Raw genomic sequence first — 72,089 nt, forward strand, 5'->3', positions numbered from 1 at the left:
TTGTCACAGAGAAGTCAGTCAATTCGGGTGACAGGGAGGGTCTGTGAGCTCTTCACAGTCTTAGCACAGACTCCTGCAGCTCTTCCTGGAGAAGAATCTGGGGAGCATCCTCAGAAGGAAGTGATATGGTTCTGTGTCATCTTTTAAAATCCCCCAACACTACTTGCTGTAATCAGTCAAGAGAATATTCATATTTCTTATCCTTCTCAAAGAGTCACAAGGAAAGGATTCCCTAGTGTTCTGTGAAGCCCAACTTTTTTCCTGCTAGATTGATGTACACCTAGGACCCATGACCTTGATGAGCTCTCTAGTGTCCATGTGGGATTTGTGTACAGAAAACAGTCTAGTGTATGTTGTGAACACACCATGGGTCATAAACCAGATGGAGACTGATTGTGACATCTGTGTTTCCCAATGGTTCACTGAGAACTCTGACTTGGTGGTGTGAGGTCTTCAAACTGCAGCTGGAGAAAGACCATGGAGGAAGGTGTTGCTGTTGTTGTGGTTGCATTATGGTCCCCTCAGAGCCTGTACTCATGGCAAACTCTGCCCCTGTTATGAGGAGTGAGTAAGCTCATAAGTGCTGCACACTGTGGTCCCAGAGCTCTCAGATGACAGAGCAGATAAGTTGAATCTTATTGTAGAAAGAGCCATGGCTCCTGCCTGCATCTTCCAGACCTTTGTGTAATGGTTGCACCTATGAAAACAGAGCTCTTTCTCTCTGTGGCATTTCTCAAGAACTCACAGGACAGCAATGGGTTGCAGCCACAGCTGTGCCATCACCATAGGCAACAGAATTCCATGACAATCTGACAATTGTTGATCATTTCCCAGGTGGTATCATGTTTTGATTGAGCAACCATCATCCCCTGGATTCCAAAGCCCAACTACTTTTATAGTGATATCATCCATGTAATCCCAGAATGCCTTTGAGAAGAGTGTTCTTTTGGGTTCTAGGTGACACATCTGACTACTTCTGAGTTTGGACAGTTGGTGAGATCTGGGCCCATTGATGGAACTCACTTTATTATTTTATATATTGATAAAGGAAGATATCACGTGTCAATATGTAACACAAACACTCGCACATGTACACACACAGAGGGAGAGAGAGATATAGACAGACATATAGGAACAGAGAGAGCCCAAGACAGAAACAGAGACAGAAAGAGATAGGTACAGGAATACAGAGAAAGACAAAGAAACAGTATAATAAATAAATACAAAACACTTACCACACAGGAAAATAAAGCGGGATAAAGATTTCGACACTTCAAGGATTATTACCCACTATAGTTGTAGAGAGACTCCTTGTGGACAGGCAGGCCAAACACAGAGTCCAGCCCTCCATGTCATCCAGGACTCTGTGATCAGGTTGGAACTCAAGCCACCCAGATCTCCGTGTGCTCTCAGCGCCCCCTGCTGGTCATGAGCGCCCTGCAGGGAGGTTTGTGTCTGAGCTCTCAGTTATATTCACGCACTGTGTCTCTTGCACAGTAATATGTGGCCGTGTCCTCAGACCTCAGACTGTTCATTTGCAGGTACAGGGTGTTCTTGGCATTGTCTCTGGAGATGGTGAATCGGCCCTTCACGGCGTCGGCATAAGCGGTGCTACCACCGTCATATCTAATCCATGAGACCCACTCCAGCCCCTTCCCTGGAGCCTGGCGGACCCAGTACATGTAGTAATTACTGAAGGTGAATCCAGAGGCTACACAGGAGAGTTTCAGGGACTTTCCAGGCTGCACCAAGCCTCCTCCCGACTGCACCAGCTGCACATCACACTGGACAGCTGCAAACACAAAGACTGATGGTCAGATATCTGTCACACACACACAATAATTTTTTTCATGTTCATATAACACCCAGAATCTCATTTCTATTAATTACTTTTTAAAATAAAGACAAGTAAAATCCAGCTCATCCCCAAGTCCATGATGAATGGTCTGTGGTCAGTGGTAATCACTGAATATGAGGACCTGGGAACACAGGGCTGGGCTCCTCTGCCAGAGCTGCAGGGTCAGGGCAGGGCTGGTTTTCAAGGGCACAGAGAAGCCTTATTTGCATGTCTTCCTGCTGTAGATGCTCTGGAGTTGTAGACAACCAGAAGGCAGTGCTCAGAGCAGATATAAGACATCTAAAGAGCAGATATAAGACATCTAAGACATTGCTGTCTGTTATAGAATTTCACAACGTATGGTAGTTTCATATTCACATTTTTTTGGTTAAGGGTTCTCCTACTTCATTCCTTTTTAATTTATAAAAATAAATCAATATGTGCTTAAAATGGCAGTCAGCATATACACTGTATAGCCTTGTTAAAATAATGATGAGTATAAAAGAAATAAAAAAAATAACGCCTTAAACCAATATGAAGAAAACCAAAAATCCAAAGAAAAACAAACAACAACAACAAAAACCCAAGATAAAAGCCAGAAAAAAAATTAAGTTAAGCAATATTCTCTTGCTGTTGCGTTATCTTCAGCAACACTTATGCTGGACATGGAGTTAGCTTCAGCACTGCACTGCAGAGAGAATCTTGTGCCTTGAGGTGTAGTCTGAAGACACACTTCTATTTGCAGGAAACTCTCTTGTTTTGCGTCCTGATGTTCTTTCTGATATTCCTTTAAGTCTTTCCTCTTCCATTTTCCTTTGGCTTCTTTACTCCAGGCCACATGAGAATGTCTTTGTTGTATTAGGCCACTTAGTTTTCCAACTTAATACAATTAGTATAATTGGGGCTTTCAACTGATTTTTAGGATGCCACTTTTTTTTTTTTCTTCATTTAACCCGTTCTCTTATTTCTGCCCTGTTTTTCTTGTTTCTCTCACAACAACCCACCTTTGCTTTCACATCACCAATATTTCCTTGTTCTTGGTCCTCCTTGTTTCACACTTATGATGTGTCCCCTCAAGGATTCCCAGTTTAGTTCCAAAGCTACAAAATAGAGGTCAGAACACCTGACACACACAATGTAGGCTCAGCATATGACAGAAACAGGCACTGTTTGTGTTTTTAAGTGCTTGTTTTATTATTTGACTCAACATTTTCCAGTTCCACCCATGTTCCTCCAGGTCTCAGAGAACCCGGGACAAGAGGCGGTGGAAAGGGTGTAAAGGGTGGAGCATGGGAAAGAGTGCTGGGGGATAATGTCTTGTGGACGTGACATGGCTACCTCATTCCTAACTGGATGTAGTTTTGTGTGTAAACCCTACCTGAGACCCAGCCAACTAAACACACAGTATAGACTGTGCAGATTATTTTCAGGCCTTATGTCTTAGTGAGGAATTCTTGGATGTAGCCCTTTCATGGAGAGAATTTATCTGTTTGAAAATGTGGTCATTGGTGCGTGTTCTATTCTGTAATCCTTGCTTCTACTGCTCACATGCACATATAGGTAGGATTAATCAGCTTCAATTTGTTGTGAAGTTGTAAGAGGTTTATTTTGGGAAGATATGAGAGATGTTGAAGGACAGATGAGTTGAACCAGCCAGCCCAGAGCTGAAAATATGTAAGAACGGGTGAACTTATTAAGCTGTAATTCTCAGAGACTGAAAACATTCTAGGCCTCAGATTGTATGGAGGCTAGAAGATTCGAGGACTACACCTATAATAGAAGAAAGTGACAGTAAGCCCTCTAGATCACAACTGAAACAGGTGAATAAAGGTGGCTTTTACACTTCTCCCCTCCCTGAAAGTCTGGTCTGTTAGTGTTAAAACATCTGGTCCTTTTTTTGTGTGTGTGTCTGTGTGTTTGTGTGAGTGTGTGTGTGTGTGTGTGTGTGTGTGTGTGTGTGTGCTCTGTTGCTTGGCCTACCTTCCTGAAGAGGGCTGTGGAACCCCAAAAATCTCATGTTCACCTGGGGCTCAGACAGCACGGTGAGAAGCAAGCTGTTCCCTGAGCTCCACAGTCAGGCCCAAAGGACTGTCTGCCTCCCAAGGAGGTCTGCCCACACCATGAGCATCTAGCCAACCACAGAGGCAACCAGATGGATGAAGGCCAGTGTAAGAACACAGTCAAAAAGGGTAGGACAATATGGCAAAAACAGAGCCCTGCTATCCTATTACAACAAGTCCTTATATTTACATATCTGAAGCACAAGTAGATGACCTTAAATCCAAACCTATAAAGAAGAAAAAAGCCCTTAAGGAGAAAAGAAATAAATCTCCTAAAGAAATACAGGAAACTACAATGAAATTGGTGAAGGAAATAAAGCAAACAGATGAAGACCTGAAAATGGAAATAGAAACAATAAAGAGAACATAAAGGGAAGGAATCATAGGGATGGAAAACATATTTAAGACAACAGGAACCACACACAGAAGCATCACCTAACACATGCAGGAGATTGAAGACAGACTTTCAGGCACAACAAATATCATTCAAGTAATTGATATGTTGATCAAAGAAATTTTAACTATAAAAAGTTTCTGAGACAAAACATGAAAGAAATCTGAGACATTATTAAAGGACCAAACCTAATAAAAATAGTAATAGAAGAAGAGAAAACTCTGGGTCCAAGGCCCAGAAAATATTTTCAACAATCACAGAAGAAAACATCCCCAACCTGAAGAGATTCCTACAAACACGAACCTTACAGAACAACAACAACAACAACAACAAACAAACAAACAAAAACCAGATTGGATCAGAAAAGAAAATCCACCCACCACAAAATATTAAAAACACTAAATATACAGCACAAAGGGAGAAATTTGAAAACAGCAAGGGAAAAGGCCAAGTAACAGATAGAGGCAGACCTACCTGAATCACCTTTAGTCTCCATAGACTCTAAAAGCCAGAAGGGGCTGGGCAGTTGTCTTGCAGAATGAAAGAGACCACACATGTAAGCCCAGTCTACTATACCCAGCAAAATTTTAATCACTGTACATGGAGCAAACAAGATATTTCATGACAAAACAGTAATAGTGTGGTACTTCTGCCTCTCTCTGTGTATGTATGAATTATGAATTATATAGTCTCACATGTTGAATAAGATTTCAATATGCTTCCTAACGATTTTACTTCAGGGAACACCATGGCTAATTAGCCACTGTCATCAGTTTATATGGGGCAGACCACTGTAGTCATTGCTCTGCTCTGCTGTCATTTAAGTAAGAACACTCCGTTTTGCTTAGACAGCAAAATGGTGTCACTGGGCTCATGCTTCTCCAAAATCCAAGTTCATCAAGATAACCTTTAATTGGACTATCCAGGGCTCACACCATCTGGGCTAGCCTACAGGAAAGAACAAGTATAAAGCTCTTCTGGAATCCTGGTGTTCCTCTCACAGATTCTCCCAGTTCTAGGGAAGGTTCTGTCTTCTGTTCCCTCCCATGGTGGAAGATTAGATTCCATAATCTAAGCCCATTCCTAAATTACTATCTCTCTGACCTTTGGATCCCATTATCAAGATTAAAAGAAATGATACTTTGGATCTTGGCTTTAGGGGCCGTCTTTTGACCCACAATTCAGCTGACCAATCAAATGATCCTTTAGCACATTTTCATTTTGCCAAGTTATTGCTACTGCATTAAGCCTAGGCTCTTTGTGTACATGGCCAATATCACATTATTCACCCAATTATAACTTCATGTTCCAGCCAACATCTTCCCACACCCTCAAAATATATTCTGCCAACATTCCTTCTTTTATGAATTTGAATTTTAAGGGTTTTTAAAGATTACCATGCAATCGTCATTAAGTCACACCCAGGACTTCATTTCTCACAGCTCCTGTGACATACATGTATTGATCTACAGACAATAATGTGTGGTGACCGCTGTTCCTGAGTCACCAAATTCAGAATTGATTTTGTTAGTGTCCTTTTAGGGAAGGACATTGTGTTTTTTTTTTTCCCCAGAGAACATAAAGATTAATTATCCCAAGCTAAGGGGGGTAGAGTGCAGTAGAGCAGGATGCATTCTTTCATAAACGTGTGTGTGTATGTGTGTGTGAACAAAGCCTTGGTGAATAATATTAAACTGGGAAAATATCAAACTATTTAATGAGGGATTAAGTAGGACTGGTAAAAGAAGTGGAGTTGACATAAGCACTCATATTTTTCAGGACTGTGCACTTCAAGTAATATCTGGGAGAGGATTATTCTTGAGATTTCACAAAGAAAATAACTTTTACCAACTACCAGAACATTCAAACATGGAAATGTGAAAAAAAATGGCTTAATGAAATTTTTGAAGGGTACAATTTCATTAGGCAGCTGAAAGAGAACTTATGTCTTTTGCAACCTGCTTTAGAGTGCTAATACAGGTAAAGTACATTTTATAATCTCCTCTGAATTTAGCTTTATTGTCTGAAGGCCACCCATTGCCTTCAGGGGGTCTTGATTTTAGATCTGTTATTCAGGCTATTAACCTTTTCTTCAGACTTATCCCACAGGGGAGAGATGAATTAATACTTCCTGGAGAGACAACATATTCATAACTGAACACTCCCTCTACATGTTTAGGGAGTATCAAGTTGTTTGTTAATTTATTAACACCAAGATCAAGACCAACTTCATAGTCAGTTTCCAGTGCTGATAACTTTTTAATTCTACAGCTTTTTTCCATAAAACACATAGACAAAACCTTCCTTGTTGGAAATACTGAAAAAAAAAACAATAAACAAAAAACAAACAAACAAAAAACCCACAGTCCTTAGGAATGATAGAACAAAGTGAAATCAACACAAAACTGGGCACAAAGGGTTGTATTGTCCAGACAAGTGTCCTAGGAAAGATTTGTTCTTGTACAATTATATTCACCCATATCCAGCGGTGAGATAAATCTGCACTAGAAATCTCAAACTGTGGACACTGGCATCCTTAAGCAGCTTTTTCGAGATTCAATTGATCTGAAGGAAGTGGTGACTGCTCTCTGTATGAGAGCTACAGGGGACAGAAGTGCTCTCACAGATGGAGAGTGCCCTGATCATCCCGCCAGGGTTCCCAGCACAGCAAAGCAGATAGGCACTTCCTACCCAAGTCCCTGCATGAGAGCTGAATTGTCCATGCTGGCTTCCTTCCACGGCTGACCTGAAGTCCACTGAAGCACAGTGTGTTCACTGTGCACTAAATTCAGGTTCATTTCTACGGGTTCTGTGATGAGAGTCCTAAGACTGTAATATCCATGTGCTGAGTCAATGTCTTGGAGCTTCTCATTCAATGAGTTAAGCTCTGCAGTGACACTGGAGCAGAGCATCACTGGGAGGCTGGGGTCTGTGGGATGCCTGTGCCTCATGGACTCCTTCATCACTTTCAGGAACCTCCCTGAGGAAGAAACAAAAAAGCTTAGAAACTTTCAACTCTCCCTGCCCTCCCCTGCATCACACAGTCTTCCATGACCAATGTCCTCCTCTCTCCATTTCATTTACTTTTAGGTATGCTTATATTCCTTACAGAAGACACAAACTTAATACAGTTTTGAATTTTGTCTTTCAGAAGGTCTTAACAACAGGCAATTAGTATAGTTACTGAGAACCATGTTCTATTGGTGGACATGGTGTAAGCAGGGGAATGATCAGATACAGACAGTGAGTCTGGGATTTCACCAAAATGTTCCACAGCCCAGGTCTGATGGAGAACCAGGGGTCTTAAACTGGGTTACTATTTCTATAATGAAACACCATGACTATAGCACCTTCAGGTAAAAGTGTTTGGCTTACATTTCCACATTGCTGTTCATCAGAAAAGGAACTGAGGACACTGTCTATATCAGGGCAGGAGCCTAGAGGTTGGAGCTGATGCAGTAGGATCAGCATAAAAGTTGAGACTGTGTTCCACATGTGTCCTCTACACTGAACCCACAGGAGAACATGTGGGCCTAATGTGGGCTGAACTGTAGTGCTGCAGCCGTTGGTCCTGGTCACTGTATTCCTGGATGTTGTGCACAGTTTCCATATTTGGTGGACAGTATATTGAGCAAGGTATTTTTAAGACCATGTAGAATGCTCTGGTTTAATTTTCCAGCCAGTGATCTCAGGGTTTGTACATGTGTCCTCATCAGATAAATTTCTCTAACTCTTGCTAGGCAACCCTGGGAGTGCATAGATCATGAAGGGACAATAAAAAATATGTAATTTTACTTCTCTTTACTCACAGATCTGAAGTAACCTATCTCTTGCCCTCTTCACAAAGGTTGAATATATATTTTTATAGACACTTGTTTTATGGGATTCTTCCTCTATCTGCTGTAAATAGTGACCTGGAGGAGACCGACTGCAGTGAAGGAAACACATTCTAGAACTCCTTTGTCCAGTGAGTGAGCTTAGAGGTGACAGATTTCTGACAGGAAGATGGAGGTTTTGATGAGGGACTTTATCTTGTGGACAACTCATCCCTATTCCTGTACCCCTTTTGGAAACAGGGATTTAGCAGCACCTGACTCCTCTCTTCCTTTAGCAGCACCTGACTCCTCTCTTCCTTTAGCAGCTTCTGACTCCTCTCTTCCTTTAGCAGCACCTGACTCCTCTCTTCCTTTAGCAGCACCTGACTCCTCTCTTCCTTTAGCAGCACCTGACTCCTCTCTTCCTTTAGCAGCACCTGACTCCTCTCTTCCTTTAGCAGCACCTGACTCCTTTCTTCCTTTAGCAGCACCTGACTCCTCTCTTCCTTTAGCAGCACCTGACTCCTCTCTTCCTTTAGCAGCACCTGACTCCTCTCTTCCTTTAGCAGCATCTGACTCCTCTCTTCCTTTAGCAGCATCTGACTCCTATCTTCCTTTAGCAGCACCTGACTCCTCTCTTCCTTTAGCAGCACCTGACTCCTCTCTTCCTTTAGCAGCACCTGACTCCTCTCTTCCTTTAGCAGCATCTGACTCCTCTCTTCCTTTAACAGCACCTGACTCCTCTCTTCCTTTAGCAGCATCTGACTCCTCTCTTCCTTTAGCAGCACCTGACTCCTCTCTTCCTTTAGCAGCACCTGACTCCTCTCTTCCTTTAGCAGCATCTGACTCCTCTCTTCCTTTAACAGCACCTGACTCCTCTCTTCCTTTAGCAGCACCTGACTCCTCTCTTCCTTTAGCAGCGTCTGACTCCTCTCTTCCTTTAGCAGCACCTGACTCCTCTCTTCCTTTAGCAGCATCTGACTCCTCTCTTCCTTTAGCAGCATCTGACTCCTCTCTTCCTTTAGCAGCTTCTGACTCCTCTCTTCCTTTAGCAGCTTCTGACTCCTCTCTTCCTTTAGCAGCACCTGACTCCTCTCTTCCTCTGCTGTAGTGCTGCAATCTTCCACCCTGTGCTCTCAGCTTCCCCAGGCTCCTCCCTCTGCCCTGCTCTGCAAGGATGCACATCTCCTTCACAATGTACAGAAACTACAAGAAAGTTGGTGTTTGGCTCTCAGAAGACATCCATTACCAAGAATTGTAGAACCTGTTAACTAGCAGCTGTTGGAAACTGAGGAGAAATCACAGAAATTGTCAGTGTCAGGCCCCAGCCTGTGTGGACCACTTTCCAGTTACCATAATTCACTAGTGCACTTGTGCTGGGAAGCTGTTGTGACCAAGTTGTTAGAGCCTCAGATCCCTCTCAGGAGCACTGTTGTCACACATGACGAGAGAGCTGATGAAGGTAGAGCAGGACAGAGAATGTTTTCCTTGTAGAAGCAGCTGTGGTTCCACCTGCATCTCACAGATCTCTGTGTAATGGGAGATTCTGTGAATACAGAGCTCTCTCCTTCTTGTTCTCCACATGTGTCAGGATACAGCCACAGCTATGCCATCACCATAGACCACACAACTGCACCTACAATGTAACAACTTTGAATCATTCCCCATGTGGCATCACGCTGATTATACAATCACTATCACCTGGCTTCCAGTGCCCACCTACTCTTCAATAGTGACACTGTCCATGTAGTCTCAGAATGCCATTGAGAAGAATGGTCTAGTAGGTTCCCAAGTGCTACGTGTAAGTAATTCTGAGCTTCAGATGAAGAACTCAATCAGAATGAGTCAAGCATCCTTTATAACATGTTTGTGGGACTGCAGTGACAATAAGATCCTTAGAAGCCTCAGAGGGGAAAAGGGGATTATGTGTTAAAAATTCATTTAGACATTAAATTGTGGGAGAACTGTACCATGGAACCATAAAAAATAAATAGAGATAAATAAAGGAAAAGGCATGTTACATGTGGAGTTGGTTTGCAGCTACTTGTAGATAACCACAGCTCAGTGAACATAACCAGCTTCATTGGCCTCATATCTCAGTGCTGGAGCCTCACACACATTAATTCCTGGTGCCACAGCTGGTCAGTGCTGAGTCTATTGTGTATGGTTCTTTGAGGATGGAAGAAGCATACACAATAGACTCAGGTCATGGTCCTGCCTGATTTCTGTATTGGCTCCAACTAGAACCCTACACAGGGCCCTCACCAGGGATTCTTACTGAGTCTCTGCCCCGAGACTTGGGGTCAACAGTGTAAAGGGTCATTTGCTTCTTGGAGATTTGATTGTGGGCCAGATACTTAATCACGTCTGCCCAGTGTGATGCTCTCCATTTTATTCAAATTAATAAATCATCTATAACTCGGCTGTGGAGATAGTTCTGTGTTTCAAGGTCTTACCATACAAAGACAATGACAAAGACATGAGTTTTTTTGTCTCCATAACTTCAAAAAAAGTAGGTGTGTGTGTGTGTGGGGGGGGGGGGGGGTTCCAAGATGGTGGCGAACAGAGAGCACCATTTTAGAGAGGCAGAGGACATGAATCTCTGAAATTGGTGAGTGGAGAGACAATCGAACTAATTGTCCAAACCTAATCGAATTCGGTCTTTTGGGCTTGCTAAAGGGGAGGGGACACCACAGAAGAGTGAAGTGCTTGTAGATTTAGATTGGGCGCAGGCTTCTCTGGGAACGAAGTGGGGTGCTTCCCTTGTCCAGGCCTCCTGCACTGGGAAGCCTGCACACAGCAGCAGGTAGCTGAGCGCAAAGCTCACAGCCTAGGGTTTAAGACAGCAGAGATAGTGCTCCAGGCCCCTTAGCACAGGGGATGGCTGTAACTGCCCGCTGAACAGCATCCCTCAGACACATGTCAGAGGAGCTCACACCCCGTGCCCCGCCTAGGGCCCTCTTGCTGAGCTCTGGACTGCAGAGTGTCCCCACCTCTCTGCCCAGCGGGACGCAATCCCACCACAAGAAGGGCAGTGGAGCTCATGTCCCTCTGGAAATCCTGTGCAGCCACAATGTACACACCTCTGGTGAACCCGCCCCACCAGAGAGCACCCAGCATAGAAAATCATGCCTTGTGGTAGTGCACACACCTCCGGAGACCCTCCACACTGGAGGAGCGCACCCACTGCTTTCACCTGAGCGCAAGCCCAACCACAGAGTGCCAACCACAGAGACTCAGTTCTGCAATACAGTCCTTCCTGGACCCCAAATCCTCAAAGCTCAGTGTCTGGGGCCCAAGACAGCAGTGGCAGGGCTTCAGGCCCCGCAGCCGCAGCAGAGAGCTGTAACTGCCCACTGGATGCCGCCTCTCAGAGACATGTCTGAGGAGTCCACGCCCGCCTAGTGCCCTCTTGCTGAGTTCTGGACCCTTGGAGGGTCACCCCCCCATCACCATTGGGCCCCACTGGAGTGCACGCACTGCCAGAAACTCCACCCTGCCAGAGTGCACACCCAAAGAGTGCCAGCCACAGAGACTCAGATCCACAGTACAATCCTTTCCAGATCCCAAGTCTGCAAGTGGCAGCACGGACTACACAGGGCTGCCCAGCCAGTGATTGTATGGGCCGTCCAACCCCTCAGTGGCAGGTAACCAGCTGAATAGCCACCAAAGCCTAGCAGACCTGCAAAAACAATACACGCCTGCAATCTTCAAAAGCTTTTGGTTGTGATCCCTTAAGTGCCTGCAACACCACCAGAGCCTGCAGGGCACCCCTCTCACACACTGATTCTCCAACACCCTGTCCCTTAGGACACACCTACAAGCACACAATCACATGCTACCTCGCATTTGCCTTTCTTTGCCTGCAAACTTTCCTCCTACACGTACAGCTGTATCACCAACGCACACACTGAAACCACTGGACCTCCCACATTTTCCTGAAGAATTCTCCAGACAACAGAGAAAAACCAGTTTCGATCTGCAGAATCCAGGAACAAACAGCAAACACTATGGATAACCAAATGGCCAGGGGTCGGTGAAAGAACACAACCAACAGAAATCAAGATATCGTGGCTTCACTGGCAACCCCTAAAATTAATGGATACTCCAACTCATCAGAAACACAAAAAAATGATTTTAAAGCTATGATTATCCAGTTATTTGTGGTACATAAAGAGGAAACCAACAAATCTCTCAGAGAAATAGCCATACAGATTTAAACAGTTAAAGAGGAAACAAATAAATCTCTCAAAGATTTGGCCTCCCAAATGAAAACAAAGAAAAACGAAGTGAATGAAGCTCAAAAAGAAAAACAAATATAGCCAAACAAATGGTGGCAGAAGTAGGGGCATTAAGAGAGGAAACAAACAACAAAAACAGAGACTATCTAGGAGACACAGGAATCCACATTCAAACACATGAAGGAAATGTTGCAAGGCATGAAAACAGAATTAGAATCAATAAAGAAAACACAAACTGGAAAACCCTGGAACTGGAGAAATTAGAGAAAAGAGAAGGAACCACAAAGGTAAGCATCACTAATAGAATACAAGAGCTGGAAGAATGAATCTCGGGTGTTGAAGATACACTCGTAGAAATTACTTTCTCTCAAACAAAAGAAAAATCAGAAAAATCTCAAACACAAAACATCCAAGAAATCAAGGACAGCATGAAAAGACAAAATCTAAGAATAATAGGAATTGACAAAGAAGAGGATTCCAGACTCCAAGGTCCAGAAAATATCTTCAAGAAAATCACAGGAGAAAATTTTCCCAACCTAAAGAAAGAGATGTCCGCAAACATACAAGAGGCCTACAGAACACCAAATAGACTAGACCAGAAAAGAAACTCCTCACGCCACATCATAGTCAACACACTTAATCTACAGAACAAAGAAAAGATACTAAAAGCAGCAAGGGAAAAAGGCCAAATAACATATAAAGGTAGACCTATCAGAATCAGAACAGACTTCTCATTAGAAACTATGAAATCCAGAAGGGCCTGGGGAGATATCATGCAGGCTCTAAGGGTCCACAGATGCCAACCTGGACTACTATACCCAGCAAAGCTTTCAATCAACATAGATGGAGAAAGCAAAATATTCCACGACAAAACTAAATTTAAGCAATATTTGAACAGCAAACCAGCCCTACAGAGGATACTAGAAGGAAAATTCCAATCCAAAGAAAACAACTACACCCAAGAAAGCAGAGGTTATAGATAATTTCCCAACAAAAATGAAAAGAAAACAAGCAATGAATCACAGTAACACCACCGACTGCACAATAATAGGAAATAACATTCAATGATCATTATTATCTATCGACATCAATGGACTCAACTCTCCAATAAAAAGACAGAAACTAACAGATTGGGTGCAGAAACAGGATCCAACATTCTACTGCATCCAAGAAACACATCTATGCAACAAAGATAAACACTACCTCAGAGTAAAAGGCTAGAAAATAGTTTTTTAAGCAAATGAACCCAAAACAAACAAAACAAACAAACAAACAAACAAAAAAAACAAGCAGGAGTGGCTATCCTAATATCTAATAAAATAAACTTTCAACCAAAACTAATCAAAAAAGACATAGAGGGGCACTACATTCTAATCAAAGGAAAAATCCAAAAAGAAGTCATCACAATTCTGAACATCTATGCCCCAAACACAAGAGCACCTACGTTTGTAAATGAAACATCATTAAGGCTTAAATCACTCATCAACCCCAACACCTTAATAGTGGAAGACTTCAACACCCCACTATCAACAAGGGACAGATCATCTAGACAGAAGCCAAACAGGGAAACAAAGGCAGTTACAAACATCCTAATTCAAATGGACCTAATTGATGTCTACAGGACTTTTCACCCAAACTCAAAAGAGTATACCTTCTTTTCAGCACCTCATGGAACATTCTCCAAAATAGACCATATAGTTGGTCACAAAGCAAGCCTCAAAAGATAGAAGATGATTGAAATAATCCCCTGTATACTATCTGACCACCATGGACTAAAGCTGGATCTCAACAACAATGGAAATAGCAAAAAGCCTACACTCATATGGAAACTTAACAACTTACTGCTCAATGACAGCTGGGTTAAGGAAGAAATAAAGAAAGAAATTAAAGACTTCCTAGAATTCAATGAAAATGAAGGCACAACATACTCAAATTTATGGGACACAATGAAAGCAGTACTTAGAGGAAAACTCATAGCACTAAGTGCTTTTAAGAAGATATTTGTAACATCTAATACAAACAACTTAATGGCACAACTGAAAGTCCTAAAAATAATAGAAGCAGAAACACCCAAGAGGAGCAGACAGCTGGAAATAATCAAACTCAGGGCTGAAATCGACCAATTAGAAACAAATAAAACAATTCAAAGAATCAATGAAACCAAGAGATGGTTCTTTGAGAAAATCAACAAGATAGACAAACCTTTAGCAAAACTAACTAAAAGGCAAAGAGAAACTATCTAAATCAGCAAAATGAAAAATGGAAATGGGGACAAAACTACAGATGATGAGGAAATCCAAACAATCATTAGGTCGTACTACAAAAGCCTATATGCCACAAAGTTAAAAAATCTAAAAGAAGCGATTGTTACTACCATCTCATTGACGGCTGTTGGAGCTACCACCAGGGCATTAGCCATGAGTCATACTGGGCAGACTGCTCAGACCCTGAATAATCATTTAGCCAATGTAGCTCATGCCTTAGTTGTACATAAAGGAATTAATGCTCAACTAAAAGGAAGCTTGATGGTGTTCAATCAGAGGATTGACCTCTTGCAGGAGCAAATTGATACCCTATGGCAAATCGCTCAACCTGGCTGTCAATGAAAGTATGCTGGACTTTGTGTCACTAGCATACAACATGAGAATTTTTCCTGCGCTGCAAATCTGTCTAAACAATTGTTGAGCTATATTTTAGGTAATTGGACTGGAGAATTCGATACTACGATGGAGCAGCTGAGAGTGGCCATTGTCACAGTAAATTCTACCGGAGTGGACGCAGGACTAGCCACAGGATTATCAACATGGATTGCTGCAGCCATGAATCATCTGAAGGAATGGGTGGGCATGGGAGTGTTAGCAGGCCTTCTGGTGTTGGTCTCCTTGGTTTGCCTGTGGTATATATGCAAGATTAGAGTCTCACAACAGTGTGATGCAGCCATGATCATTCAGGCCTTTACAGCCATTGAAGCAGGACATTCTCCCCAAGCATGGTTGGATACCATAAAAAGCTAAAATGATACGCTCAGGATGCGAGGCTAAGCACTGCACTCAGGGTCAGCCGCTTTGGACCCAGAGAAGAGCATGTCTGATTGCATGCGGGTTGATGCCCCAGGTCCCGCCTCTGAGAAAAAGGTATTGGACGGGTCTGATGCTCTTTGGGTGGATGACACCTAAATGAACATCTGTACAAAGTCCCAATTTATTTCTAATATCAGAGATCAGACCTCTACTCTTGCCTGATGCGTCTAAAACAAAAAGGGGGAACTGTAGAGAGCTGCGGAATGCTATGCCTTAAAGATGGAGCTGGTTTCCGCCTTCCACCTTCCCGATGGTGAGTGCTCTCTGTCACGAACAACTCCACATTTGGCTAAGGCCGAGGATCTGGCTTGCTTCCATGTATGTGGACCTATCTGCATTGCCCCCGTGGCACGCCTGGGTTGGCTACCCAGAGGCTATTTAAGCTGTGGGCTGGCTTTCCCCGGGGTCCGAGGATTGTTCAATGTTCCTGAATAAACTGCATTGAAAAAAAAAAAAAAAAAGAACTGAAAAAAAAAAAAAAAAAAAAAAAAAAAAAAAAAAATCTAAAAGAAATGGACAATTTTCTTGATAGATTCCATCTACAAAAATTAAGTCAAGACCAGGTAGGAAAGATTAAACAGCCCTATATCCCCCAAGGAAATAGAAGTAGTCATCAACAGCCTCCCTTCCAAAAATAGTCCAGGGCCAGATGGTTTCAGTGCAGAATTCTACCAGACCTTCAAAGAAGTATTAACTCCAATTCTCTCCAAACTATTCCACAAAATAGAAACAGAAGGAACATTACCAAACTCATTCTATGAGGCCACAGTCACCTTAATACCTAAACCACACAAAGATCCAACAAAAAAAAGAGAACTTCAGACCTATCTCTCTTATGAACATTGATGCAAAGATACTCAATAAAATACTTGCAAACAGAATCCAAGAACATATAAAAGATATCATTCACCATGACTAAGTATGCTTAATTCCCAGGCATGCAAGGGTGGTTCAGTATACAGAAACCCATCAATGTAATCCACCATATAAACAAACTGAAGGAGAAAAACCACATGGTCATCTCCTATATGCCGAAAAAGCATTTGACCAAATCCAACATTCATTCATGTTTAAAGACTTGGAGAGATCAGGGATACAAGGAACATAACTAAACATAGTAAAGGCAATATACAGCCCACCTAGAGCCAACATCAAACTCAATGGAGAGAAACTTAAATCAATCCCACTGAAATCAGGGACAAGTCAAGGCTTCCCACTCTCTCCATATCTCTTCAACATAGTACTTGAAATCCTAGGTAGTGCAATAAGACAAGTAAGGGAGATCAAGGGAATACAAATTGGAGAGGAAGAAGTCAAAGTTTCACTATTTACAGAAGATATGATACTATACTTGAGTGACCCCAAAAACTCAACCAGAGAACTCCTTCAGCTGATAAACACCTTCAGCAAAGTGGTAGGATACAAAATTAAGTAAAAAAAAAATCAGAAGCCCTCCTGCATACAAAAGACAAAAGGGCTGAGAAAGAAATCAGGCAAACAACACCCTTCACAATAGCCACTAATAACATAAAGTACCTTGGTGTAACCCTAACCAAGCAGGTGAAAGACCTGTTTGAAAATAAACTTCAAGTATCTGAAGAAATAAATTGAAAAAGACATCAGAAGATGGAAATATCTCCAGTGCTCATGGATCAGTAGGATTAACATAGTGAAAATGGCCATTCTGCCAAAAGCAATCTACAGATTCAAAGCAATTCCCAACAAATTACCAACACAACTTTTTTTAGAACTTGAAAGAAAATTTTTCAACTTCATATGGAGAAACAAAACAACAACAACAAAAAACCCCAGAATTTCCAAAACAATCCTGCACAACAACGGATCCTCTGGAGGTATCTCCATCCCTAATCTCAAGTTGTACTACAGAGCAATAATAATAAAAACTGCTTGGTACTGGTATAGAAACAGAAAGGTGGATCAATGGAACCAAATAGAAGACCCAGAAATAAACCCACACACCTATGAATACCTGATTTTTGACAAAGTAGCCAAAACCATTCAATGGAAAAAAGACAGAATCTTCAACACATCATGCTGGTCCAACTGGATGTCTACATGCAGAAAAATGAAACTAGATCCATATTTATCACCCTGCACAAAACTAAAGTCCAAATGGATCAAAGACCTCAATATGAAACCAGATACTCTAAATCGAGATCAAACCAGCCATTCACCTCCCTGAGTGTTTGCACACAACAGAGAAAAAGTGTGGAAGAGCCTTGAACTCATTAGCACAGGAGACAACTTCCAACAGAACACCAACAGAGCAGGCTGTAAGAGCAACAATCAATAAATGGGACCTCATGAAACTGAAAAGCTTCTGTAAAGCAAAAGACACTGTCATTAGAACAAAAAGACAGCCTATAGATTGGGAAAGAATCTTCACCAACCCAACATCTGACAGAAGGCTGATATCTGGAATTTATAAAGAACTAAATAAGTTAAAAGGCAATAATCCAAATAACCCAATTAAAAATGGGGTATGGAGCTAAACAGAGAATTCTCTGTAGAAGCATATAGAATGGCAGAGAAACATGTAAGGAGATGTTCAACATCCCTAGCCATCAGAGAGATACAAATCAAAACGACCCTGAGATTCCACCTTACAACCATCAGAATGGCTAAGATCAAAAATTCAAGAGATAACGCATGCAGGAGACGCTGTGGAGAAAGGGGAACCCTCCTCCATTGCTGGTGGGAATGTTAACTGGTACAACCACTATGAAGATCAATATGGTACTTTCTCAGACAACTGGAAATAGTGCTACCTCAAGATCCAGCCATACCACTCCTAGGCATATATCCAAAGGTTGTTCAAGTACACAACAAGGACATTTGCTCAACCATGTTTGTAGCAGCCTTATTCTTAATAGCCAGAACCTGGAAACAACCCAGATGTCTATGGAAGAATGGATATAGAAATTGTGGTACTTTTACACAATGGAATACTACTCAGCAATTAAAAACAAGGAAAACATGAATTCTGCAGGCAAATGGTGGGAACTAGAAAAAATCATCCTGAGTGAGGTATCAGAAAGACACACATGGTATATACTCACTTATATAGACCTATAAGATAGGATAAACATACTAAAATATGTACACCTAAAGAAGATTAACAAGAAAGAGGTCCAGGGGTAAGATGATCAATCCACATCTAGAAGGACAAAGGGGATGGACATTGGAAATAGAAGAAAACAAGTAATAGGACAGTAGCCTACCATAGAAGGCACCTGAAAAACTCTACCTAGCAGTGTATCAAAGCAGATGCTGCAACTCATAACCAAGCTTTTGGCAGAGTATAGGGAATCATATCAAGGAAGGAGGAATTAGTATATCCTAGAGGGGACAGGGAGCCCCACAGAGTCCAAATATATCTGAGCACAAGGGTCTTCGCTGAGACTGTTTATCCAACCAAGGACCTTGCATGGATATAACCTACAACCCCTGCTTAGACATAGCCCATGGTAACTCAGTATCCAAGTTAGTTCCCTAGTAAGGGGGGCAGGAATTGTTCTGACATGAACTCATGAGCTTCACCTCTCCACTGAGGGAGGAGCAGCCTTGGTAGGCCACAGATAAGGACATTGCAACCATCTTGAAGATACCTGATAAGCTAGGGCCAGATGGAAGGAGAGGAGGACACACCCTCTCAGTGGACTCCATAGGGGGAGGGAGGAGATGAGGGAGGGAGAAGAGGAATGGGAGGGAAAGAGGGAGTGAGCTACAGCTGGGATACAAATGAATGTATAAAATGATTTAAAAATTTAAAAAAAATTAAAAAAGTAAAAAAACAAAAGAAGTAGGTGTGGTAGCCAACCAGCAAGCCCAGCTCTGGGATGAGGAGATAGTGAGATCCCTTGGTACTCACTAGTCAACCAGTGTAGGCAGATGCTGAGATCCAGGCTCAGTGATGAAACTTATTTCAGAATTATCCTGTAGAATGGTAGAGGAAGACATCTCATGTCAACAGTCATATGAGTGCACACACACAAAGACTCACACTCACACACTCACAAATGGAGACTGAAAAATAAAGAGACAGGAACAGAGACAGAGACAGAGAGAAATAAACAGGACAGTAATACAGAGAAGAAACTTTTTAATAAATAAATATTAAATACATTTCACACAGGAAAACAGAAAATAGTGTAAAAATTTGGACCCTTCAAATCTGAGTATACACGATCCTGTAGAGAGGCAGCCCAAACTCAGCATTGTCCAGGCCTCCATGTCCTCCAGGACTCTCTGAACAGGGTCACCCTGAGCTCTCTGTGCTCTCTGCGCCCCCTGCTGGTCATGAGCGCCCTGCAGGGAGGTTTGTGTCTGAGCTCTCAGTTACATTCAGTCACTGTGTCTCTTGCACAGTAATATGTGGCAGTGTCCTCAGACCTCAGACTGTTCATTTGCAGGTACAGGGTGTTCTTGGCATTGTCTCTGGAGATGGTGAACCGGCCCTTCACGGCGTTGGCATAATTGGTGCTACTACCATCATATTTAATGTTTGCGACCCACTCCAGCCCCTTCCCTGGAGCCTGGCGGACCCAGTGCATCCAGTAGCTACTGAAAGTGAATCCAGAGGCCAAACAGGAGAGTTTTAGAGATTTTCCAGGCTGCACCAAGCCTCCCCCAGACTCCACCAACTGTACATCACACTGGACACCTGCAAACACAGAGAAGGCTGGTCAGAAAACTGTACACACAAACACACACACACACACACACACACACACTCACACACACACACACTTTTTTTTTTCTTTCTCATGTGCATGTAACACATAGAGTTTCTCCTTCAAAAATTACCTTTTAAAATAAAGACAAGGAAAACCAAGCTGAGCCCCAAGTCCATCTTGTGTGATCTGTGGTCAGGAATGATCACTGATTGAAAAAGACCTGGGAATCTAGGGCTGGGCTCCTCTGCCAGAGCTGCAGGGTCAGGGCAGGGCTGGTTTTCAAGGGCACAGAGAAGCCTTATTTGCATGTCTTCCTCTATAGCTCTCTGGAGTTGGACACTCAGCAGAAGGCAATGCTCAGAGCAGATATAAGACACTGATGTCAGGTTCAGGGTTTCATGAAAGTCATAGCAGGTTCTTCTTCACCTTTTAAAGGAATCTCTTTACTTAATTCATTTCCCTTTTATGCATATGCACAGAACATGCTTTTCTTTCCATACTCACACTTCTCCTTAGAATAATTGTATTATTAAATAATGCCACACATACTCGTGTGAAGGAGTATGCCCCCTGGCCTTGGCAGTTATGGATCTAATCTAAAGTTCAATGTCTCAGATACTGACCTTGGCAGCTTCTCCAGTTGGGTGTTCTGTTCCTGAGAACCAAATAGCAAACTTTGTGTAACCTTGAGTGAATCCTTGGATGCTTTGCCAAGTGAAGCAGATGAGCTGTTACCGTGAGATAGTTGCTTGTGGTTTTTTCTTTAAAAAAGCTTCCTGAGTGACTTATAAAGGAGTCTTCATTAGAACACTGACTCCCTTCTTCGCGTCTCTGCCCCTATCATTCCCACTCTCTCTTTCAGAGAGACCATACTCAACTTTCCCTAGGGACGAACCAATTGTGTTTCTATATGTGTTTAGTTTCTCACACTATCTGCGCAGGGTATGGATTTTCCGTGATGTGGATCCTGGTCAGGGTTACTCCTGCAAGGTGATGGTAGCAGAACTCACTAAATGTAACAAAAACATTAGAAAATTATCTGAATTTTACTTATTAGTATTAGTAATGTCCTCAGTCCTCATAGTTACTTGAGACATTCCATGTCCCTGTCTTCTTCAATTTCTTTATCTGAAGACTTGAAGTTTTTGTCATACTGGACTTTGACTGTAGTTTGAATTACAGCAAGATATGTTATATTATTTGTGGCTACTGTGAAGAATGTTCTTTTCATAACTCCTTTCTCAGCCAGTTTTTCATTTATATAATTAGTCTACTGATACTTTGAGTTAATTTTGAATTCATTCACCTTGCTGAAAGTGTTTCTCAGATGTAGGTGTTCTCTGTTAGAATTTTGGGAGTCCGTTATATATACGCTCATATCTGTGAATAGTGATACTTTGAGTTCTTTCTTTCCAATTTGTATCCTCTTGGTCTGCTTTAGTTGTCTTATTGCTCAGATTTCAAGTACTGTATGGAATACAAATGGAGAGAATGGGGAGCCTTATCTTGTCCTTGATTTTAGTGAAATTGCTTTAAATTTCTCTCTAATATTTTGATATTGGTTATTGTTTTGCTGTATATTTCATTATTGTGTTTAGGTAAGTGCCTCGTATCCCTGATCTCTAATGCTTTATACATAAAGGGGTGTTGGATTTTCTCAAAGGCTTTTTCAACATCTGTGGAGATGATTATATTTTGTTTTCTTTTAGTGTGTTTATATGGTGGATTATAATGATTGATTTTCATGTGTTGAACCATCCTTGCATCTCTGAGATGAAACCTACTTTACCATGTTGGATGGCGTTTTTGATGTGTTCTTGGATTCAGTTTGTGAGCACACTTTCTTTCTTCTTTCTTTCTTTCTTTCTTTCTTTCTTTCTTTCTTTCTTTCTTCCTTCCTTCCTTCCTTCCTTCCTTCCTTCCTTCCTTCCTTTCTTTCTTTCTTTCTTTCTTTCTTTCTTTCTTTCTTTCTTTCTTTCTTTCTTTCTTTCTTTCTTTCTTTCTTCCCTCCCTCCCTACTTCCTTCCTTCCTTCCTTCCTTCCTTCCTTCCTTCCTTCCTTCCTTCCTTATTATTCTTCCTGTTATTATTATTTACAATTTTTCACTTTGTACCTCAGTTGTAGCCACCTCCCTCAACTCCTCCAATTCCCATCCTTCCTCAATCTTTCTCCTCAGTCTTTCTCCTCTATCCCTATTCCCTAGTCCAGTGGTAGGGGAAGTCCTCCTATCTTCGTGTTTAAAACCCTAGCCTATCAGGTCCAATCAGGACTGCCTGATCCTCTTTATCTGTGGGCTGGTTAGGTCAAAACACCAGGGAGGAGTGATCAAGGATCAGGCAACTGAGTTCATGTCAGAGACTCTCTGTTCTCCCCTTACTGTGGGAGATGATCTGTGTATGGGCTACATCTGAGCAGGAGGGTCTGGATGATTTCTATGCATGGTCTTCGGTTGATGCATCAGGCTCTGCAGTACTTCAGGGCCCACGTTTTTTGTTGTTGTTTGTTTGTTTTGTGTTTTGTTGGTCTCTGTGGCTCCTGTCCCCTCTGGGTCCTTCTATATCCCTCTTCTTCCATAAGACTCCCTGTGCTCTAAACAAAGTTTGGCTGTGATCCTCAGTATCTGTTTCTATCCCCTTTTGGATGGAGTCTTTTAGAGGACACCTGTGGTAGGCTCCTATCCTGTTCCCTCTCTTCTACTGCTTCTACTGTCTGTTCTGTTTTCCCTTCCGAATGAGAATGAAGCATCTTCCCTAGGGTCCTCTTTATTTTTAGCTTCTTTGGGTCTGTAGATTTTAGTATGAATTTTAGTATAAACATCCAATATTATATGGTAATATTCACTTATAAGTGAGTATACACCATTCATGTCTTTCAGCTTCTTGGCTCCTTCATTCTGGAGATCTTTTCTAGTCCATCTACTTGCCTGCAAATATCATGATTTCCTTGTTCTTAATTATTGAGTAGTATTCCATTGTGTACCACAGCTTCTTTATCCACTCTTGGGTTGAGGGACATCTAGGTTGTTTCCAGATTCTGGCTATTACGAATACAGTTTCTATGAATATAGTTGAGAAAATGTCCCTGTTGTATGGCTGAACATTTTTGGGGTATATGCCCAGGAGTGGTATAACTGGGTATTGAGGTAGCACTATTCTCAGTTTTCTGAGAAAGTGCCAGAATGATTTCCAAAGAGGTTTTACATCTTCCCACACCCTCAATATATGTTCTGCCAACATTGCTTAGGATTCTTTTTATATGAATTTGAATTTTAAGACTTTTTAAAGATTACCATGCAATCATCATCAACTCGCACCCTGTGCTTCATTTCTCACAGCTGCTGCTGTGACCTACGTGTGTTGATGGGTCTACAGACAACAATGAGTGATGACTCCTCATCCGTAGTATACTCAGAATTGATTTTGTTAGTGTCTTTGAGGGAAGGACATTGTGTTTTTTCCCCACAGAACATAGAGATTAATTAGCCCAGGCTGGGGGGGGGGCAGAGTGCAATAGAGCAGGATGCATTCTTTCATAAACGTGTGTGTGTGTGTGTGTGTGTGTGAACAAAGCCTTGGAGAATAATATTAAACTGTGAAAATATCAAACTATTTAATGAGGAATTGATAAGGACTGGTAAAAGAAGTGGAGGTGACATCAACACTCATACATTTTCAAGACTATGCACGTCAAGTAATATCTGGGAAAGGATTATTCTTGAGGTTTCACAGAGAAAATCACTTTTACCAACTACTAGAACATTCAAACATGGAATATGTGAAAGACAATGGCTTAATGTAATTTTTGAAGGATACAATTTTATTAGGCATCGGAAAAGGAACATATGTCTTACACAATCTGCTTTAGAGTGCTAATACAGGTAAGGTACACTTTATAATTCAATAATAATTTAACATAGGTATGGTTTGTTTCCACATATGAACAAATAAAGAATGATTCATAGTGTAACTGTCAGATGGGTAACTTAGATTCTCCACAGGAAAATAATGTCTTAAAAGCAAACCATCTGGGATTTTCAGAGACATATTGAGGGGTCTCAGGAAGATTGCTAAGCAGGAAGAGGAAACCACAAATTACAGCATCAGCCAGCCCTCGGCATGACTTGTAGCACCTGCTCATCAAGTACAGCCCTGAGCTTGCTGAGGTCTGAGGTGCCCTGTGTTGTTGAGAATGCTCTATAGAGACGTGATGTTGGAACTCACACTACGTCCCATGACTATCTGCTGCAGAAGATTCCTGAGTACTTACACGTGTATACATACACATATATATGTAGACGAAGGTGGAATTGTTGTTGATTATTAATATTTGTTATTGATTTAACTTTTAGTTAAACACTGTTTATTCCTAAACCACCTGTATACACAAATCACCACACCGAGATTATGATTTATTTAATTAACCTAAAGCACAGTGCTAGGCAACAGTTATTCCATCCTAAACCTCCAAACCCACATGGTTTCCTCCCATTCAGATTTCCCACATTATATTTGCTTTTAGTCATATCTTAGGTCTGGTTCATCTCTCCTCATGCTTCCAAGCCCTCTCCTGTAGATCTCTGCTCTCTAACTTCTCCCACTTGCTTCTTTCTCCTCACCTCTGGACAAGGATGTCCCACTCTATTTCTCCATTGCTCAGCATTGGCTGGTTGTTTTATTAACAATACAGAGAACAATTGGTGGCTTGTTTACACAAACTTGAGACAGGTGAGGCTTAGCATAAACATCACAATGCCATGTCTGGACTGAAACCAGATAGTGGTATAGAGAAATCAACATTTGAATGAACAGGGTAAATCGTATACATTCTACAAGACCATTATATAAATATGGAGTTATCATGTAACAGGAGAAAATTCCAAACTAATCACATCATGCTAGGAAATAAAAACCCTAGAAACAGTTTACCTCTTTTTGAGATGTTGGCTAGCAAGGACCATTCAATGCCTAATGTTGAAGAGTGTTGTCCATGCTGGGTTACCCTCTATACGTGTCACCCAGATGCTACTGCTGAAGACACCAGGTGCATGAGTCATAGAACATGGACATGTCAGCCTAGTACCAGCTGGAAGCTTCATCTATACTGGCAGCTTTCACAGTTTAGGAGGGTGCTTTTCTACATACCAGAGGACAGAAGTAATTATTATCCTTACTTAGCTTTTGGTCCTACTACATATACCTTGGCAAGATATTATTCCAATCACAAATGGACATTGAAAGTCAAACACACACACACACACACACAAACACACTCACACACACGAACATATAATGATATATAAAAAAAAACATGTTTAAGTATTATTTTTCTAAGTGATAGCAAAGAAGATACAATTGTATTCTGCATATCACGTTAACCACAGAAAACTGTGTAGTCAATCATTATCTGTATGTAATGTATTCTAAAATGTTACAGCAAACAGTTTTTTGCTAAACAATACCTCCTCTCACAAACAAAAGTTAAATTTTTGCTAGGCTCTGATCACAGTTTTCTCTAGTCACTGAAGTTCATTTGAAATACCATTGTAACCATGTCATCCCATGCGCATATGAGAGGCCAAAGAATTAAATATCAGTGGGTATTGTTTTAAAGTTTAAAGCATAAGCCTGAACAAAGGCCAGCCAAATGGAGATATGTCCAGCCACCTGGGAAACTGGCCCAGATGGCCATGCCAGAACCCCATATAGTCTTGGCACCTAAAGTAAACCAACCAATCATTTCAAAATTGAATTTCCCTTACCCAATTATGTAATGCCAAGTCATGTAAGTCCCTGCTTGCAGTTTTTCCCTTTAAAAACCTTGTTCCCCTAGACCACTGGGCAGCATTCCTCTCCTGTTTCTGCAGAAAATTTGTGGCCCATGTTTGAGCACATATATATTGAAAATACCCTCATGTATTTACAGAGGAGTCTATTCCTGGTCTTTGGGGGTCTCACGAACTGGGCAGAACACATTCAGACTTTAGTACACAAATTATTTTTTAATACATTGGAAATTATTCTGCAATTTAAATTATGGTATTCTAATTTCCAACACCTGTTTATGATATAAAGTACATATGAAAATTTTTCATGATTGAGATTACTGTACAATGATTTCACAAAACATGAATCTCTTCTGAATTTAGATTGATTGTCTGAAGGTCACACATTGCCTTTAGGATACTTGATGTTAGAATCTGGCATTCAGGCTATTAACGAGTTCTGCAGACTTAACCCAAAGTGGAGATGTTAACTAAATACTTCCTGAAAAGACAGCAGATTCAAAACTGAACACTCTCTCTACATGTTAAGGGTGTATCATGGGGTTTGTTAATTCATTAACACCGAGATCAAGACCAACCTCCTAGTCAGTTTCCAGTGCTGAAAACTTCTGAAGCCTACAGCTTCTATCCATAAAATTCAGAGCCAAGGACTGCCTTCTTGGAAATCTTGGAAAAAAATTGCAGTTCTTAGGAATGATAGAATAAATCAAAATCAACATAAAACTATGCACAAATGGGTTGAATTGTACAGGCAAGTGTCCTATGAAAGATTTGTGCTTGTAACAATCAGATTCATCCATATCCACCTATGAGACAAATCTGCACAAGAAATCTCAAAATGTGGACACTGGCATCATTAAACAGGTATTTACAAGACTTATTTAATCTGAAGGAAGTGGTGACCACTCTCTGCATGAGAGCTACAGGTGAGAAGTGCTCTCACAGATGGAGAGTGCCCTGGTCATCCTGCCAGAGTCATCATCCTAGAGAAGCAGATAGGCCACTTCCTACCCAAGTCACTGCATGAGAGCTGATTTGTCCACGCTGGCTTCCTTCCATGGCTGACCTGAAGTCCACTGAAGCACAGTGTGTTCACTGTGCACTAAATTCAGATTCAGCTCTATCAGTTCTGTGAAGAGAGTCCTAAGAGTGAGGTATCCATGTGCTGAGTCAATGTCTTGGAGCTTCTCATTCAATGAGTTAAGCTCTGCAGTGACACTGGAACAGAGCACGACTGGGAGGCTGGGGTCTCTGGGACAACTGTGCCTCAAGGACTCCTTCATCACCTTCAAGAACCTCCCTGAGGATGAAACAAAATAGCATAGAAATATTCAACTCTCTCTGCCCTTCCCTGCTTCAGACAGTCTTCCATGATCAATGTCTTCCTCTCTCCCTTCATTTATTTCAGGGATGTTTTATTCCTTACAGAAGACACACACTTAATACATTTTTTCATTTTGTCTTAAAGATGATCCTACTAACAGGTAATTAGTAAAGTTACTGAGAACCATGTTCTATTGGTGGACATGGTGTAAGCAGGGGAACAGTCAGATACAGACAGTGAGTCTGGGATTTCACCAAATGATCCACAGCCCAGGTCTGATGGAGAACCAGGGGTCTTAAATTGGGTTATTATTTCTGTAATGAAACCCCATGACCATAGCACCTTGTAGTGAAAGTGTTCGCTTGCATTTCCACATTGCTGTTCATCAGAAAAGGAACTGAGGACACTGTCTGTATCAGGGCAGGAGCCTAGAGGTTGGAGCTGATGCAGAAGGATCAACATAAAAGTTGAGACTGTGTTGCACATGTGTCCTCTACACTGAACCCACAGGAGAACATGTGGGCCTAATGTGGGCTGCACTGCAGTGCTGCAGCCATTGGTCCTGGTCGCCATATTCCTGGATGTTGTGCTCAGTTTCTATATTTCGTGGACAGTATATTGAGCATGGTGTTTTTAGGACCATGTAGAATGCTCTGGTATAATTTTCCAGTATTTGGTGGACAGTATATTGAGCATGGTGTTTTTAGGACCATGTAGAATGCTCTGGTATAATTTCCAGCCTGCGATCTCAGGGTTTGTGCATGTGTCCTCTCCAGATACATTTTTCTAATTCTTGGTGGGCAACCCTGGGAGTGCATAGATCATGAAGGGACAATAAAAACTGCAAATTAATTTCTCTGTACTCAAGAACCTAAAGTAACCTATCTCTTGCACTCTTCACAAAGGCTGAATATATATTTTTATAGTCTCTTGTTTTATGGGATTCTATCCCTGGCTGTTGTGAATAGTGACCTGGAGGAAACTGAAATGAGCACCAGGAAACAGCACTGAAGTAAACATTTCTGATGAACACATTCTAGAACTCCTTTGTCCAATGAGTGAGCTTAGAGAGGACAGAATACAGACAGTGAGATGGACGCTTTGATGAGGGACTTTATCTTGTAGACAACTCAGCCCTATTCCTGTACCCCTTTTGGAAACAGGGATTTAGCAGCACCTGACTCCTCTCTTCCTTTAGCAGCACCTGACTCCTCTCTTCCTTTAGCAGCACCTGACTCCTCTCTTCCTTTAGCAGCACCTGACTCCTCTCTTCCTTTAGCAGCACCTGACTCCTCTCTTCCTTTAGCAGCACCTGACTCCTCTCTTCCTTTAGCAGCATCTGACTCCTCTCTTCCTTTAGCAGCATCTGACTCCTCTCTTCCTTTAACAGCACCTGACTCCTCTCTTCCTTTAGCAGCACTGACTCCTCTCTTCCTTTAGCAGCACCTGACTCCTCTCTTCCTTTAGCAGCACTGACTCCTCTCTTCCTTTAGCAGCATCTGACTCCTCTCTTCCTTTAGCAGCACCTGACTCCTCTCTTCCTTTAGCAGCATCTGACTCCTCTCTTCCTTTAGCAGCTTCTGACTCCTCTCTTCCTTTAGCAGCACCTGACTCCTCTCTTCCTTTAGCAGCACCTGACTCCTCTCTTCCTTTAGCAGCTTCTGACTCCTCTCTTCCTTTAGCAGCATCTGACTCCTCTCTTCCTTTAGCAGCTTCTGACTCCTCTCTTCCTTTGCTGTAGTGCTGCAATCTTCCACCCTGTGCTCTCAGCTTCCCCAGGCTCCTCCCTCTGCCCTGCTCTGCAAGGATGCACATCTCCTTCACCAATGTACAGAAACTACAAGAAAGTTGGTGTTTGGCTCTCAGAAGATATCCATTACCAGGAATTGTAGAACCTGTTAACTAGCAACTGTTGGAAACTGAGGAGAAATCACAGAAATTGTCAGTGTCAGGCCCCAGCCTGTCTGGAGCAGTTTCCAGTTACCATAATTCACTAGTGCACTTGTGCTGGGAAGCTGTTGTGACCAAGTTGTTAAAGCCTCAGATCCCTCTCAGGAGCACTGTCCTCACACATGAGGAGAGAGCTGATGAAGGTAGAGCAGAACAGAGAATGTTTCCTTGTAGAAGCAGCCGTGGTTCCTGTCTGTATCTCACCAATCTCTGTCTAATTGGAGATTCTGTGAATACAGAGCTCTCTCCTTCCTGTTCTCCACATGTGCCATGATACCACTGTGTTACAGCCATAGCTATACCATCACCATAGACCACACAACTGCACCTACAATGTAACAATTTTGAATCATTCCCCATGTGGCATCATGCTGATTATACAATCACTATCACCTGGCTTCCAGTGCCCACCTACTCTTCAATAGTGACACCATCCATGTGGTTTCAGAATGCCATTGAGAAGAATGCTCTAGTCGGTTCCCAAGTGCCATGTATAAGTAATTCTGAGCTTCAGATGAAGAACTCAGTCAGAATGGGTCAAGCATCCTTTATAAAATGTTTCTGGGACCAAAGTGACAATAAGATCCTTAGAAGCCTCAGAGGGGAAAGGGGGATTATGTGTTAAAAATTCATTTGGACATTAAATTGTGGGAGAACTGTGTAACTAAACCATAACAAATAAATAGAGATAAATAATGGAAAAGGCATGTTACATGTGGAGTGGGTTAGCAGCTGCTTGCAGAAAACCAAAGCTCAGTGAACATAACCAGCTTCATTGACCTCATGTCTCAGTGCTGGAGCCTCACACACATTAATTCCCAGCACCACAGCTGGCCAGTGCTGGGTCTGTTGTGTATGTTTCTGTGACGATGATGGAGAGAGTGAAATTCATCATGATTCATGGGTCACAGTTCTGCCTGATTTCCATATTGGCTCTAACTTGAACTCCACAGAGTTCCCTCACCAGGGATTCTTACTGAATCTCTGCCCTGAGACTTGGGGTCAGCAGTGGAAAGGTTCATTTGCTTCTTGGATATTTTATTGTTATTCAGATACAGAATCACGTCTGCTCAGTGTGATGCTCTGCATTTAATTCAAATCAGAGTTTACTGGATATTAATAAATCATCTATAATACGGCTGTGGAGATAGCTCTGTGTTTCAAGGTCTTATCATACAAAGACAAAGACATGAGTTTAGTTCTCCATAACTTCAAAAAGTAGTAGGTGTGGTAGCCAACCAGTAAGCCCAGCTCCGGGATGAGGAGACAGTGTGATTCCTTGGTACTCATTAGTCAGCCAGTATAGGCAGATGCTGAGATCCAGGCTCTGTGATGAAACTTATTTCAGAATTATCTTGTAGATTTATAGAGGAAGACATCTCATGTCAACAGTCATATGAGTACACGCACATAAAAACTCACACTCACATACTCACAAATTGAGACTGAAAAAATAGAAACAAATAGAAACAGAGAAATAAGCAGAGGACAGTAATACAGAGAAGAAAAGACTCTCCACAAAAGCAACCAGACAAGATCCCTTCCACCCACACCCCTAGTGTGGGCATCATAGGGATTCTTGGGATAGCGACCCCAATATTAAAGCCTCTACCTTGTGGGTCCATCAGTGTAATCCAGGCAAACAATTCCTGGATCTCAGACAGAACTGCATAATAGTGGCCTGCAGGCCACTGCAATAGTCAGAGAATCCGCACATGCACACTTCGCCTGCTAAAAGCACATGTGAATAGCATCAGCGTCACATTCCTTACTTAAGCAAAACTGAAACCACAATGCACACTCCCAAACCACTGAACTTCTTTCATCTTCCTGAAAAAAAAAAAAAAACATTCCAGAAAACAGAAAGAGACTATCATAGCCTGAACTACAAACTCGAGAAACAAACAGTGAGGGTTATAAATAACCAGATGGCTAGAGGCAGACGTAAGAACACACCAAACAAAATAATGAGGACATAATGACCTCACCAGCAACCCCACAAAACAATGGACACTTCAATTCACTAGATATACAAGAAAACAACCTCAAAACTATGTTTCTCCAGCTATTAGAGGCCCATCAAGATGAAATGAACAAAGCCCTCACAGAAATAGCCAAAGAAATAGAGATGAAAAGAGAGGAAACAAATAGAGCTCTCAGAGAAATGACCATGAAAATTGAGGCAAACAAAGAAGAAATGAACAAAGCTCTCAAAGAAATGTCCACACAAATGAAGGCAAATAAAGAAAAAATAAACAAAGCTCTCATAGAAATACAGGCAATTATAGCCAAAGAAGTAGAGGCACAATTAGTGATACATAGAGAGGAAAGGGACAAAAAAATAGAAGCTGTCATTGAAAAGCAGGACTCCACATTCAAACAGATGAAGGAAACAGAGCAAGACCTGAAAACAGAATTAGAATCAATAAAGAAAACACAAATAGAGAAAAACCTGGAGCTGGAGAACATAGAGAAAAGATCAGGAACTACAAAGGTAAGCATCACCAACAGAATACAAGAGATGGAAGAAAGAATCTCAGGAGCCGAAGATACACTTGTGGAAATTGACACGTCTCTCAAAGAAAAAATAAAATCAGAAAAGTTCCAAACACAAAACATCCAAGAAATCAAGGACACCATGAAAAGACAAAATCTAAGAATAATAGGAGTAGTAGAAAAAGAAGACATCAGGCTCAAAGGTCCGGAAAATATTTTCAAGAAAATTTTCGAAGAAAATTTTACCAACTTAAAGAAGGAGATGTCTATAAACATACAAGAGGCCTACAGAACACCAAGTAGACTAGACCAGAAAAGAAATTCTTCACGTCACATCATAGCCAAAACACTGAACCTACAGAAGAAAGAAAAAATTCTGAAAGCAGCAAGGGAAAAAGGCCAAATAACATATAAATGTAGACCTATCAGAATTGCACCAGATTTCTCAACAGAAACTATGAAAGCCAGAAGGGCCTGGACAGAAACCATACAGTCCGTAATGAACCACAGATTCCAACCCAGACTACTATACCCAGCAAAACTTTCAATCAACATAGACAGAGAATTCAAAATATTCCATGACAAAACCAAATTTAAACAATATCTACATAGTAACCAAGCTCTACAGAAGTTACCGAAGGGAAACTCCAAACCAAAGAAAACAACTACATCTAAGGAAACACAGGAAATTGATAACTACACAACAACAACAAAAACAAACAAAAGAATACAAGCAATGAAACTCAGTGACACCACCAACCCCACATCAAAAGTACGTAACAATTGTTGGTCACTAGTTTCTATCAACATCAACGGACTCAACTCCCCAATAAAAAGACACAGACTAGCAGAATGGTTGTGGAAACAGGATCCAACATTCTGTTGCATCCAAGAAACACACCTATGCAACAAAGACAAACACTACCTCAGAGTAAAGGGCTGGAAAACTGTTTTTCAAGCAAACGGTTCCAGAAAACAAGCTGGAGTAGCCATCCTAATATCTAATAAAATAGACTTTCAACCCAAGTTAATAAAAAAAGATAAGGAGGACCACTATATTCTCATCAAAGGAAAAAGCCACCAAGAGGACATCACAATTTTGAATATCTATGCCTCAAATACAAGAGCACCTACATTCATAAATGAAACAATATTAAAGCTTAAATCACACACTGATCCTAATACCTTAATAGTGGGAGACTTCAACACTCCACTCTCACCAAGGGACAGATCAACTAGACAGAAAACAGATAGGGAAATAAAAACACTTACAGAGACCCTAAATCAAATGGACCTAATAGATGCCTACAGATCTTTTCATCCAAACTCAAAAGAGTATACCTCCTTTTCAGCACCACATGGAACCTTCTCCAAAATTGACCATAAAGTTGGTCATAAAGCAAGCCTCAACAGATACAAAAAGGTTGAAATAATCCCTTGTATTCTATCTGACCACCATGGACTAAAGCTGGACCTCAACAACAACAGAAATAACAAAAAGCCGACTCACACATGGAAACTGAACAACTTGTTACTCAATGACAGCTGGGTTAAGGAAGAAATAAAGAAATTAATGACTTCCTAGAATTCAATGAAAATGAAGGCAAAACATACCCAAACTTAAGGGACACATTAAAAGCAGTGCTCAGAGCAATATTTATAGCATTAAGTGCCTTCAAGAAGAAATTTGTAACATCACATACAAGCGCCTTAATGGCCCAAATGAAAACCATAGAAAAAAAAGAAGCAGATACACCCAAGAGGAGCAGAAGGCTGGAAATAATCAAAGTCAGGGCTGAAATCAATCAATTAGAAACAAATAAAACTATTCAAAGAATCAATGAAAAAAAAAAAACGGTTCTTTGAGAAAATCAAGATAGACAAACCCTTAGCCAAACTAACTAAAAAACAGAGAGAATCTATCCAAATCAGCAAAATCAGAAATGAAAAGTGGGACATAATTACAGACACTGAAGAAATTCAAACAATCATTAGGTCTTACTTCCAAAGCCTATATGCCACAAAATTTGAAAACCTAAATGAAGTGGACAATTTTCTTGATAGATTCCATATTCCAACATTAAATCAAGATCAGGTAGAAAGACTGAATAGCCCTATATCCCCCAAGGAAATTGAAGCAGTCATTAACAGTCTCCCCTCCAAAAAAAGCCCTGGGCCAGATGGTTTCAGCGTGGAATTCTACCAGACCTTCAAAGAAGTGCTAACACCAATTCTCCTCAAACTATTCCACAAAATAGAAACAGAAGGTACATTACCAAACTCATTCTATGAAGCGACAGTCACCCTGATACCTAAACCACACAAAGACCCAACAAAAAAAGAGAACTTCAGAACTTATCTCTCTTATGAACATTGATGCAAAAATACTCAATAAAATCCTTGCAAACCGAATCCAAGTACACAACAAAGATATCATCCACCATGACCAAGTAGGCTACATTCTAGGCATGCAAGGGTGGTTCAACATATGGAAATCCATCAATGTAATCCACCACATAAACAAACTGAAGGAGAAAAACCACATGATCATCTCCTTAGACGCCGAAAAAGCATTTGACAAAGTCCAACACCCATTCATGTTTAAAGTCTTGGAGAGATCAGGGATACAAGGCACATATCTATACATAGTAAAGGCAATATACAGCAAGCCTATAGCCAACATCAAACTCAATGGAGAGAAACTTAAATCAATCCCACTGAAATCAGGGACAAGACAAGGCTGCCCACTCTCTCCATACCTCTTCAACATAGTACTTGATGTCCTAACCAGAGCAATAAGACAACTAAACGAGATCAAGGGGATACAAATCAGAAAGAAAGAGGTCAAAGTGTTACTATTAGCAGATGATATGATAGTATATATGAGCAACTCCAAAAATTCAACCAGAGAACTCCTCCAGCTGATAAACACCTTCAGCAAAGTGGCAGGATACAAAATCAACTCAAAAAAAAAAAAATCAGAAGCTTTCCTGTATACAAAAGACAAAAGGGATGAGAAAGAAATTAGGGAAACAACACCATTCACAATAGCCTCTAAGAACATAAAGTACCTTGAGGTGATACTAACCAAGCAAGTGAAAGACCTGTTTGAGAAAAACCTCAAGTCTCTGAAGAAAGAAATTGAAGAAGATATCAGAAGAAGGAAAGATCTCCCGTGCTCATGGATTGTTAGGATTAACATTGTGAAAATGGCCATCCTGCCAAAAGCAATCTACAGATTCAATGCAATTCCCATCAAATTACCAACACAATTCTTTACAGACCTGGAAAGAAAAATTCTCAACTTCATATGGAATAACAAGAAACCCAGAATTGCTAAAACAATCCTCTAGAATAAAAGATCTTCTGGAGGTATCTCCATCCCCGATCTCAAGCAGTACTACAGAGCAATAGTAATAAAAGCTGCATGGTATTGGCATAAAAACAGAAAGGAAGATCAATGGAACCGAATAGAAGACCCAGAAATAAGGCCACACATCTATGAATACTCGATATTTGACAAAGAAGCCAAAACCATTCAATGGAAAAAAGACAGCATCTTCAAGAAATGGTGCTGGTCCAATTGGATGTATACATGCAGAAAAATGAAAATAGATCCATATTTATCACCCTGCACAAAACTAAAGTCCAAGTGGATCAAACACCTCAACATAAAACCGGACACACTAAATCGGTTAGAAGAAAAAGTGGGGAATACATCTAGAAGTTCATTATGATAAAATTCAAGCACAACCAGCTTGTTTAGAAGTTCCACTCTGCTTATTTTGTCATTACCCAGTCCTTGGGGCTGAGCCTCACACTGACCTGGGAAAGACTTCTGTGGTCAGCTTTGTGTAGAGTTGTTCAGTTCACTATTGTGTGTCCTGATCTCAGGATTTCAATAATATAGTTGGTTAGTTGTATAATAATAGTCCCCAAAGCTTCATCACACACTGTTGTTTCAGTCCTTTGCAGAGGAGCCTCACACTCAAATGAGCTGGTTCGTTTTTTCCTTTTCAAAGTTTCTTCAAGACAGTGATCCATTAGCATGGAGCCCAGGGTCAACACTGCTTCTCTGAAGGACACTTGTCTAGCTCACAAATGAGACCCCAGGCTGTTCCACTCAACAGCCTCAGAGAGAGCCAGAAAGTAATTCTGGTGTTATGCCAGGTTCACAGGACCCTCAGAGACCACCAGCAGATGACTTAATGCAATTGCAAGAGAGCTTTATTACGAGAGCTATCAAACTCTGGACCCAAGTCTCACTGGCGCAGCAGTAGAGAAGTGGGACCCCAAGCTCTGAGTGAACAGGATTTTTAAAGAGAAAGTCTGTGAGCAGGGGGTTTCCATGGCAGCATGCAGGGGGCACAAGCCTTGGCATTACAGAATTGGGTGAAGTTTAGCAGGGCGGGGTGACCTTTTCTGAGGCACACAATCACAATGGCTAAGGCATATAATCAATAGCTATTTTTCTAAACCAAATCTGAAACATTGGGGAGAATTTTCCCACCTGATTCTCAACTGATTCCCATTGACTATTGCCAGGGAGTTTGTCTCTATTTTCTATGAAGTATTTATTCTGCTATATTTCCTGGAAGCTGTTGCTAGGAGAGTTAATTTTGTTTTCTGCCAGGTGTACATTCTGTGATATTTCCTGGTACCTGAATTCAGTTCCCAGTCAAGATCTTTATTTCAAAATGGAGTTACATTCAGGCTATCTTAAGCTCTTCACTGGGAACCTTTATATGCAGTTGCTGGGAGCCAAGGCCAGCTAGTGGAAAGTTACAGACAGCTGCAACAAGGTCGTAGGTGAGAGATTTACATTTCCGGACCCTATGAGACATGTTTGTCAGACATTTTGAGATATCTTAGCTGATGTTCTTGTAGTAGCTCTTTTAGTAAACATTCTTGGGGTGTTCTGCATCATCATTAATCATCCTGTCACGTTTTGTAAACTATATTGCTGACACATTTTCCCTTCCTGCCTTCTCCCTATAAAGTTGTGTGAAAATATCCAAATATACGAGAGCTAGATCAGACTATAGACATGCTCTCATTCCTTGTGTCTCTGTCACCTCCCCATGCTTTTCGCCCCCACTTAGGAACCTGTTGAACTCTTGCTGGATGGGACATGCAGTGAATACACCACCAAAAGCACAAACTGTAAAAACCGTAGGCAGCAGTTGTCCATGGGAAGGGCTGAGGAGAGAAGGAGCCAGGACAGAAGGTGTAACCACCTAGCAGTGCTGGCTGAGAGGTTTTTAGTTCGAGCATGCACAAGACAGCTGTAAAGAAATCATTACTTGGGAGTTTGAGGTGTCATCTAATTTACTTGATATATCTACATCCTTTATCAAATGAAAATGTATCATAATGTCAAAACAGTAGCTAAATGTTCTCTTCAAGAAAGTCTGCAAGAGATAGGACCCTAACAAAAATATCTAATCCCCATCCGGAAAGGCAAAGGGGATCGACATCAGAAGAAGAAGAAAACAGGAAACAACCTAGGAACCTACCACAGAGGGCCTCTGAAAGCCTCTGCCCTACAGACTATCAAAGCAGATGCTGAGCCTGATGGGCAACTGTTGGGCAGAGTGAATGGAATTCTATGTAAGAACTGGGAAATAGTAAGAGCTGGAGAGGACAGGGTCTCCACAAGGAGAGCAACAGAACAAGAAAATTTGAACACAGGGAACTTCCCAGAGACTCATACTCCAACCAAGGACTATTCATGGAGATAACCCAGAACCCCTGCACAGATGTAGCCCAGGGCAGTTCAGAGTCCAATTGGGTTATATAGTAATGTGAAGAGGGACTGCCTCTGACATAATCTGATTGGCCTGCTCTTTGATCACCTCCCCCTGAGGGGGGAGCAGCCTTACAAGGCCATAGTAGAGGACAATGCAGCCACTTTTGATGTGAACTGATAGACTAAGATCAGAAAGGAGAGGAGAACCTCCCCTATCAGTGGACTTGGGGAGTGGCATGCAAGCAGAGGGAGGAGGGAGGATGGGATTGGGAGGGGAGGAGGGAGGGGCTTATGGGGGAATGCAGAATGAATAAAGTGTAATTGATGAAAAATTTAAAAAATGCTATTTAAATGGAAAAAAAAAGAAAGTCTGTTTTTCCATCACCTGCAACAATATAGATTAATGTCAGATTACTCAACATTCCCAAGGTCTACTGAAGTTACAATCAGCAAATGTGTCGAATCCAGAGTGCTGTGTAACTTTAAACATATAAATGTAAATGTGTATATATATGTATAAAATTATAAACCGTTCTGTGTGATAACTACAATCAAATCCTTACTTGGAGGATTTGTGGATAAGAAAAAGGAAAGAAAACCCAGTTTTCGTAGTGTGTGCACAAACAGGAAGTTTAAAGAATACGGCTCTGGAGAGAGGCCTTTAGAGAGTACTGTGGGTAGAAAGGAGACCAGAGGTTCTAACACTAAAACACAAGCTCACACAGCATAATCCAGAGTTTCTCATGGTGCTGGGACGTCTCTGTTGGTCCTCCGCGCCCCCTGCTGGTCATGATCACCCCTACAGTGAGGAGGTTTTTGCGCAGGCTCACACCACTGTGTGTCTGGCACAGTAGTACTTGGCTGTGTCCTCAGTTTGCAGATTGTTCATTTTTAAGAAAACTTGGCTCTTGGAGGTGTCCCTGCTGATGCTGAGTCGGGATTCAAGGGCTGAATTATACTTTGTGCTTCCATCACTCCATATAGCAGCCACCCACTCCAGACCCTTTCCTGGAGGCTGGCGAACCCAGTGCACAGCACTGCTGGTTAAGGAGAACCCAGAGACAGTGCAGGTGAGAGACATCGGCTGTGAGGGCTGCGCCAAGCCGGGTCCTGACTCCTTCAGCTGCACCTGGGACAGGGCACCTGGGGACAAGCAACATCACGTCAGTCACACATCCCACAGATGACAGGCTGGGTCCCTCCTGATGCCCTGAAACACTTACAGCTTGGCAAGGTCACCAGGCAGAGGAGCAGCACCAGGACAGCCATGCTCTGAGGGAGGCTCAGGGAGAGCAGATGGGGCTGCCCAGGGAGGCCTGGGCTTTCAGCCTGAGCCTGAGGGCTGCTTTGCATTGGGGGAGGATCCTGAGAGGATAAAGGAAGCCCAGGGCAAGCCTTCAGATTCCCTTCCAGGTGACTGAGATTTGCCTTGTGCTTCTTAGAGCAACTGGTGACCAAGAATCAGGAAGAGTTTTGCATCTGTGTGCATTTCCAGGTTCATATGAACTTGAAATTGAATGATTCACTCTACGCAGGTCTTCAGTGAGTCCACACATGCTGTGCAGGCAGAAGAGGACACCACAGCCTCAGTGCCTGTGTATATCCGTGTAATTCCAGCAGAAGGGTTAGGATGGATTTCAGTTTTGTGATGTACATTGGCTCTTTTTTTTTTTTTTAGATGCGTTGATCATTTCTTTTTTTATTTTTTTTATTTTATTATTATTATTTTTTTATCAGTTACATTTTATTAACTCTGTATCCCAGACTTGTCCCGATCCCTCATTTCCTCCCAGTCCCTCCCTTCCTCCCTCATCTCCACTGTGCCCCTTTCCAAGTCCACTGATGGGGGGACCTCCTCCCCATTCATCTGATCCTGTTTTATCAGGTATCTTCAGGACTGGCTGCAAAGCCCTCTTCTGTGGCCTAACATGACTGCTCCTCCCTTTGGGGGTGGGGAAACCAAAGAGCCAGTCATTGAGTTCCTGTTAGAAATGGTCCTTGTTCCCCTCACTTTGGGAAACCAATTGGTTACTGAGCTACCACAGGCTACATTTGAGTGGAGGTTCTAGGTTATATCCATACATGCTCCTTGGTTGAATATCAGTCTCAGAAAAGACCCTGTGCCCAGATATATTTGGTCCTTGTGGAGCTCCTATCCTTTCCCCATCAGACTAACTCCCCTTCTTTCTTATGATTCCCTGTACTCTGCCAAAGGTTTGGTCATGTGTCTTTGCTTTGAAAACACTGCTAGTTAGAGTCTTTCAGATGCGCTCAGTAGACTCCTGTCATACGTTCAATGCACATCCCATCTGTCTTTCTAAACGAGGATTGATCATCTTACTCCATGTCCGCTCAATTGATTATCTTTTTTAGGTGTATAGATTTCATTATGTTTATCACATCTTATAGGTCTATATAAGTGAGTATATCCCAAGTTTGTCTTTCTCCTTCTGGGATATTTCACTCAGAACGATCTTTTCTAGATCCCACCATTTGCCTGCAAATTTCATGATTTCCTCCTTTTTGATTGCTGAGTAGTATTCCACAGGCTCTAAGAGCAACAATCAATAAATGGGACCTCATGAAACTGAAAAGTTTCTGTAAAGCAAAGGACACCGTCATCAAAACAAAATGACTGCCTACAGATTGGGAAAGAATCTTCACTAACCCTTTATCTGACCGAGGACTAATATCCAGTATATACAAAGAACTAAAGAAGCTGAAAAGCAGCAAACCAAGTAATCCAATTAAAAAATGGGGAACAGAGCTAAACAGAGAATTCTCTACAGAGGAATATCGAATGGCAGAAAAACAAAGAAATGCTCATCGTCATTAGTCATCAGGGAAATGCAAATCAAAACGACCTTGAGATATCACCTTACACCCATCAGAATGGCCAAGATGAAAAACTCAAGCGACAACACATGCTGGAGAGGTTGTGGAGAAAGGGGAACCCTCCTCCACTGCTGGTGGGAATGTAAACTGGTACAACCACTCTGGAAATCTATCTGGCGCTTTCTAAGACAATTAGGAATAGTGCTTCCTCAAGACCCAGCTATACCACTGCTAGGTATATAACCAAAGTTCGTTCAAGTACACAAAAGGGATACTTGCTCAACCATGTTTATAGCAGCTTTATTTGTAATAGCTAGAACCTGGAAACAACCCAGATGTCCATCAACGGAGGAATGGGTACAGAAATTGTGGTACATTGGCTCTTAGGGATGTGAAATCCAGATAAAGGAAATACATACAATCTTTTCTTGTAGTGACTGTGGAAGTAACATTACTTGTATCATGACCTAGAAAATACAAATCCTGAGGAACAACACAATAACCATTTTGTACCAGTTATTACAAATGTTTTTCTGAGAGGAGACCAAAGGGTTTGACTTTGATGCCACGTCTGTGGACTCAAGAGAATTCACCTGTCTTCTCAGCAACACGATACCTGGAGACTAGTCTCACTGCCTCCTGATTCCTGTCTCTCTGTCTGTCATTCTGTGTTTTTTTTGTCTGTTTGTCTCTCCCTGTTTCTCTGTCTCTAGTACTTTTTATATCTCTCACTTTTCTCTTTATATCTTGAAGCTTATAATAAAATCTGGTTCCTTGTTTGTATTTTCTTTGTTTTTACTATTTCCATTTTTAGGTCTTGAACCATTTTATTCATTTCTTTCACATCTTTGTTTCTGTTTTCCTGTATTCCCTTAAGGGTTTTATTCATTTCCTTCACCTCTTTGATCCTATTTTCCTTTATTTCCTTAAGTCATTTATTCATTCCCTCTTTAAATGCCTGCATCTCTATGGTTATATTTTCCTAGATTTCTTTAAGGCATTTATGACATTCCTTTTTAAAGCCCACTATGATCTTGATAAGCATTGTTTTAAGTTTATTTTTTTGTGTTTCAGTTGTGTTAAGTTGTCCAGGGCTGCTTGTGGGAGAACAATACAGGGCAGACACCCCACACTCCAATTCCCTGCCTGTGGATCTCTCTGGCACACAGCCTCCTGAGGAGAACTGCAGGCTATTATCTGAGATCCAGCAGCCAGTCCCTAGCCATACCCACCATCTTATGGAGGGCTGCTCCAGGAATATCCAGCCTTCTGCCCAGGGCTCTTCCTGCATCCTCAAAAATCCAGAGGAGGACTTTGCAGCCAGTTCTGAAGATACCTGATAAAACAGGGTCAGATGAAAGGGGAGGAGGTCCTCCCCAATCAGTGGACTTGGAAAGGGGCAGGGAGGAGATGAGGGAGGGAGGGAGGAGATGAGGGAGGGAGGGAGGGTTTGGGAGGGTATGAGAGAGTGGGGTACAGCTGGGATACAGAGTTGATAAAATATAACTAATAATAAAAATAAAAATAATAATGAAAATAAAGAAAAAAAAAAGAAACTCAGAGGTCACCAGGATCAAGCAGATGGCTAAAGGCCAGCATACAAACACAGTAAAGGAAAACCAGGGCAACATGGTACCACCAGAATCTAGTTCTTTTATCACAGGTATCTTTTGCAGCAAGAGAACACTGACTAAGAGTGAAATTGGTAACACAGAACAGGGGATTTCTGTGACAGGCCTGATCATGCTGTCTGTTGGAGGATATGGAAGACTCTTAATTTTTAATTTTTTCTTCACAATTTGTTATATATCCTGATTGAAACCCCTCCCTCAACTACCCAATTTTCAACCCTACCTCCCTCTTCTTCTCATCTCCTACCCCTAGTCCACTGAAAGTGGGAACTCTCCATTAGTGCCATGTGCCCATAGCTTGTTAAGTCTTATCAGGACTGCTTGGCCTCTTACTCCATGGCCTGGCCAGGCTGCATCAAGTGACCAGAGAGCAGTCAACTGAGTTCATTACAGAGGCAGCCCCTGCTTCCCTCACTCAGAGATCCACATGGAGACTGAGCTATTAATCGACCACATCTGGGCAAGGGTCTAGGTCATCTACATGCATGGTTCTTGTTGGTGCATCAGTCTCTGCAGGACCCCCTGGTCTCAGAGCTTTTAGTTTTTTTGTTCTCTTTGTGGGGCTCCTGTCCCCTCCATGTTGCTCATATCCAACCCCTCTCTTCTTCCATAAGACTCCCTGCTCTCTATCCAAAGTTTGACCCTGAGTCTCAGCATCTGTTTCCATCCCCTGTTGTGTAAATTCTTTCAGAGGAGCCTCTATAGTAGTCTCCCATTCTATTTCCTCTCTTCCACAGCTTCTGGTGTCTATCTTTTTTTTTTGCCATTCTGAATGAGCTTTAAACATCCTCCCAGGGTGGTATGCTTTCTTAGTGTTGAGATTCTTTAGATCCGTGGATAGCTATCCTATATTATATGGCTAATATTGACTTATAAGTTAATGTAACTAACTCTGTCTTTATATACTTTACTCAGGATGATATCTTCTTCTACTTTGGATTAAGAAATCAGTTGAATGCTTGAAGCAGGGCTTAATGGGCCAAACTAATAGGTTCAGAGAAGAGAGTACTGAGGAAAATTTGAACTGTGATGGCCCAGCATAAGAAGAGGAGTGTTTCTGCTTTCTTCTCTGTTCCAAAAAATCTCCCTGAGGCTAAATTGATAAGTTTGGTATTAATGGAAATAGCAGAGGAGATTTCAAGACAGCATAGTGTAGACTATACTGTTTTGGTATTAGTGGTAAGACTTAGGAGATCTGAAATGAAAAGGAGCAAACTGAGCAAGGAAACATATTGAATGTACAATTTGAGCAAAAAAAGAAAAAAAAAAGAACAGGAAGAAGTACAAGTGAATTATGTCCAGCTGCAAAAGAAATAAAAATCTAAGGACAAGCCTCAGGCTAGGTGCAATAAACAGGTGGTGACTGCAGGGCAAGACCTCAAAAAGTTAAGCTTCCAACCTGTGAAAAGGAGTCAAAGAAAAGCTAAAGAAGTCAAGAAAGCCATCAAGAGCAGAAAGCTGGTGGTAATGTATTTGAAAAAGGAGGCCATGTTCCAGCCCCAGCAAAGCAGCAGGTTTGGGAGCTTCAGCTGTGTGGTTCTAGCTTTAGAGCCAAGTGACAAGAGAGGGGTTGTGGAATCTCCCTCCACAGGTAAGGAAAGCTGCTGAGGTCAGGCTAGTGTGTGTGGGGGGCCCTGCATGGAGACCTAGAGGGGCCATTGCATGCAGCTAAGAAGGTGAAGCCCAGATTGCCAGAGACCCTAAGATACTGGAGATGCCAGAGCCACGGGACTCCTGCCAAGGAAAGCTGAAGACTGGGTGTGGATCCCATGACAGAGAATTGTGTTGCATCAACAAAAGGAGTTGCAGATCTTTGTAAGCAAATTTGTAGAGCACTTTGACACCAGACTTGGAGATGCCCTGCTGGTTTTCAGTTTTGTGTTAGTCTGTCATTTCCTCAGCATGTTCTCCATTCCTCCTTTTGGAAAGGTAATGCATATTCTGGGCCATTGTTTGTTGGAAGAGTTTGATATGTTTCTGATTTCACAAGAAGTTACAGCTAAAAGACTGCCTTCAGTTTCAGAAGAGAGTTTAAACTTTCAGCTCTCAAACAACGGGGAAATGTGTTAGACATAGGGAAAATCAGAAGTGAGACTAAAGACATTTTTGCATTATGATATGATTACCAGCCTCTGAGGACCAGAGTGTGGAATGTGGTAGATTGAATCGGAATGGCCACAGAGGCTCTTATATTTCAATGCCTAGTCTTAAGGGAGTTTGAAAGGATTAGGTGTGACCTTGTGGGTGTATGTGTGATCTTATGGACATAAGTGTGTTACTGGTGGTGGGCTTTGAAGTTTACAAGCCCAAGCTTATAGCAATAGATCTATTTTTTTTTTCCTCTTGCCTGAAGATCTTGAAGCTGATCTCTTAGTTCCTTCTCAGGTACTACCTGTGTCTGCATGCTGCCATGCTCCTGTCATGATCATCATGGGTGAAACCTCTGAAACTATAAGCAGATACTAACTAACTGCATTCTCTTCTAAAAGTTGCTGTGCTCATGGTGTCTCTTCACAGCAATAGAACACTGGCTAAGATGACACTAAGTGAAATTCTCAAATAATTAAAAACAATATTTAAAAACTAGTAAAAAGGGAAAGAAACTAAAGGCATATAGTCTTCAAACTCTATCCACAAAGGTTGCTAGGTGACAGAATATGCACAGAAAGGGATGCTGAAGCAAGTCAAGGCTGGGATCTATTTTCTACCCAACATTCTTCAAGCCTCTTTTCTCTTCTTAGACTGCTGCCAAATCAGCCCCATACATACAGAATTAAAGTCTATGACATTCAATTCTACCCCTAACTGCTGAGATCATATTTGCATTTCTGAGCCTGAAACATAGTCACACCCTACACACTGGTGGTCAGCTGTGCTCTCATTTGTAGTCATCACATTCTTGTGATGTTGTGACAGTAAGATAATGGAATGGCCAATACTGTCTATACTGAATCAGATCACTGGGGTCCCTCTCATATGTTTGGGGCTCACTGGGGTCCTGTTGGGTCTCCTATTATACATTTTGAAGAACTGCATTCAAGTTGAAGGAGCCTAGAAAATTGGATCCATGCACAGCCTAGGAAAGACAATTTTCAGTGGTTATGAGAGCAGGTGTGTGGCAGTCCATCCCTCTCTTTTCAGGTGATACCTTCTGGTGTGTTCCTTCTACATTCCTGTCTTTGTATGACATGTTTAGCTCTTGGGATATGCAGAGTTTATAGCAATAGCTGGATCCTTCCCTATCCATGGTCCTGCCAAGTAACTCCACATCTATAACAGCCAAAAGAGTAGCATTAAAAAAAATTCAGGAGCCTTTGCTGTTTGCTCCTGGAACTGGAACTGCAGACTGGGTCCTTCTGTCTCTAGAGCCTGGAGTATCCTTCAGGAAGATGAGAGAGGTCCACCGGTTTGAGAGTGGCTATTGGTATTTCAGATGCAGCTAAGGGAGAAAGGTCCCGGGCACTAGGGTCAAGTGCAGGAGTGTGTGTAGATGTGTAGCTGCCTGGAAGGGTGAAGTGTGAGGGAGGTTGTGGTGTAGGCGCCATTGGCAGGCACAGTGCATGTGTCCAGGCGTCCTGAATGGCCCAGTGGCCAACAGGCATGTCTCAGTATTGTGCTCCAAATGCTCAGGTCTGTCTGGACTGTGCCATCTTGGTTCCAGGAAATGTTTGGCAGGACTCCACTGGGAAACCCACAGAAAAGGAATTTCAGTGTTGAGAATGCTTTTCCTGAGATCCCTATGCTGCCCACAGTGAGGGTGTTAGTGGGAGGGATATGGAATCTGGCTTTAGCTTATAGGGACCCCGATCAGGGTCTCTGTATGTACTCTCACACAGAAGCACTCACTGGCAGGCATGTGTGGAAAGCCCAAAGGGCCCACAACATCACTTGCAGGAGTATGCTATAAGCTCAGAGTGCCCACAGTTTCCTACTCTCAGATTTCAGTCCCCTATTTGACCATTAAAGTAAGGAGGCCCCCATACATGGGGTTATGGACTCACCACTGTTGCCACAGCCACTGCCAAAAGAGCCAGCAAAGGTGCAGCCAAAAGTGCAGGCGGTCGATAGTTCCCCACTATCAGGCTCCAGGGACATCACGGGCGCCAGGATCCAATCTGTCTGAATTCATGCATTGTCCCCTCTAGCCAGGGAAGCCTCAAAGATGATGCTCTGACTCCAGCTGCCCATTCACTCAAAAGTTTTTGAGTTTTGGATCTTTTGCCCTTCAGAAATTGTGCGCACTGGTCACTGCCATCTGGGAGTCCCCACTTCCTAAGCAGAATACCAACAGCACAGGCTCTAAGATCAAGACTCAATAAATGGGACCTCATGAAACTGAAATGTAAAGCCAAGGACACTGTCACCAGAACAAAACAACTACCTACAGATTGGGAAAGGATTTTCACCAACCCTATATCTGACAGAGGATATAGAGAATATATAACAAACCCAAGAAGTTAAACACCAACAAACCAAGCCAATTAGAAAATGGGGCACAGAGCTAAACAGAGAATTCTCAATAGAGGAATGTTGAACGGTAGAGAAACACTTAAAGAAATGCTCAACATTCTTAGTCATCAGGGAACTGCAAATCAAAACAGCCCTGAGATTTCACCTTACACCCATCAAAATGGCTAAGATTAATAACTCAAGTGACAGCACATGCTGTAGAGGATGTGGAGAAAGGGAAGGTAAACTTATACAACCATTTTGGAAATCAGTCTGACACTTTCTCAGACAATTAAGAATAGTGTTACCTCGTAGCAGCTCTATGAGTAATAGCCAGAAGCAACATCTGGAAACAACCTATATGTCCCTCATGGAGGAATAGACACAGAAAATGTGGTTTATTTACACAACGGAATGCTACTTACCTATTTAAACAAGAAAATCATGAAATCTGCAGGCAATTTGTGGGAATTAGAAAGATCATCTTGAGTGCGGTAACGTAGAAACAGAGAGACACACATGGTATATACTCACTCATAAGTGGTATATAATATATATATATATAATATAGGATAAACATACTAAAATCTATACTCCTAAAGAAGCTAAACAACACAGAAGACTCTAGGGGAGATCCTCAATCCTCATTCAGCATGGCAAATGCAATAGACATCAGAAGCAGGAGAAGACAGGGAACAGGACAGAAGTCCACCACAGATGGCCTCTGAAAGACTCTGCTGATAGACTTATTGAAGCACAGCTAAATTTTGTGCAGAATGTGTGGCATTTTATGGGCAGAAGAGGAGATAGAAAGACCTGGAGGGGACAGGAGTTCTAAAAGGGACCCAATAAAGCCAAAAAAAAAAAAAAAAAAAAAAAAAAGAAAAAAAAAAGAAAAAAAGAAAAAGAAAAAAAAAAGAAAAAAAGGCAAAAAACAAAAATCTGAGCCCTGGGGGCCCTGGAGAGAATGATACCCTAACCAAGGGCAATGCATGGAGAAGATCTAAAACCCTGGCTCAGATGTTGTCCATAGACTCAGTTTCCAAGTGGGTTCTCTTGTAAAGGGAACAGGGGCTGTCTCAGTGGCAGTCTCTGATCACCTCCCCTTGGGGGACACAGCCTTTCACAGAGAAGTACAATGCAGCCAATCCTGATGAGACCCGATAGACTAGGATCAGATGGAAGGGGAGGAGGACCTGTCCTATCAGTGGGTTATAGGAGAGGAATAAGGGGAGAAGAAGAATGGAGCAAGGGAGGGATTGGGAGGAGACGGTGGAGGTGGCCACAGTTGGAATACAAATTGAACAAATTGTAGTAAAAGATAATAATAAAAAATGTGAAAAAAATTTCTGAAAATGAATCTGGCACTTTCTCACAAATTAGGAATGTGCTACCTCAAGATCCAGCTATACCATTCATGGATATATATCTGAAAGATGATAAACTATACAACAAATACATTTTGCTCAACTGTGTTCATAGCAGCATATTATTCATAATGGCCAGCATCTGGAAACAACCTAGATGTCCCTCAACTGAAGAATGGATAAAGAAATTATGTTACATTTAGACAATGGAATGCTACTCAGCAATTAAAAACAAGGAAATCATGAAATTTGCTGGCAAATGGTGGGAATTAGAAAAGATCATCTGAGTGAGGTATTACAGAAGCAGAAAAGGACTCATGGTATATACTCACTTATAAGTGGATATTAGCCGTATAATATAGCATAAACATACTAAAATTTATACTCCTGATGAAGCTAAACAACAAGAAAGACCCTAGGGATGAGACTGAAACCCCACTGGGAAGGGCAAACAGGGTAGACATCAGAAGTAGGAGAAGACAACGAACAGGACAGGAGCCTTCCACAGAAGACCTCTGAAAGATTCTACCCAGCAGGGTATGGAAGGAGATAGTGAGCCTCATAGCCAAACTTTGGGCAGAGTGCTGGAAACCTTATGGAGAAGATGGAGATAGGAAGACGTGGAGGGGAAAGGAGCTTCACAAGGAGACAAACACAGCTCAAAAATCAGGGCCCCGGAGTCCTGTAGAGACCGATAATCCAACCAAAGACCATGCATGGAGAGGACCTAGAACCCCTGCCCAGAGGAAGTCCATCCGATGCTCAGTTTCTAAGTGGGTTCCCTAGTAAGAGAAACAGGGCCTACCTCTGACCTGAACTCAGTGGCTGGCTCTTTGCTCACCTCCCCTTGGGTGGTGCAAGCTTTCCAGGCCACAGGGGAAGATGATGCAGCCTGCCACAAACTGTTTGGCTGCAGCTTCCTCTATTTCTTTTCATATTTTATTTGTTTCCTCTGTTATCTTCTTCATGAGCATAGATGTTAGGTCATCTTCTTGAATTTCTATTATGCTGGGGTGTCTAGGGCTATTTGCCCCTGGATAACTGGGTTCTGGAGATGCCATATTGCTCTGGCTTTTTTTGGTTGAACTTTTACGCTGTCCTCTACCCATTGGCTATCTTAGGTGTTTGAAGTTAGTTTCTGGTTGTTCCTGGCCTCCTGTGGTGGAGAGAATCCCTTTGGCAGGAAGATGGTTTTTCCTGAAGGAAGTCTTCTCAGCTTTTTGGGTAGTTACTGGATGGCAGGTGTTTTTCAGGGTTCCCGGTCTTTTGTATGTCTGAGGTTGGGGCTCTGTGCCCCAGAACCCAAGAGGTAATCTGTGGCGGGTGAGTACTGCTCTGGTGTCTTGGGGAGCACAGTTCTGTCTGTAAAGAGTAATTGGTACAAAGCAGGCCGCTGGGCTGGCGGAGTGTGCGCCTGCCTGCTAGTGTGCGGGAGCTGGATTCCCAATAACTCTGTGCTCCCTCCTTGGGCCTGGATCTGTGATGGCTGGGCATACTCGCCTGATTGCGATCTGCGGTCTGTGAGACTTTCCCCAGGCAAAGCCTAGGTGACCCCAGCAGCACGGTTTCTTCCTTCCCTGTGGGGCCCAGTTTCTTTTGCACTGGGGCGCACAGCTTGCCTTTACCCCTGAGCTAGGTGCACAGCTGCTCTCCTTGTGGCGGGAGCTTAGTTGTGATGGCGGCGGGTACCCGTGGTCCGAGAGACCTTCCAGGGAAAGACTGGGTGACCTGTGATCAGACTCGCAACTTTCCTTCCCCGTGGGGTTTTCTTGCAACTGGGACTCCCAGTCTCAAGCACCTTTGTGCCCATGGATCAGCCTGGGAAAGTGATCAGGACATGCAGGCGTGCGGCTCTGGTCCGAGACCCAAAGCCTGTGTTACCTGGGATTTCTTCCGGGTTCTGGCTGGGCAGCTAGAGATGGACTCGACCGATTCCCAAGCTGTGGGAGCCTCCCTTCACCTGTAGTTTTAGGGCCCAGAGTTCAGTCTTCTGTTCGCCGCACGGAGAGTACTGTTCCACTTCTCAGACACAGTGCTCTCCTGGCGCCACCCTCTTGGCTCCCCCACTACATATTATTATTTTTTTAATTTTATTTGTTTTATTTATTTATTTTTAAAATTTATTTTTAATTTATTTTTTATTAGTTACATTTTATTAACTCTGTATTCCAGCTGTATCCCGCTCCCTCATTCTTTCCCAAACCCTCCCTCTCTCCCTCATCTCCTCCCTGCCCCTTTCCAAGTACACTGATTGGGGAGGACCTCCTCCCCTTTCATCTGACCCTGTTTTATCAGGTATTTTTAGGACCGGCTGCAAAGTCTTCCTCTGTGGCCTAGCAGGACTGTTCCTCTCTTGGGGAGTGGGAGGTCAAAGAGCCTGCCATTGAGTTCCTGTCAGAAATAGTCCCTGTTCCCCTTACTATGGGAAACCAATTGGTTACTGAACTACCATGGCCTTCATCTGAGCAGAGGTTCTAGGTTATATCCATACATGGTCCTTGGTGGAGTGTCAGTATCGGAAAAGACCCCTGTGCCCAGATATATTTGGTCCTTGTGAAGCTCTTTTCCTTTCCACGTCATACAAACTCCCCCTTCTTTCACATGGTACCCTGCACTCTGCCAAAGGTTTAGTTATGAGTCTTAGTATCTGCTTTGATACACTGCTAGGTAAAGTCATTCGGGGGCTTTGTGCGGTAGGCTCCTGTCCTGTTAATTGTTTTCTCCTACGTCCAATGCACCTCCCATTTGTCTTTCTAAGTGAGGATTGATCATCTTACCCCTGGTCTTCTTTCTTGTTTATCTTCTTTAGGTGTATAGATTTCATTATGTTTATTATATCTTGTAAGACTATATGAGTGAGTATATACAATGTGTGTTAATTTTATTTTCTATTCATTATAATTTATTAACTTTGTATCCCAGCTGTAGCCCCCTCTCTCATCCCCTCCCCATCCTCCCCTCCCTTCCTCTTCTCCTTTCAGTCCACTAAAAGGGAGGTCCTCTTCCCCTTCCATCTGACCCTAGCCTATCAGGTCTCATCAGGACTGGCTGTATTGTCTTCCTCTATGGCCTGGTAAGGCTGCTTACCCCTCAGGGGGAGGTGATCAAAGAGCCAGCCATTGAATTCATGTCAGAGACAGTTCCTGTCCCCTTACTAGTGAACCCAGTTCCACCAATTTTAAAGATTACAGTGTACTCATCCTGAGTCACACAGTGTTCCTCCCTTCTCACACCTGCTGTGTGTTTACAGGTCTACAGACAACAATGTCTGGTGACTTCTGGTCCCGACTGTACTCAGAATTGATTTTGTTAGTGTCCTTTCAGGGAAGGACATTGTTTTTCCCACAGAACATAAAGATTAATCATCCCAGGCCAGGTGGCAGAGGGCAGTAGATGCATACTTGTGTAAATGTGTGTGAGAACAAAGTCTTGGCAGATAACATAAACTGTGAAAAATACAGTACTATTTTTTAAGAACTGTTACAAGAAGTGTGGTTGATATCAACACAGGTAATGACTCAGACTTTTTCAAGACTGTGCAATTCAAGTAGTATCTGGGAGAGGACTGTTCTTGAGATGTCAGGGAAAATAATTTTTACCAACTTCCTGAATACTCAAACATGGAATATGTGAACAGTGATGGGTAATGTACCTTTGTGTGGAATACAATTGCCTTAGACATCTTGGGAACACATGTCTGTTGAAAACTGTTTTAGAGTGCTGATACAGGTAAGGTTCACTTTATAATTTGATAAAAATTTAAGTGAGGTGTTGCTTATTTCCACATACATCCAAAATAATGAATGATTCATAGGAAAACTGTCAGATGGGTGACTTAGATCCTCCATAGGAAAATAATGTTGGGTTATAAGCAAACTCTCTGAGATTTTCACAGAAATATAGAGAGATCTCAGGAAGATTCCTAAGCAGGAAGAGGAAACCACAAATTACAGCATCAGCCAGCCCTCAGCATGACTTGTAACACCTTCTCATCAGGTACAGCCTGAGCTTCCGGAGGTCTGAGGTACCCTGTGCTTGTTGAGAATGTTCTCTTGGAAGTAATGTTTGAATTCACTCTGTGTCACATATCTATTTACTATAGAAAATTCCTGAAATACTTATAAAGTATACATGCACGTATACACATGGAAGAAGGTGGAATTATCACGTAACAGGAGGCAATGCCCCAACTAGTCACGTCATGCTAGGACATAAAACCCCAGGACTAAGGTTAGACTTTGAGGTGTTAGCTAGTAGGGACAATCTGTTCTCAGGTATTGCAGGGTATTGTCCACGCTTTTGGTTACCCTCTAGACTTGACATCACACATTTCATTACCATCACCACAGCTCGTCAGGGCTGGGTCTGTTGTTTGTGGTTCATGTGAGGATGATGGAGAGACTGAAGCTCACCTGGGTTCCTGGGTCACGGTTCTGCCTGATTTCCATGCTGGCTCTAACTTGAACCCCACACAGGGCTTTAACAAGGGACTCTTACTGAGTCTCTACCATGAATCTTGGGATCCATAGTCTCATGTGTCCTTTGCTTCCTCAGGATCTGATCCTGATCCCTACAAAGAATCACTTTTTCACTCTGTAATGCTCCTCATTTTTTCCAATTCAGTGTATTTACTATATTTAAAAAAATTGTGGGCTGAGGAGATAGGTCTGTGCCTCTGGATCTTACCACAGAAAACACGGATCTGTATTTAGTTCTCCATAACTACAAAAAGAAGTAGGTAGCCAATGAGTAAGCTTGTCTCTGGGATCTAGAAACAGAGTGAGCCTTGGGACCCCCCTGGCCAACCAGTCTAGACAGATGGTGAGATTCTGGCCCAGTGATGGAATTTATTTCAAAATTATCATGTAGACTGAGAAATAAATAGAACTCCTGTCAGCATGTACACACATGCACAAACACATACAGAGAAAAAGAGAGACAGAACAAACACACAGAAACAGATACAGACAGAGGGAGACAGAGAGGGAAACAGACACAGAGAGAAACACTGTAACAAATAAATACAGAACAGGAATCATGCTGAAAAACAGCTTAATGAATATTTGGAAACTTCAAGGATTATTCCACACTATACTTGTAGAGAGAAACCCTGTGGGAGGGCAGGCCAAACACCTTCTAGCCCTCCATGACCTCCAGGATCATCTGAACAGGCTGTACTTCTGTTACCCCTCAGCGCCCCCTGCTGGTCATGAGCGCCCTGCAGGGAGGTTTGTGTCTGAGCTCTCAGTTACACTCACTCACTGTGTCTCTTGCACAGTAATATGTGGCCGTGTCCTCAGACCTCAGACTGTTCATTTGCAGGTACAGGGTGTTCTTGGCGTTGTCTCTGGAGATGGTGAATCGGCCCTTCACGGCGTCGGCATAATAGGTGCTACCACCATCTTTATTAATGTATGCGACCCACTCCAGCCCCTTCCCTGGAGCCTGGCGGACCCAGTGCATGTAGTAATTACTGAAGGTGAATCCAGAGGCCACACAGGAGAGTTTCAGGGACTTTCCAGGCTGCACTAAGCCTCCGCCAGACTCCACAAGCTGCACCTCACACTGGACACCTGCAAACACAGAGACTGATGGTCAGAATACTGTCACCAAAAAACAAAAACAAAAACAAAAACAAAAACAAAATCAAAACAAAACAAAACAAAACAAAACAAAAACATTTTTCTCTTTCTCATATCCATAAAACACACAGTATCCTTTCTGCATAAATTACCTTTTAAAATAAAGACAAGGAAAACCAGGCTGATCCCCAAGTCCATGGTAAAATGTCTGTGTTCAGTGCTGATCTCTGAATGGGAGGTCAGGAAATTTAGGGCTGAGCTCCTCTGCCAGAGCTGCAGGGTCAGGGCAGGGCTGGTTTTCAAGGGCACAGAGAAGCCTTATTTGCATGTCTTCCTGCTGTAGCAGGCTGGTAGTTGGGCCTGGGGAGAAGGCAGTGCCCAGAGCAGATATAAGACATCAAAGAGAGATGACAGTTATTGAAATCAACACAGAATGGTGTGGAAGCTCCTTATGCACTTTTCCCTGTTAATGACTCACCACTTTATTTAGTTCTCTTTTGTGCATAAGCACAAAACATCCTGTGTATTTACACTGGTATGTCTCCTCAGTATAGATGTGAAATTAAACAGCTCCACACACAGTTTTGTTTCTATGTTATATCTCAGCCTTTCCTATTATCTGAGCTGGACATTGCTTCTCCTTGTTCAGTTTTGGACAGGATTGCCTAGAGAGGTTATTAGAATTCATTCTCAGTTAGGGGACACTTGTGACTCCTCTGAATTTTACTCATTTTTGAGATGACACTCTTATCAGGGAATAGAAGGCTTGCAAATGTGACATTCCTTGTCACTGCCTGTTTTTCCTTCAGTGTTTGCTATTGAGGAATTTTTCTATTGTCAGCAAAATTGGTGGATTTGCATCCTGAAGTCTTCCCATGATTTCTTTAAATTCCCATCATTCTTATCTTCCATCTTTATATCGGGGAATACTTCACTGGCTTTATATTTGTGGCTTTGTGCTAGTTTTATTATTATTATTATATTTTTATTTTTATTAATTACAGCTAATTCCCTTTGTATCCTACCTGTAGCTCCTTTCCAATCCCACCCTCCCTTCCTCTTCTCCACCCATGTCTAATGATACGGGTGGTCCTCCTACCCTTCCATGTGACCCTAGTCTATCAGGTCTCATTAGGAGTGTCTTCCTCTGTGGCCTTGTAAGGCTGCACCCTCCTGAGGGGGAGGTGATCAAAGAGCAGGCCAATCAGTTTATGTCAGAGACAGTCCCTTTTCCCATTACTAGGGCACCCACTTGTACACTGAGCTGCCATGGGCTACATCTGTGCAGGGGTTCTAGGTTATCTCCACGAATGGTCCATGGTTGGAATATCAGTCACAGAAAACACCACTGTGTCCAGATATTTTTGTTCTGTTGCTCTCCTCATGGAGCTCCTGTCCTCTCCAGGTCTTTCTATCTCCTCCTTCTCTCATCAGATTCCCTTCACTCTGCCCAAGTTTAGCTATGAGTCTCAGCCTCTGCTTTGATACTCTGTAGGGCAGAGTCTTCCACAGGCCCTCTGTGGTAGGTTCCTGTCCTGTTCGCTCTTTTCCCGCTATTCTGATGTCCATCCTCTTTGACATTCTGAGTGGGGATTGAACATCTTAGCCAGCATCCTCCTTCTTGATTAGCTTCTTTAGGAGTACAGATTTTAGTATGTTTATATTATATGTCTAATATCCACTTATGAGTGAGTTTATACCCTGTGTGTCTTTCTGCTTCTGGGATAGCTCACTCAGGTGATCTTTTCTAGGTCCCACCATTTGTCTACACATTTCATGATTTCCTTGTTTTTAATTGCTGAGTAGTATTCCATTGTGTAATTGTACCATTATTTCTGTATCCATTCCTCATTGAAGGACATCTCAGATATTTCCAGGTTCTGGCTATAACGAATAAAGCTGCTACAAACCTGTTTGAGCAAATGTCCTTATTGTATACTTGAGTATCTTTTGGATATATGCCTAGCAGTGGTATAGTTTGATCTTGAGGTAGCACTATTCCTAATTTTCTGAGAAAGTAGCAGATTGATTTCCAAAGCGGTTGTACAAGTTTACATTCCCACCAGCAGTGGAGGAGGGTTCCCTTTCTCCACATCCTTTCCCGCATGTGTTGTCACTTGAGTTTTTGAACTTAGTCATTCTGATGGGTGTAAGGTAAAATCTCAGCTTCGTTTTGAATTGCATTTCCCTGATGACTGAAAACATTGAACATTCTTTGACTGTTTTTTTTTTTTTTTTTTTTTTGCCATTTGATATTCCTCTGTTGAGAATTCTGTTTAGCTCTGTAACCCAAATTTTAATTGGATTACATGATTTCTTGCTTTTTAACTTCTAGAGTTCTTTATATAATCTGGATATTAGCTCTTTGTCAGATACATGATTGGTGAAGATCTCTTCCAGTCTGTAGGCAGTCATTTATTCTGGCAACAGTGTCCTTTACTTTACAGAAGATTTTCAGTTTCGTGAGGTCCAATTTATAGATTGTTTATCTTTACCCTGTGCTGTTGGTGTTCTGCTCTGGAAGTTGTCTCCTCTGACAATTAGTTCAACGCCCTTCCCACTTTTTCTTGTAATAGATTTAGTGTGTCTGGTTTTGTGTCGAGGTCTTTGATCCACTTGGGCTTTAGTTTTGTGCAAGGTGATAAGTATGGATCTATTTGCACTTTTTTTAACATGTACATGTCTTGTTGGACCAGCACCATTTGTTGAAGATGTTGTCTTTTTCCATTGAATGTTTTTGGCTTCTTTTTAAAAAATCAAGTATCTGTAGGTGGGTGGTTTTATTACTGTGTCTTCTATTCAATTCCATTGATCCACCATTCTGTTCCTATGCTAGTTCCATGCATATTTTTTTTTTTTTTTACTATTGTTCTGTAGTACAGTTTGATATGAGGGATGGAGATACCTTCATATGATCTGTTGTCCTATAAGACCGTTTTGGCAATTTTTTTTCCATATGAAGTTGAGAATTTTTCTTTCAAACTCTGTAAAAAAGTGTGTTGGAATTTTGATGGGAATTGCTTTAAATCTGTAGAATGCTTTTGGCAGAATGGCCATTTTCACTATGTTAATCTTACCTATCCATTAGCACAGGAGTTCATTCCATCTTGTGATATCTTCTTCAATTTCTTTCTTCAAATACTTGAATATATTTTTCAAACAGGCCTTTGACTTGCTTGGTTAGAGTCACACTAAAGTACTTTATGTGCTTTGTGGCTATTTTGAAGAGTGTTGTTTCCCTAATTTCTTTCTTGGCCCTTTTGTCTTTGGTATACAGTAGGGCATATATATATATTTTTTGAGTTAATTTTTTGACCAGCCATTTGGCTGAAGGTGTTCATCCACTGTACGAGTTCTCTGGTAGAATATTTGGGGTCGCTCTGGTATACTATCGTATCATCTGCAGATAGTGATACTTTCCAAACTGAATGCCCTTCATCTTCTTTAATTGTCTTATTGCTCTAGCAAGGACTTCAAGAACTATGTTGAAGAGATGTGGAGAGAGTGGGCACTCTTGCCTTGTCCCTGATTTCAGTGGCATTGATTTAAGTTTCTCTCAGTTTAGTTTGATGTTGGCTTATGCTTGCTGTATATTGCCTTTACTATGTTCAGGTAAGTGCCTTGTATCCCTGATCTCTCCAGTACTTTAAACATAAAGGAATGTTGAATTTTGTCAAATGCTTTTTCAGGATGTAAGGAGATTACCATGTTTTTTTTTTTGTTGTTTTGTTTTGTTTTTATCTTTCAATTTGTTATGTGGTGGATTACACTGACTGATTTCCATACATTGTACCACTCCTGTATACCTGAAGCTTACGTGTTCATAGTGGATGTGACTTTGATGTGTTCTTGGAATTTGTTTGCGAGTATTTTGTTGAGTATTTTTGCATCAATGTTCATAAGGGAGATTGGCCTGGAATTCTTTTTCTTTGCTGGGTCTTTGTGAGGTTTAGGTATCAAGGTGACTGTGGCTTCATAGAATGAGTTTGGTAATGTTCCTTCTGTTGCTATTTTGTGGAAAAGATTGAAGACTATTGGTGTTCACTCTTCTTTGAAGGTCTGGTAGAATTCTGCACTGAAACCCTCTGGCTCTGAGCTAATTTTTTTTTTGGATGGGAGACTTTTGGTGAACACTTTTATTTCCTTAGGGGACATAGGACTATTTAATTTAATTATCTGTTCTTGATTCAGTTTTGGTAAGTGGAATCGATTAAGAAAATTGTCCATTTCATTGAGATTTTCAAATTTTGTGGTTATAGGCTTTTAAAGTTAAGATGTAATGATTGTTTGGATTTCCTCAGTGTTTATTGTTATGTTCCCCTTTTTCATTTCTCATTTTATTGATTTAGATAGTGTCTCTCTGCCTTTTAGGTAGTTTGTATAAGGGTTTGTGTAAATTGTTGATTTTCTCAAAAAAAAATTTCTTGGTTTTATTGATTTTTGAATTGTTTTATTTGTTTCTAATTTATTGATTTCATCCCTAAGCTTGATTATTTCCACCCATGTACTCCTCTTTGGGTCCTTTGCCTTTTTTCCCTAGGGCTTTCAGGTGATCCTTTAAATTCATTGAATGAATTGTTTTGAATATTTCTTCTTGACAGCACTTAGTACTATGAACTTTCCCTGTAGCCCTACTTTCATTGTATCCCATAAGTTTGGGTATATTGTGCCTTCTAACTGGCCGAATTTTGTGCAGGTGTTGTTCACAGACCTGTTGCTACTGTAGTTTTATTCTTTCAACCCATTATTCAATGACAGTCCTGAACCTTTGTGGAAGGGACACTGAGGGATGGGAAACTAATTTGTGAGTTTTGATATTCTCTCTGTGGATTATTTCAGTGTGAGACCATCTAAAACGAAAATATAGATGAATTGTTGGAGACAGAATCAACTTCTGGTCTCCACATGCAGTTGCAAATATGCACACACGGTTCCTGCAATTAGCATTTTCATCCATCCAAACATTGACATTCCCCTGCATTGGAATGTCCGTTCTTTTTTTTTTATTTAACTTTTATTAATTACACTTTATTCCTTTTGTATCCCCCCATAAGCCCCTTCCTCCTCCCCTCCCAGTCCCACCCTCCCCCCCTTTCTGCCTGCATGCCTCTCCCTAAGTCCATTGATAGGGGAGGTCCTCCTCTCCTTCTTTCTGATCTTTTTTTTTTTTTTTTTTTTTTTGTTCTTCCCAATGCAGTTTATTCAGGAATCTTGAACAATCTTCTGACCCTGGGGAAAGCCAGCCCACAGCTTAAATAGCCTCTGGGTAGCCAGCCCCAGCGTGCCTTGTGGACAATGCAGATAGGTCCACATACACGGAAGCAAGCCAGATCCTCGGCCTTAGCCAAATATGGAGTTGTTTGTGACAGAGAGCACTCACCATCGGGAAGGTGGAAGGCGGAAACCAGCTCCATCTTTAAGGGGTGGCATTACACAGCTCTTTACAGTTCCCCCTTTTTTGTTTTAAAAGCATCAGGCAAGAGTAGAGGTCTGATCTCTGATATTAGAAATAAATTGGGACTTTGTACCAATATTCATTTAGGTGTCATCCACCCAAGGAGCATCAGACCCGTCAGATACCTTTTTCTCAGAGGCAGGACCTGGGGCATCAACCCGCATGCAATCAGACATGCTCTTCTCTGGGTCGAAAGCGGCTGACCCTGAGTGCAGTGCTTAGCCTCACATCCTGAGCATAACATTTTAGGAATGTCAGTTCTTTAGAGCAGTGTCTTGCCTATCCAGAGTCCAGACCCCATGAATGATGACATCAGTTCTCCTGTGAAGATGACCCACAGTGTAAATGCAAGAATCTTGTTATTCACTGTGGAACACCACGCACCTGAATGCAAAGGTGAAATAAGAGCAGGCTGTGCACATGAGCATCACAGTGTTTGCCACACACTGAAATGAGGATGGCCGGGGTGGCTGTGCAATAGGACTTTCCTGTGTCTGTATGGAAGCACCACCTGTCAATAAAAGCTAATGGCCTACCAGCTGAGGCACGAAATAAGAAGGTGCAAATTCTGGGAGAGAGTGGAACTCTGGGATAGAGTCCGAGGTGGAAAGATTTTGCTCAGGAACATTGTGAAGGAAGGTCACATAAAACTGAAGAAAAGTATCAAGCCATGCAGCACACATAGAATAGAATAAACTTAAATAAATTTAAGTTATGAGCTGGTCAGAGAGCAAGTCAAAGCTTCTGGTCTAGCCATTAACAGTAGAGTCTCAGAGTCATTATTTTGGAGACTGGAGCCTGGGAGGCAAAACCCGTGGTTACACTGCTGAGGTGTGTTCTCATCCTCTGGTGTTCCGAGAGTCACCAGGAGGCTTAGGCAGGAAGGGACATTAGGGTCTTTGCAGTGGCTTGCTCAGGGAATGGGAGGCCCGACCCTGTGCTCAAACCCTCATCCCCAGCCTCCCTGGGCACCTGTCCTCTGAGCTGGCTGTGCTGTGATTATAGTCTTTCATTTCTGCTACCTCCTCTTCTCTGCCTTCTCCTGATGACCCCTTTCTGGCCCCATATATTCTCATGTCTCTTTCCTTCCCTTCTGCCTCATGTCTTACATTTCCTTTCTTCTTTTCTGTTCTTCTTACTCTCCCTCCCTCCCTCTCTCCTTCAATTAATCTCTACTATTTTTTTTTTCTGACTTGGTGCAGCAGGTACCTATCACTGTGTGTGCATGACTGTAATGGCCATGGCCAGGGTGCATCCATAACACAGCACCTCACTGTGTTGCTCCTAACCTTGCTCTCAGATTACTTCCTGCTGTCTTCTGCTAGGTCTCTTGGCTTCAGCACCTGTGACAAATATGCACACATATGACAAATAAGCTGCTCTCTAGACATCACATGGCCGTTGCAGACAAATTCACAGTAGCTCTGGGTTCCTGCACAAGACCTGAAAAATCTAATCTGGTTAAATGGTGCATGAAGAAGAGAGGAGAGGAGAGAATAAGAAAATACTTTTACTCAGTATTATGGTAGTTATGGGTCCCTGCTTTAAATTTCACATACTTTATGGAGAGCCTACTCTGACCAAGCCTGAGAGCAACACTAATCAAAGGGTGTAACACAAATACTTAGAACAGAGTTTAACTACATGTTCCTTGGCAAAACATCAGTAACAGAATTCCTCATAGCCCTGTGATCTTTGTACTCCAAAGCTTTGATGATTTCTGTGTTCTTTTAAAGAAAAGCATTGAAAACTATGTTAGGCTTAAAACACACTCAATTTAGTAAAAGTTACTGATGATCTCAGGGAGGATGTGGGCATGTGCAGTACCTTGCCTCTCCTTTTCACGCTCCGTTTAATCAGATTAGTGTTTTCAGATGTTGTGCAAGGAGCCATAGTCACTGTGATGTTATTTGCAATGACCATGAGATGTCCAGAGGACAGCATCTCACAGGACTCACTCCCATTCGCCAGTACTTGCATTCTTTCAGCACACTTCTCAGTGACATTCCTTGAACTTTGTTGTGAGGGGCAGGGAGGATCAGGGAGATTGGGGGGCTCTGGGAGGTTTGAAAAAAAAAACCTGTGGACAAGCACTGACCACTGCTCATTATTAGCTCTGGATAGCTGTAGATTCTCTGCATTCCCTGACAGCTGCTGGGGTAAGGAAAGTCATTTTTCTTTGGGAATGCAGACATTGGTTGGCTGCTCTTGTTCCACTGGATGATTTTATACCCATGTGCATATGGGGACACTAAGTGGTCTGAGTGAGTTATAAAGAGGATATGAGGTTGGAAGATGTGTTGAGAGGGCCAGAGGTGGGGATTTGTTGGGAAAGAGTTGGGTATGGATATGACACTATACTCTTGTATGATACTTAAAAGAAAATAGAGACAAGATAAAGAAAGTGTCCCAACTACAATAGGTTATTAAAATCCCATCACCATAAAACATTAAACTCTCCCACTCCATTGTTCTGAGGAGCAGCTGGTTCACCAACAGTCACTTTCCTTCCACCACACACTGAAGTTCTTTAAATCCGGTTGTATCCATGAACCCTGGATTCAAGCCCACTTACCGCTTTTTCTTCAAGAGCTGCATGGGCCCGGGTAACTGTAATTACAGAATTAGACACACCCAGAAGGATTGTGAGACTTTGAGGAGAACACCCATTGAACTTTGGCCAGATAGGAGAGTGAAATGAGAAGATCTGGGAACCACTCTTCCGTGTTCACACTTCTGATGGTTGCACTAATGTCCCCCCAAGGGCTGTGATGTTGTTTCTGGTTCATTGCTTTCCTTACTAAAGACAGCTTTAATGGCTCATTTTTGTCCTTTTCTTTCATAATGGCCCTCACTCCACATGGTTGGAACAAGTGTAACAGTTCTGTCAATTTCTATATGTGTCTAAATTTTGTGTTACAATACTCGGGAAAACCATCAGAGGATACACTTGGAAATTCTTGGAATCCACAGTCAGTTGAACTTCAGCTCATTTTGATTGATCAATTGAACTCCATGATCCCCGACTTTGATTTTGGGAGCAGCAGCACAGCTCTTCAAATCAGCATGCGCCTCACCAACTGTCTCAATATTTCCTTTCCCTGAACATATAGTCACTCTAGTTTAAGAATGTATATCCCATGGGAAATCATGGAAGACAATCAACAGCAACCCCTTTTGTAGTGCAGCTGGCTTCTTTGTCAATAAGATTTGGATTCTCCTTCCTCAAGCTATTTGGGTCCACAAGACAGTTCAGGTGTGGAAATTGGTTGTGGGGCTGTGCTTCTCTGTTGGTTTGATTGAAGATAACTTTTAATTCATTTTATAGAATTTTTCTCTACTTATAGAAAGTTGAACAAGATTTCAGGATTCTTCCTAACTGTGTAATCAGGTAACAGCATTGTCATAGCGGTGCATGAGTCAGAGTATTATGCCCTGTTGTTTTGGATTGCTGTGCATTTGAGCAAATACACTCTGCTTTTGATGACTAAAGGCTGTTACTTGGCTGTTGTGGCTCCAGGATACATCCAGGCCCACATGCACTGATCAAAAAGAAGGATCTCAATCAGAGGATGGAAGGCAGGATGATGTACACTAAGAAAACATTTTATCTGTCTTCTCTTTCCCTGATCTATGTGTTCTTCTGGAGAATCTTTTTCCAGAAAACTGATAAAATAAGTTGTTCTTGAGAAGAAAAATGAGATAGTTGTGTTGGAGTACTTCAGTTACTCATACAAAATATCATCACAGGACATATTCAAGAAAAGAGAGTTTCAAGGGCATGTCTGTCCTATTGTTACTTCTAATCTACTTCAGAGGAGTGTTCTTATCTGTACTGTTTGTTCAATACTTTACTTACAACAGTGAGGACATATGGGTTACCCTGTAGCACAGAGTGTTAGAAACTCAATAACAGATTGTGCGAGTTCTTGGTCAAGAGTGAAGTCATTACAAAGTGGAAACTCTAAATGTTGGCTCACACATATTTCAGGTCCACCCCACTTTTTCAAAAAACTCCTCCCAGCTCATCCCATTTCACAGCAGCCATTTGTGCTGATCCGCAGCCTGATCCTGGATAACACGGCAGTGCATGCTCTGCATTCAGCTAGTGTGCAGCTTTCCAGTTTACTGTTGTTCATACAGATCTCAGGGATCCAATAATCTAGTCAGCCTGGCTTCTGGAGCTGCCCACAGTCAACACTGCTTCTCTGAATCACACTTCTCTAGCTCACACATGAGAGGAAAGCTGTTCAGTCAGAATCAACAGAGAGTCAGAGCAGTAATCCTGGGAGCCTTTGTACATAGCAAAGGCACATGCACTCCTCCCTGACACTCACACACACACATGCATGCACACACACACACACACCACACACAGTTAGACTGTGATAATTATCAACTCAGTTGCCTATGTGAAGGTCTGATGAGAGATGGACCAAGGACTAGAGATGACACTGGCTGGGATTTGCACACTGATGGTGGAAAATTTGTGGGTAGAGGATACGCAATGCACCTGTAGAGTAAGCACTACAGACAAATTTGATGTGCAACATAATTTATATCAATATGCAAATTCTTAAAAATAAAATATTGATCAAATTGGATATAAAGACAGTAGAATAGAGTGTCATGCACAAAGACGTTTAGGTGCTGAGTGGGTCAGGTCCTCTGGGAGGCTCCAGCCCCCACTGGCCCCACCTAGCTATGTTGAAGCTCTTTAGGCTGGTGCAGACACTTGTCCTGCAGGATCTCTGCAGCATGGAGCCACTGTGTCTATTGCTTGCCCTCTTGATGGGAGGAGAGAATTTGGTTGCATAGCACTTCCTGCGGACTGCAAATAGCATGGTCCTGCCTGGGGCGATGGCATGGCAGCTGGTGCTGAGGGCAGGGTGATGTGCAGCCGTCTGGAGCTCACCCAGGTCCTGGCTCTGGACATTTGGCCAGGCTGAAGGAGCACCCTGGCTCTGGACAACAGAAGGACATGGGGGATGATGAGTGTTTCACTCTCTGGACTGAATCTTCTCTGGTGACTTCATGGTCAATGCTGCCAGTGGAGGTGGGAGTCTGTGATCTGTGCTGCCCTTGATGGCTTGTTGATGTCTGTGGTCTGTGTTGGGTGTGGAGACCAAGCTGAGGTCTGCCATCATGCTTCTTCAGGAGAGCAGGTCCTGTGATCTGTCTGCTGCTGGGAACCATGTGTAAGTCCATGATCTATGCTACAGGCTGCTGTGGGCAAGGAAGCTTCTTCTGCAGTGACATCAAGGGCTTCTGTAACAATGTCCCTGCTCTCTGCCCACAGAAGAAACAGTCCACGTAAGAAGCTATTTAAGAGATTTCTTAAATTTCAGATGAAGACATTATCTTTAGAAACATCATTAATTCATTGAAGTGGTGGTTTCTCTATTCATGTGCGAAAAGAGTTTGAATTACAGACCATTCAAAATACCAAAGCTTCATTGTCCAGCTTACACTCAACAAGTGGCATAATGCAGACTCCTGTTGAAATGCATGTGTACATATAATGATATATATGTATAAAATAATGTGAATACATATTTACATGTAAATATATATAAACACCTAAATTTATAAGGATACATATGTGGAATATATAAAAGTGCTGACTTGCTGACCAGCAGCAAATGGTTAGCTTAGAGGGTCTGTGTGAAATGAGAAATGTTTAGAGTGTAAATAAAATGTAAGTTTAACAGAAAATGACACTACAGTGAGGCCTCTAGAGGTTTTTCTTGGCTGGAAGAATAATCAGCAGGTTCTAACATTGAAACACAAGCTCATGCAGCATAGACATGATCTTCCTAGAGTCCAAGTGACCCTTCTAGTCCTGGGGAGTCCTTGTTGGTTCTCATCACCCCCTGCTGGTCATGAGCATCCCTAGAGTGAGGAGGATTTTGTGCAGGCTCACACTGGAGTTCCCTCACTGTGTGTCTGGTACAGTAGTACTTGGCTGTGTCCTCAGTTTGCAGATTGTTCATTTTTAAGAAAACTTGGCTCTTGGAGGTGTCCCTGCTGATGCTGAGTCAGGATTCAAGGGCTGAAATGTACTCTGTGCTTCCATCACTCCATATAACACCCATCCACTCCAGACCCTTTCCTGGAGGCTGGCGAACCCAGTGTACACCATAGCTGCTTAATGAGAACCCAGAGATAGTGCAGGTGAGAGACAGGGGCTGTGAGGGCTGCACCAGGCCAGGTCCTGACTCCTTCAGCTGCATCTGTGACAGGGCACCTGGGGACAAGCAGCATCATGTCAGTCACACATCCCACAGATGACAGGCTGGGTCCCTCCTGATGCCCTGAAACACTTACAGCTTGGAAAGTCACCAGGCACAGAGCAGCACCAGGACTGCCATGCTCTGAGGGAGGCTCAGGCAGAGCAGATGGGGCTGCTCAGCTAGGCCTGGGCTTTCAGCCTGAGCCTGAGGGCTGCTTTGCATTGGGGGAGGATCCTGAGAGGATAAAGGAAGCCCAGGTTGGGGCTTCAGATTCCCTTCAGGTGACTGAGATTTGCCTTGTGTTTCTCAGAGCAGCTGGTGACCAAGAATCAGGAAGAGTTTTGCATCTGTGTGGATTTCGAGGTTCATATGAACTTGAGATTGACTGATTCATACTATGCAGGTCTTCAGTGAGTCCACACATGCTGTGCAGGCAGAAGAGGACACCACAACCTCAGTGCCCGTTATATCCCTGTAAACTCCAGCAGATGGAATTCAGTGATGAGATTCACATTAGCTCTTAGGGATGTGAAATCCACATCAAAGAAATACAAAAAATCCTTGCTCTTAGTGTCAGTGGAGCTAATCTTACTTGTATGATTCACCTAGAAAATCAAATTTGTGAGGAAGCAATTCACAAATATTTTTCACAAGTTATTACGAAAGTTTTTCTGAGAGGAGAACCAAGGGATTGACTTTCCTGCCATGTCAGTGGGCTCAGAATATTCACATGTCCACTGAGATCCACCAAACCTGGAGACTACTCTCACTACCTCCTGATTCCTGTCTGTCTTTCTGTCCCTGTCTCTCTGTCTCTATGTACTTTATATATCTCCCCCTTTTCTCTTTACAGCTTGAAGCACATATAAAATCAGGTTCCTCCCTTTATGTTTTCTTTGGTTTTTCTATTTTCATTTTTAGGTCTTGAACCATTTTATTCATTTCCTTCACATCTTTGTTTGTAATTTTCTGTATTCCCTCAAGGGACTTATTCATTTCCTCCTTAAATGATTCCATCTCTATGGTAATATTTTCTTAGATTCCTTTATGGGATTCATGATTCTCCTTTTTAAGGGCCTCTATCATCTTGATAAACATTGTTTTAAGGTTACTTTTCTTGTGTTTCAGTTGTGTTAAGCTATGTAGGGCATCTTGTGTAGAATAATACACTGTAGATACCCCACACTCCAATTCCCTGCCTGTGGAACTATCTGGGACACAGCTACTTGAGGAGGATGTCAGGTTATTCCCTGAGATCCCGCAGCCAGTCCACAGCCTACCCACCATCCTGAGAAGAGCTGCTCCAGGAATATCCAGACTTCTGTTCAGGGCTCTTCCTATACCCCCTAGAAACCCTGAGGGCATCAGGAACAACCAGATGGCTAAAGGCCAGAGTGAGAACCCAAAAAAGAAAATCAAAGGCAATATGGCATCACCAGGATCCAGTTCTTTTACCACAGGCATCTTTTCACAGCAAGAGAACACTGCCTAAGGGTGAAATTGTTAACAGGGAGCATGGAATTGCTGTGACAGGCCTGACCATGCAATTTACTGGAGGACTATGGAAGACTCTTGTACTTTGGAGTAGGAAATCAGCCCTGACTGCTTTAATCAGGGCTTAATGGGCCACATGAACAGGTTCCTGGAAGACAGAGCTGAGGGCAAATTGAACTGAGACGCCAGCAGAAGAAGTAGAGTGTTTCTGCTTTCTTCACTCTTCCAAAAATGTGCCTGAGGCTAAGTTGAAAAGTTTTGTATTAATGGCAAAGCAGACGAGATTTTGTGACAGCATACTATAGACAATACTGTTTTACTATTAGTGGTAACTCTTAGGCAGGTCTGAAATGAAAAAGAACAAGATGAGCAAGGAAAAATACAAAATGTAAAGTTTGAGAAAAAAAAGAGAACAGCTGGATGTGTAAGTGAACCAAGTGCAGTTGTGAAGGAGATAAAGATTCACAGAAAGCCTGGTGCTAAGTGCAATAAACAGGTGGTGGCCTCAGGGCTAGACCTCAGCAAGTTAAGCTTCCAGCCTGTGAAAAAGAGTCAAAAAAGCTAAAGAAGCCAAGGAAGCCATCAACAGCAGAAAGCTGGAGATAAAGTATTTGAAAAAGGAGGCCATTTTTTAGCCCCATAAAGCAGCAGGTTTGGGAGCTTCAGCTCTGTGGTTCTGGCTTTAGAGCCAAGTGACAAGAAAGGGGTTGTGGAATCTCCCTCCACAGCTAAGGAAAGCTGCTGAGGTCAGGCATGTGCCAGGGGTCTCACTGCATGGAGACCTAGAGGGGCCATTGCATGCAGCTAAGAAGGTGAAGCCCAGATTCTGTTGGAGACCCTAAGATACTGGAGATGTCAGAGCCATGGGACACCTGCCAAGGAACGCTGAAGACTGGGTGTGGATCCAGCCTAAGAGAGACCTGTGTTCCATCAACAAAGGGAGTTGCAGACCTGAAGAGCGATTTGACACCAGACATGGAAATGCCCTGCTGGGTTTTAGTTTTGCTTTGGTCCAGTATTTCCTCACTGTGATCCCTTTTCTTCCTTTTGGAATGGTAATGCACATTCTGTGCCAATGTTTGTTGAAAGTATGTGATGAGTTTTTGATTTCACTAGAAGCTACAGTTAAGAGATTGTCTTCAGTTTCAGAAGAGTTTTTAAACTTTGGACTGTCAAAAAATGGGGAGATGTGTTAATCTTCAAGAAATACTGAAGTTGGACTAAATACATTTTTACATTATGATATGTCTACCAGCCTGTGGGGACCAGGGAGTGGAATGTGGTGGCTTGAATCAGAATGGACACAGAGGCTCTCATATTTGAATGCTTAATCATAAGGGAATGTGAAATGGATTAGGATGTGTGAACTTGTGGGAGTGTGTGTGGTCTTGTGGGTAGAAGTGTGTCACAAGTAGTAGACTTTGAAGTTTCCAAGCCCAAGCCAGTAGCAATGGATCTCTCTTTTTTTCTTCTTGCTTGAAATTTTGAAATTGATCTCTTAGTTACTTCTCAAGTACCATCTCTGTCTGCATGCTCATGCTGTTGTCATGATCATCATGGATAAAAACTCTGCAACTCCAAGCAGATACCAATCAACTGCTTTTTTTTCTAACAGTTTCTGTGGTCATGGTGTCTCTTCACAGCAATAGAACACTGACTACGATGACACTGAGTGAAATTCTCTAAAATTAAAAATATTATTTAAAAGGAAAGATAAAAGGAAAGAAACTAAAGAGATATAGACTTCAGACTCTATCTACAAAAGCTGCTAGAGGAAAGAAAATGCACAGAAAAGGATGTTGGAACCTGGTCAAGGCTTCTAAGCTCATTCCCAATGTTCAGCAAGCCCCTTCTCTCTTTCCTGGCAAATGCCCAATCAGTCCCATAGTTAGAGAATTAAAGTCTATGACATTCAATTCTGCCTCTACTGCTAAGATCATAATTGCATTTCTGAGCCTGAACCATAGTCACATCCAACACGTGGTGTTCAGCTGTGCTCTCACTTGTAGGCATCTGATTCTCATGATGTGACAGTAAGATAATGGAACGGCCAATACTGTCTATACAGAATCAGATAACCTGGGGTCCCTCTCATATGTTTGGGGCTCACTGGCGTCATGTTGGATCTCCTATTATACATTTTGAAGAACTGCATTCAAGTTTTGGGAGCCCAGAAGATTAGATCCATGCACAGCCTAGGAAAGACAATTTTCTGTTATTATGAGAGCAGGTGTGTGGCAGTTCATTCCTCACAACTCAGGTGATACTTCAAGGTGTCTTCCTTCTACATTCTTATCTATGTATGAAATGTTTCCCTATTTGTGATATGCAGAGTTGATAGCAATAGCTGGACACGTCCCTGTCCATGGTCCTGCCAAGTAACTACACGTTACTAACAGTTAAACGAGTATCGTTTAAAAATTTTTAGGAAATCAATTTGGTTCTTTCTCAAAATATTAGGAACAGTGCTATCTCAAGATCCAGCTATACCACTCCTGGGCATATATCCAAAAGATGATAAACCATTCAACACAGATATTTGCTCAATTATGTTCATAGCAGCTCTATTCATAATAGAATCTAGAAACAACCTAGATGTCTCTCAACTGAAGAATTGTTACAGAAATTGTCGTATATTTACACAATGTAATGCCACTCAGCAATTAAAAACAAAGAAATCATAAAATTTGCAGGCAAATGATGTGAACTAGAAAATATCATCCTGAGTGAGGTATCCCAGAAGCAGAAAGACATATAGGTATATAGTCACTTACAAGTGGATATTAGCCATATAATATAGGATAAACATACTAAAATCTATATTCATGAAGGAGCTAACAAACAAGGAGGACCATAGAGAAGAGGCTGAAACCTCACTCAGAAGGGAAACAGGATTGATATCAGAAGTAGAAGAAGACAAGGAACAGGACGGAAGCCTTCCACAGGGGACATCTGAAAGACTCTGACTATCAGGGTATCGAAGACTATATTGAGACTCATAGCCAGAGTTTGGGAAAAGTGGAGCAAGCCTTATGGAGACTGGGATAGAGAAAGACCTGAAGGGGGACAGGAACTTCACAGGGAGACCAACAGTGTCCCCCAAACCTGAGCACAGATGGCCTGCAGAGACTGATTCCTCAAACAAGAACCATGTATGGAGAGGACCTAGACCCCTGCTCAGAGGAAGTGTATAGGAAGCTCAGTTTTCAAGTGGGTTCCCTAGTAAGAGGAACAGGGGCTGTTTCTGGCATGAACTCAGTGGCTGGCTCTTTGATCACTTCCTATTGGGGGGTGCACCCATGCCAGGCCACATAGGAGGACCATGCAGCCAGTCCTGATGAGACCTGGTAGACTACGGTCAGATAGAAGGAGGAGGTCCTCCCCTATCAGTGGACTAGGGAAGAGAAATAGAGGGAGAGAGGGAAGGGTGGATGGGATGGGGAGGGGATGAGGGAGTGGCTACCCCAGGGGTACAAAGTGAATAAATTCTAAGAAGTTAATGAATAAATAATTAAGATTCAATGACACGATTACACACATGTTCAGTTGTGTCACAGGAGGATGCACAGCAAACACAGGCTGTTCCTGAGTGTGGGGCAGGTAGACTGTTGAACACTTGTTATATGCAAGGTTTTGCTGATTCTGGTGATGCAGCTGAGAATCACAGGTCACTGGGAGGGTCAGATGGCATAGCCCAGTGAGCTGCTTTAGGAGACAGGGGCTTTTTTTCTGAGCTCACACTGACACTTCTCTATGTATCTCACAGAAACGTGTTTCCCTGTCTTCACCATCACACAGCTCAGTGGCAGGAAGAATTGGGTCTTGGAAATGTCATGAAATGCATCTGTGATTTGGAGGATTGGGCTTTCTTCAGTGATGAAGAAAATCTTTATGAAATGTTCTTATAACTGGAGACTTGGTGAACAGGACTTCAGGAAGAAGTGCTGCTTGTCATGGAGAATTCAGCCAGTGCAGTTGACAGGGAGGCTCTGTGAGCCCTTCACAGTTTTAACAGACTCCTGCAGCTCCTGGAGAAGAACCTGGGGAGCATCCTCGGAAGGAGGTGATATGGTCCTCTGCCATCTTATAAAATTAGCCAGCACTCCTCAATGCTTGTCAGTCCCAGGGACTACTCACATTTCTTTTCCTTTTCAATGGGTCACAAGGAAGGGATTCTCTAGTGTTCTGTGGAGTCCACATTTTTCCTCCCAGATTCATATGTCCCCTGACCCTTGACCTTCAAAAGTTCACTAGTGTCCATGTGGTATTTGAAAACTGTCTAGTTTATGTTGTGAACACACCCATGGGTCATAAGCCAGATGGACACTGATTGTGACTTCTGTGTGTCCCAATGATTCAATGAGAACTCTGACTTGGTGGTGTGAGGTCCTCAGGCTGCAGCTGGAGAAAGAACATGGAGGAGGGTGTTGCTGTTATTGTGGTTGCATTTCTGTCACCTCAGAGCCTGTGCTCATGGCAAACTCTGCCCCTGCTATGAGGAGTGAGTAAGCTCATAAGTACTGTACACTGTGGACCCAGAGGTCTCAGATGACACTTGTTTTTCTTCTCCTTGTGGTGACAAATATCCTGACAAACCAACTGAAGGGAGAGCAGTGGGATTCTGGATCCAATGCAACACATATTGTTTCTGTGAGCACCTCACAGAACAGTACATTCCTGCCCTCCAGGCTCTATTTCAAAAGGAGCCTATGCCTTGTAGACAACTCAGCCTTATTCCTATAACTCTTTTGGAAACAGGGATTTAGCAGCTTCTGACTCCTCTCTTCCTTTAGCAGCATCTGACTCCTCTCTTCCTTTAGCAGCACCTGACTCCTCTCTTCCTTTAGCAGCATCTGACTCCTCTCTTCCTTTAGCAGCATCTGACTCCTCTCTTCCTTTAGCAGCACCTGACTCCTCTCTTCCTTTAGCAGCATCTGACTCCTCTCTTCCTTTAGCAGCATCTGACTCCTCTCTTCCTTTAGCAGCATCTGACTCCTCTCTTCCTTTAGCAGCATCTGACTCCTCTCTTCCTTTAGCAGCATCTGACTCCTCTCTTCCTTTAGCAGCTTCTGACTCCTCTCTTCCTTTAGCAGCATCTGACTCCTCTCTTCCTTTAGCAGCATCTGACTCCTCTCTTCCTTTAGCAGCTTCTGACTCCTCTCTTCCTTTAGCAGCACCTGACTCCTCTCTTCCTTTAGCAGCACCTGACTCCTCTCTTCCTTTAGCAGCACCTGACTCCTCTCTTCCTTTAGCAGCACCTGACTCCTCTCTTCCTTTAGCAGCATCTGACTCCTCTCTTCCTTTAGCAGCACCTGACTCCTCTCTTCCTTTAGCAGCATCTGACTCCTCTCTTCCTTTAGCAGCATCTGACTCCTCTCTTCCTTTAGCAGCACCTGACTCCTCTCTTCCTTTAGCAGCATCTGACTCCTCTCTTCCTTTAGCAGCACCTGACTCCTCTCTTCCTTTAGCAGCATCTGACTCCTCTCTTCCTTTAGCAGCTTCTGACTCCTCTCTTCCTCTGCTGTAGTGCTGCAATCTTCCACCCTGTGCTCTCAGCTTCCCCAGGCTCCTCCCTCTGCCCTGCTCTGCAAGGATGCACATCTCCTTCACAATGTACA

General features: G+C 42.3%; 4 gene segments (V, D, J or C); all 4 read right to left on the bottom strand.

Moving 5' to 3' along the window:
- Positions 1–1,463: 1,463 nt before the first annotated feature.
- On the bottom strand, positions 1,464–1,998 carry LOC110542775 (immunoglobulin heavy variable 3-74-like). The segment is given in 2 exon segments: positions 1,464–1,792; positions 1,891–1,998. Coding segments are annotated over 2 exon segments (375 nt in total).
- A 17,784-nt stretch (positions 1,999–19,782) lies between these two features.
- Positions 19,783–20,445, bottom strand: LOC110544055 (immunoglobulin heavy variable 3-74-like). The segment is given in 2 exon segments: positions 19,783–20,111; positions 20,255–20,445. Coding segments are annotated over 2 exon segments (507 nt in total).
- A 17,806-nt stretch (positions 20,446–38,251) lies between these two features.
- Positions 38,252–38,706, bottom strand: LOC132655354 (Ig heavy chain V region PJ14-like). The segment is given in 2 exon segments: positions 38,252–38,568; positions 38,649–38,706. Coding segments are annotated over 2 exon segments (363 nt in total).
- A 14,245-nt stretch (positions 38,707–52,951) lies between these two features.
- LOC110543409 (immunoglobulin heavy variable 3-74-like) lies at positions 52,952–53,554 on the bottom strand. The segment is given in 2 exon segments: positions 52,952–53,280; positions 53,442–53,554. Coding segments are annotated over 2 exon segments (375 nt in total).
- Between the last annotated feature and the right edge of the window lie 18,535 nt (positions 53,555–72,089).

This window comes from Meriones unguiculatus, chromosome 7, assembly GCF_030254825.1.
Source record: "Meriones unguiculatus strain TT.TT164.6M chromosome 7, Bangor_MerUng_6.1, whole genome shotgun sequence".
Taxonomy (NCBI): Eukaryota; Metazoa; Chordata; class Mammalia; order Rodentia; family Muridae; genus Meriones; species Meriones unguiculatus.